Below are 72089 nucleotides of genomic sequence, written 5' to 3' on the forward strand. Positions count from 1 at the left end.
AAACCTGGGGTACATGCTTTGCCTATACTGTCAGACAAAGGAAGGCTTTTATATATTCTTTCTAAAGGATGGTATATATTTTTCTTGCAATCTTAATCTTCTAGGGACACATAAATAAATTCTTCTTTTTTTATACCCACATTTTGTTTGACCCATCCAAGTTATAAATAAACATTTTCTGAATGCATAAATGAAATTCAAAACTTGTTAAAGAGTTACTATGTTCTCATTTCATGGATTAAGGAGATTTTATAGTGGAAAGAACACTTGGATTTGGATCCAGGGGCACCTTGATCTTCTGTCTATGTGACTTTAGGTAAGTTACAATCAGTGTCTCCGTTTCCTTACTAGTAAATCCTATTTAGGTCATGGTTTGCTGGAAGGATGAATGAGATCTTGATTATTATAAAATACTTACATTAGGACTAGAGCTGGTGGGTGAACTGGAAGGTCACAGTGAAAGATACTGATAGAGATTGCATTTAGGACTTCTTGAACATGGTTCAGTTCATTATCCTGTAGGTTTTTTCCATACTTAATAATGCCACTCTTAACATTCTTTAGAGTTGGCCTGAAGACAGTGAGTATAGTTTTCTGCAACATGACACAAAGAGTACCAGAGCAAGATTATATCTGTCACAGATAAACATACTCTATTTATGTGTCATGGTAATCTATTCATTGGTTTATGGACCCAAAATTCTCCAGGGGGACTCACAAATCCCCATAATGTTTCTGTGTGCCAGATTTTTCATTTGGAGCTCTGATTTAGTTGACAGATGTTTAAAAATCACATGTAGCCAATGCCTCTGCCATCAGTACAGAACTACTAATTCTGAAGACTGGTTATTCCCACTGAGATGCTCTGGAACTTCTACAGGCCAAGCTCCTCAAATCCACACTAGACTTTAATGTTAATTTATGCTAATGTCAATGCTTTACTCCCCAATGCCCTATTTTTAAAATACTGTGCCCTTTTCTAATAAGACCACTAACTTACAGGAAGAGTTCTTCTTTGAGGAAGTCAAAATAGATGAATAGCCACATTCAATTCCTGAAGGGTTAGTAGCTAACTGCATTTGGGAGATTCACACAGAGATCAGATTAGAAGATTTCTTTAGAATAACAAATTATAAAATTTAAAACATAAGCATTCAGCCAAGGATGTAGCTCAGTGGTAGAGTGCATGCCTTGCACATGCAAGGCCCTGGGTTCAATCCCCAGCACTGAAAAAAAGAAAGAATTAGTCAACTATGTCACATTACTAATGAAGAAGCAGATTTATGTGTCTTCCCCAAGTCTTCCTGAGAGCAACTGGTAGAGTTAGAATTTAAACTTATAATATAGTTTCAGTGCTCTTCTGGCTACTACTATATTTAAAAATACGTACTAATGGATATGTGTATAGGTAACACTTCTAGTAAGCAAGAAACTATATTAATGCCAGTTATATTAAGAAGTAGACAAACTCTTCTGTTTTGTTTTAGATTTCATGATGATGAGAAGGGCCCCTTACTAGAATAGCTAGGTCATAGGAAAAAACAAAAAAACAAGACTATGTATTTTGCTGCCTGCTTTTTTTGCCCTTTGAGTAATTTCAGGGAATTTCCCTTCCTTTTTTTTTTTTTTTTTTTTTTTTTTTCTTTTCAACCATGGGGAGAAAAAGGCCCAAACACAATGCTAATATGAAAAATTTATTAGCTTGATTTTCTTAAAATGTTATTATTCTTAATATATGATAGTTTTTTTTTTGAATGATGACAAATAAAAATGGTTTTGAATTTGTAGTGGTAGTGCACATACTGGTATCAAAATGTTTCAGGTTGCATATCAGAGAGTTCTGGATTTAGAGTAGAACTGTGATGTTTATAAATGAATCTTTTAGTTGCTTTTTTTTTTTTTTTTCAGTATTGGGATTGAATGCAGGAATGCTCTACCACTGAGCCCTTTTTATTTTTTATTTTGGTAGGGTCTCAATAAGTTTCTCAGCTGTCTTTGAACTTGTGAACCTTCTACTTCAACCTTTTGAGTAACTGGGATTACAGGCATGTACCATCATGCCCAGCTTCCAGTTAACTCTTTAAATACATGAATTTATAAATAATATTTTGGGGGTTAAAAAAAAACCCATTACTTCCAAAGCCATGTTGATAATGTAAATGAGGCATGCATTCAGGAATAAGGCAATAGAGAAGAGAGGGGACCGTGGCAAACTGAAAGGCAGATGACCTGTCCACAGGGGGAGGTCCATAATCAACTTCTGGCTGTGATGTCACAAGGGAATCAAGTTCAGAATTATAAGTACCCCTATGTATTAGAGTTCTCTAGAGGAAAAGAATCAACAGGAAGTATGATTATAAAAAGAGGATTTATTAGATTGGCTTACAAAACCAGAAGTTGGATAGTCCACAATGGCCATCAGTAGGTTGGAGAGCTGGAAGAACCAGTAACTGCACAGTCCAAGAGGTAGAAACCCCAGAACAAGAAGGATCAACAATGATACCCTAGTCTAAGACCAAGGCTTCTGGAAACTACCTGGAGAATCACTGGCAGAGTCCACTTTGGAAGAGCGAAGAAGTGAGAGTCCAATATCCTCAGACGATGGAAGCAGCAATCAAGAACCCATGCAAGAAGAGTTGAACTTGCATCAGCATCTGCTTCCTTGTTCTTCCAACTTTTGTTCCATCAAGCCACCATGATATTGGGCAGTGCTGCCCATGCTTAGGGAGGGTGTCCACTTCAGTTCACTATCCCACATTCCAGTCATTCCTACACATGCCCTCATTGACACACCAGAGGCCTCTTCATCTTCTGAATCTCTTAAACCATTCAAGTTGACAATTCAAATTAACCATTACACCCTAGTTCTTTTTTTTTTTTTTTTTTTTTTTTTTCCTTCCCTTGAGGAGTTTGTAATATATTTTTTAAAGTGTTGGCAACAAATTTCAATTAAAAAAAATGTTTAGACAAAAGTAAATATGTCTATCATTGTATCCGGCCTGTAGGTCTTCAGTTTCTGACCTCTGATCTGAAGTGTGTAATTCTTTCTATAAATTCAGCTGTGGAAAGTGCAGGGCAACCAGACTGAATTGAGAACAGATGCTGGATGGTCAGCTACAATCATTTCTTAATATTATTCTGAATAACTACAGGATTCAAATTCAAGATTTAGGAAAATAACATAATCCTGCAAACTGCCTCAAGATCTCTAATGGAAACTGCATGATATCTTTGAAGCCAAATGTCTTGTGAATTTGGAAGCTGAGTTAACCCTCAATGATTTTGAGGGCTCAAATTAATTCACAGAATTTCAAGAGAAAAATCATTTGAAGCCACTACTTTTTGGAATGTTTTTTCACGTCACGGTAAACAACTGAAGCTACCTACTTGTTACTTGTCTTGGTACTTTCACACCTTCTGGAGAAATTCTGACTCCGTTTGGATGAACCTGGGAAATCTGCTAGTTTAAGTTCCAGGAGCAATTCAATGCCAGTGGTGTTGTCAGAATGACTGCCTAAGGCCATTACTTTGAAGCACACCAGGGAGTCAAGAAGTTCATTGTCAAGTATGAAGAACATTTTAGAACCAACATTTCCTTAATCCAAAAATTATAAATATCAATGTTTATAGCAGCTCAATTCATAATAGCTAGATTGTGGGACCAACCTAGATGCCCTTCAACAGATGAATGAATAAAGAAACTGTGGTGTATATACACAATGGAATATTATTCAACCATAAAGAAAAATAATATTATGGCATTTGCAGATAAATAGAATTGGAGAATATCACGCTAAGTGAAATAAGCCAGTTTCAAAAAACCAAAGGTCTAATGTTTTCCCTGATAAGTGGATGATGATATATAATGGGGATGGGAGGGAAGAGAAGAATGGAGGAACTTTAGATTATGTAGAGGGAAATGAGAGGCAGGGTATGAAAAATGGTGGAACGAGACAGACATCATTACCCTATGTACATGGATGATTACATGAATGGTATGAATCTACATCATGCACAACCATAGAAAAGAAATGATGTACCCCATTTGTGTACAATGAATCAAAATGCAGTCTGTAAAAATAAAAAATAATTTAAAAAATTAAACTTGACTAATATTAATATTCTGTATATAAGGTCCTCATGTGATTCATAGAACCTATTATTCTTCAAATAGAGGGGACCTCTAACACAGGAGGAGTTGACCTTTCTTCTGTTTTTTTTTGGGGGGGGGGGTGCCGGGAATTTGAACCCAGGGCCTTGGTGCTTGTAAGGCAAGCACTCTACCAACTGAACTATATCCCCAGACCCTGACCTTAAGATTTTCATTTCTTTCAGAACAACACAGCTCACATGAGACCATCCAGTGAATCTGTGGATTATTATAGTGTTCGTTAAGAAGATGAAAATCTCTTGCGCCTTACAATCTCTTTGTCCCTAAATACAGTGGGGTATTTAGGACAAAACATTTGGAGGCATTGTCAAGTTAAAAACAAATAGTGCATATTTCTTTTCTACAATACAAGGTTCCAAGTTTGCTGAGCTTTTCTAACTGATGTGAGTGGAATACTGCTTAGTAGAACACACTCACTCACTCTGTTCCCACAAAATAGCAGCAAGTTTCACAATAAGAGAAGGTCCCCCCTTTTTTTAAAGAAGCATTTTAAACCAAATGATAGAAAATATTTTCATTGTTATATGATTTTCCAGAAAACGATGTGTTACCCAGGAAATCACTTACTTTGGCATACACGTACAAAAAATCTGCCAATAGAATTTAAAAATCTGTTTTTAAATCTTCCAAATTGAGAGTTTCCATGTGTTTGAACACATTTGTGATTAGTTTTTAACAACTGGTAGATGTTAGAAAAAAATGGAAATCGATTGGCCGAATTTCACCAATTTCATCAGAGTTTTGAGAGAGATTTAAAAAATGAGCTTCATGGGCTAGGAATGGAGCTAAGTGTTTGCCTAGGGTATGTGAGACCTGGGTTTAATCCTCAGTCCTGCAAAAATAAAAATAAAAACAAACAAATAAACAAACTCCATAATTTAGTAAGTCAACAGATTTTTTTTTCCATTTGAGAATGACATATTTATAGAAATTTTTTAAGATATAAAAAAATCCCCTTAGAAGCAGACCTTCAAATCCTGTCACAAAGTGTTAAATCAAAATTTGTGAGACTATTGAAACATTATTATATTAATAATTTAATTAATACTATGCATACACATACTTTTTTTCCCTTTTGCTGCACTAAGGATTGAGCCCAGAGGCACTTCAGCACTAAGCTACATCCCCAGCCCTTTTAAAACATTTTTTATTTTGAGACAATTCTTGCTGAGTTGTCCAGGCTGGCTTTGAACTTGTGATGCTTCTGCCTCAGCCTCCTGAGTTGCTGGGATTTTAGGCATGTGTCACCACACCTGGTTTAATGCACTTTTAATAAAATACCATTGCCTAAAAACATTTAAGAGTATTTTCATTATCTTATTCTGTAAATTTCCCTATTTTTACATTTCAAAGATACTTAATATGATGGTACTTGCATGCATAGTGACTTTAAAGTGAATGCATTTATTACTATTTGTAGTTTATGCTTGAACATTTTTTATTGATGGAATATGCTATACAAAATGTCTGGAGATGAACGTTCTAGAATACCAAGGATCTATAATATCTTTCTTTGTGTGAGAAATAATATTATTTCTAACAGTCTGTTGATAAAAAAGACTGTAGAGCAGAAACATGACATGTGAGGCCTTTCACAGCTAAGAGTGGGTTCTGACTTGGATTGCTCTTCTGATAGATCCCTGCACTTGATACTATTAGAGTCCATTCTAAAATATTATACATGTGCTTATGTGGCCCTTGTGAGCATCCCACGTAGCGTGTACTGCAAAGGATTGTACATTGCTGACTGGGTCATCATCTCTGGTCTAGAATTGATGTTTAACTCTCTATCTTGAAAATATGTCACAAAATAATGAAAAACCGGAAAAATCTTCCCCTTTCTCTCCATTCTAACACTGTGGGAAGCATTACCAAGGAGAAGCTAAGCTGCATCTAGTGGAATTTCTTGGTCACTGTAGCCTTCAGGAAGGAAATCCACTTCAGTGTCTCATTCTTGTCCTTCAGGAAAGCAGAGGGAACATTTCAGCATAAGCACTCTTCACCCATACGGCGTGTGATACATCATTAACAGTGGTACACACTTGTAGGTAAAAGTACCTCAGGAAGTAGAATGAAATATCACTGAATTGGGCTCAAGCAATTTAGGCCTTTTATTCCACTTCACTATTGGAGAATTTCACTATGAGCAACTTTTATAATGAAGAATACAATAAAAAAAAAAAAAATACAGTGGAAAGCACTACAGATGGTTCTGAAGCCTCACCTTTCTTCCAGCAGGAATTTTCCTTTGATATTATAGATGTCATAAAATCAGAAACCACAAAAGCTAACCTAACTCAGGTGAAATATGTTATCTTGGTAATATATTAGAAGGTATAATGTAAATAAAAAGAAATACCCTTAGAAAATACTTCCCATTCACACTTTTAGTACTCTTGTGATAAATTTAAACAGGTGCTCTAGTTTACCCTATACCTCTTTAAAGATGCAGTTGCCCACAGTATTGCCATGTTACCGACTGGATGTGTTAAATCAGTATTATTTACAGCTTCCTGTCTTCTTTCCTGCCACCTCTGTCCTTCTTACCTTCTTTAAAGAGGCCAGATAATCCCAGGAACATTTTTATTACTCACTGGGTCTCACTGGAAGGTACACATTGGAGACATTCCTTCAAAGAAAACAGGGACAAAAGCACCAAAGAGATCAGAGTTTGAGGAGAAAAGAGAAGATTCTGGCAAAAGGAAGCAGGGTGGGGGGCAGGGAATATGAGGGATGGGTTGGAGGCAGGGAAAATGAGGGATTTCAAAGGAAAGAGATGGGGTAGGAGGGAAATGATTTCCAAGATATGTTGTGTCCCCTGTTATATAACTCCTCTCTTGGCTTTCTCACAAAAACTCTAGTAAAATTAAGTTGCTGGTCAATGATTTAAGATCCTGGATATAGGTGTGAGGTGGTTTAAGATATTAGAAATGAAAAGAGTGGAAACCTTTTAATGTTTTGGTTAAAATAAGCAATGATATGCTAACAGGAAGGAATACTAACACTTTATCATGGATATCATTCAGAATATTCTGTGCATAATGATAATAAAAAGCAGATCATACATACAAATATATATTTATGGGGGATGGGGTGGGGATTGAACCCAGGACCTCGCACATGCTAGGCATAGGCTCTCTCACTGAGCTATGTCTTCAACCCTTTATATTTTATTTTGACATAGGATGCTCCTAAATTGCTCAGGCTGACGTTGAACTTGTGATCCTTCTACCTCAGCCTCCCCAGTAGCTGGGAGGCTATATAGGTGTGCACCACTGAATATGGTAAATAGCTTTAATTTAAAATAAGGCAAATGTAACTACTTCACTTAGAAGCTTATTGCTGTTTTTACAGATTAGAAAACATTGCAGGTAATCCCAGCAACTTGGGAGGCTGAGGCAGGAGGATCGTGAGTTCAAAGCCAGCCTCAGCAAATTAGCAAGGCTCTAAGCAGCTTAATGAGACCCTGTCTCAAAATATAGAAAGGGCTGGGGATGAGGTTTAGTGGTTAAGGCCTCTTGGGTTCAATCTCTGTTACCAAAAAAAAAGAGGGAGAGAAAGAAGACATTACAGGTACTTTAGTGGTCAATGCATTTCGAAGCCTCTGGTGACTGATCTTAATCTTTAGTAGTTCTGTTTGTACTTATAGATCTAGTGATGATTCCTGAAATAGGGAATGGAGAAAATGAATTTCTACCATCCTTCTGGGAGCTGAAATTCCTCTGTACCTATTTCCAATCATGAGTAAAGAGATCACAATGGGACTTTCTGGCTTTCTGGTTTTTCTTCTCGTCTCCTTGTATTTTTCTTCCCCTCATTTTATATCTATCTGTCTTTTCATGCTGTCTTTGATTTTCATACCTAAAACGGAGGATTGTCTTAGAACAGAGTGGGCATAATGGGACATAGAGCACCCGGTAGCAAACATCCTTGTTCCTTTCTTCCTCATTGCTGGCCAAACTCAAGTTTAAGGTTTTAATCACGTTTTGTTTTCGTGGGGGTAATCAAAAGGAAGAGTCAGAAAAAAGAACACATGGAATCATGAGTAAGCAAGGACACTACCACGGAAATAATGAAACGGAGCCCATAAAAGTCGTATTAGTCATTCTCTCCAGGCTGCTGTCTTCTCCTTCACCATGTCTATGCTTGTGGAATATTTACAGTGAGATTAGAAATCTTAGTACCTTGCTTGTTTTGATGTAAGCTTAGATTTCCTCCCTGCAGTAGATAACTGTTGCCTTTCTAAAGCCAGAGTTCTGCCAATACTTGTGTTACTACAGTTGCAATATGGGAAGGAGGGGGAAGAGTGACTGATGACCCCACCCAAATGCCAAATGCCTTCTGTGGATTCTTGGGTCACTTGTACCTTGTTTCCTTCTCTACCCATTCTCGCTCACAGTTGGAGAGACCTTGGTCATTGGTAGTGCCCTCTTGTCCTCCCACAGGATTTCACTGAGCTTATGTATATGTGGACCTTCTCAGGTGGGTGTGGATGGTGGTTTGAAGCTTGTGCACAGGCTGCCAAGACATGGCACACCCACTTCCCTTGTTCATGCCAAACTGAGGCTGTGCCATTTTTGACCACATGTAAACAACTGTGAACCATAGCTAGAACAGAGATCGTCAAACTCCTTCTGTAAAGGGCCAGATAGTAAATATTTCAGGCTTTGCAGGCAGAATGCTTTCTGCCACAACTATTCAACTTGGCCACTGACACACAGAGCAGTGATAGATTCTATGCCAGAAAGTCCCATTGTGATCTCTTTACTCATGATTGGATTGGATTCTATGCAAACATATAAGTGCAGCTGTGTTCAAATGAAATTTATGTATGGACACGGACTTTCATTTCATATAACTTTCACTTGTCACAAAACGTTATATTTCTTTTAATTTTTTTTCCAATCATTTTCAAGGACAAAACAAATGTTCTTAGCTTGTAAGCTTTGCAAAAACAAGAGGGTGGGCTGGATTTGATTTGTGGGCTATACTTTGCTGATTATGAACTAGAATATTATTCTTTGCTATGGTGCACCACAAATGTAGTGGTTGAAAACAACCGTTCACTTACTTGGCTTGCTATTTGTGGGTGGGTAGTCTGAGTGGGCTCAATTGGTTGACAGCCGCCCCCCCCCCCCCCCCCCCCATGCATCTGCGATCAGTTGTTGGGCATTTAGTTTGCTGTACTTTCAGGGTTGGCTGGTTATTGGCTGGGGCAACAGAGGTGACTGGGTTAGGTATCTATTATCCTGTAGACTAGTCTGTGCTCATCCTCGTGTTTGTTCTAAGCAACCAAAGAGGCAAACCTCAATGTATGAACCTTTTCAAGGTTCTACTATTATTATTTTGCAGTTTGTTTCTTGAGTGGAAACAAGTCACATGGCCAAGTTCAGAGGATGGGAAATGACTAAGGACATTCATAGAGGTAGGTGTGAACAATTAGGGTATATTACTGCCACATCCTACCACAGACGACCTCTGGCCCTAATGATGTATATCCTAGTTTTATATCCTAGTTTTCTACACAAAATGCACTTCCTCCTTCCAAACCCCCTAAATCTCATTCAGCCATAGTATCATGCTCAAGGTCCAGGATCTCTTGTTCAATAATTATGTCTAGAAGTGACTTTTTGAATGCAGGGCCTCTTGATCCAGTTGTGCTAAGAAGATAAGTTGTAACACAAGGTAACTACAACAGTCACTGCCATTTAAATGGAGAAGAATGGGAGATACATTGTATTCACTGGTTTATAGAAATTCTGAAAACCAGTCAGGCAGAGGTTTCCAGAAGCTTGGACTTTGAGGTGAGGAAATTTTTCTTTATTTGGGTGAGATTCTGCTTCCTGGGAGTGTTTTTTCAGTCCATTGTTTTCTACTACACTCTGGATTTGGTACTCTAGCCTGGTGTCCTTAATTCTGCCCTCAGAGAAAAGGACCGTGTATGCAACTAAGTATCTTCTTCAGCCTCCATTCCTGTAAAAGCTTAGGGGCCCATAGGCCTCTTTGTGATGTGAACATTTCAGTCCAAGATGGCGATGCTTTTTTTTCATGCTATTGATTTCAACATTTTGAGAGCTTCCTATCTATGAAGCTGATTGAGGTTTCAGAAGTCACATCCACAATTTTTTTTTTTTTTTTTTTGGACTGGGGATTGAACCCAGGAACACTTTACCATTGAGGTACACCCCCAGCAGTTTTTCTTTTCTTTTCTTTCTTTCTTTTTTTTTTTTTTTTTTTTTATTTTGAAACAGAGTCTTGCTAAGTCTGACCTCAAACTTACCATCTTCCTGTCACATTCCCCTGAGTCCCTGGGATTATAGGCATGCACCACCGTTCCTGTCCACAGTCACAGTCCTTATTGATACAGACTTCTTTTTACTTTGGTGTGTCAGCCTCCTGGCCAAAACAATCTTACAAGTCTTAAAAGCCATTTTTGTCTGGGAGTGACTACTATATATTACCTTAAAATTTTAGAGTTCTTAAAGGAAGTTGTACTGACACTCTGATTTGCTTTTTACCCTGATGCCATTTTTTTTTTTTTTTTTTTTTTTTTTTTGCGGTGCTGGGGATCGAACCCAGGGCCTTGTGCTTGCAAGGCAAGCACTTTACCAACTGAGCCATCTCCCCAGCCCTCTGATGCCATTTCTTAATGTAGACAATTTTTTACTGACTAGGGAGTTTGGCCATAAGGAACAATGTATTTTTTTTTTTTTTTCCCAGTGTCTTTTGACCCCTATTGTTCCTTAACTTCCTAACTCAGTTTGCTTATGACTTTTGTGGCCTCTGCTAACAATTTGCTCACCATGTTTTATTTTTTTATTCATTTTTTTCCTTTTTTCAAACTTTATGGCTATTGTCTAGCTTCTGATTCCAAAGTCAAAATGACACATTTCTGGTTTTAACTACAGAATCACTCCACTCTGGACAGCAATTTCTCTTATCAGTTTTCTGTTGTTGAAGAATAAAGCATCCCCCAACTCAGCTTCAGACCATCATTTGTGTATGTATGTTGGAAAATCAGGGCTGGCTCTTCAGGGTGGAACCTCCACTGGCCTTGACTGGGCTGGTTCATGCATCTGTGACCTTTAGCACTTACTGTAAAGGCTAGGTGTCATGTTTTGGCTGACCGTTGAAAGGGGCATCAAGGAAACTGGGCCAGAATCTTCAACTGTCAAGCTGGCTAACCTGGGCTTGCTCTCATGGTGGTGATGGCTGGGGTCCCAATCAGTCAGAGAGGGTAAGCTCCAACATACAAATACTTTCAAAGTCTCTTTTTCTATAGTATTTTCTAGTGTTAAATTGGTGAAAGCAAATCATATGGCCAAATCCAGACAAGCATCTGTGTGGGAGGGGAATTATCCACTGAAGGAGGCCATGGGTTTGGAGAGGTGTGAACAAAGTTGGGGCCATTAATACAACAATCTACTGGGCTTACATTAAATAGAGCAGACTATAATCCAACACATAGAAAGCCTGCCAAGTTTCCATAGTTGGACCAACAAAAGGGCTGCCAGCTTGCTTAAAAAAAAGCACTAAGTTTGCTCAAATTGCAAATTTAGAGTGATTGGTTATGCAACTGGCTAATACGAACATGGGACATCCAAATTGTGACTTGAAATTTGGTAAATGGAATTTATTGGATTATCAGGATGACAGATTTCTGCATGTGCTTTTGAAGACTGAGCTATTAAATAGTCAAGGGAATGGAAAGAAAAATATTTCTGAGGTTAGGCAAACAGTGAGAAACAGCAAAAATGAATAATAGAATAATATCTAACACATATAGGGTATTGTTCATGTGATAGATACTAGTAACATCTCATGAACTGTGTAATTTATCTCATTTAAAAATTTTAAAAGTTGCTGGGCATGGTGATGCATTCCTGTAATCCCAGTAGCTCAGGATTGGAAGTTCAAAGCCAGCCTCAGCAATTTAGTGAGACCCTGTCTCTAAATAAAATATTTAAAAAGGGCCGGAGATGTGGCATTGTGGTTAAATGCCCCTGGGTTCAATCCCTGGCACAAAAAAAAAAAAAAAAAAAAAAAAAAAAAAAAAGAGAGAGAGAGAGAGAAAGGAAAAGTTAAAAAAATAATTAAAAATTGAAAGATTTAAGAACTTTTTTTTTCCCCTAGATTTAGGAAGCATAGGATCTGCCTAGTATAATGTGAAATTTTTTATATTGTAGTGTATCTAAGGGTTAGGGGGATCTTTTATCAAGCATTACTGGGTTAGAGGTTGAAGGCTAGTAAAGAGGTATAGGTTAATTTGGGATCTACTAGTCATTTGTCCAGTTTTTAACTATGCAGACATTTGCTGTTTGGGGAAGTTTCATCTTTATAATGAAACTGGTTCACACTGAAGTTCACCCCCTACCCTATTAAGTAAATCACCCTAGTACACTAATTAACTCTTGGAAAGTGAGAACATATTCTGATTCCCTTTGCATATTTCTCATCCATCCTTTGTTGACCCAAAATGCAAAAGAAGAAAATAAGTGAGATTTTTTTTCCTAGAAAAAAATATTTACTTCTCATAATTAAGGCAATTTATATGGAGTCAAATCCACTAAGTTACAGAATGCTTGCTTTTTTTAACTCTGATTTATCCTTTTCTTCAAGTATATTTGTTTCTGTGACATGGTTTCCAGAAATTATTTTTTTATTTTGAAAAATTTCAAATATAAGAAAGTAATAGAAAATGTTATAGAACAATGAGCACCTGTATTCATTTCAACGAGGTTTCCGTAGTTGTTAATCTTCTCTCACAGTTGCTTTATCTCTCTATGCAGTTGTATACATCATCTACTATCTACCTACCTCTCTATCCCATCTATCATGATTAATTATTTGAGAATAAACTGCAGCCATCATGACTCTTCACCTATGTATTAGTTAGGGTTCTCTAGAAGAATAGAATCAACAGAATGCATATATAATTATAAGAGGGGATTTATTAAATTGGCTTACACAATCCGAGGTTGGATGGTCCTACAATAGCCATTTGCAGACTGGAGAGTTGGGAAAACCACTGGCTGCTCAGTCCAAGAAGCTGGAAGCCTCAGAGCAAGAGGGACCAAAGAAATAGTCCCAGCCTGAGGCTGACGTCCTGGGAGCTCCCTAGAGGGTCACGGATGTGAGTCCCTATTCATAGTCTGAAGAATCTGGAGTCTGATGTTCAAAGGCAGTGACCACAGCAAAAGCATAACTGCTCAATAAGAATTAAGTTTGTGTGAGTGTGTGTGAGTGTGTGTGTGTGTGTGTGTGTGCACATGGTCACACTTGCCTATGTCCTCTTCTGCTTTTTGTTCCCTGCAGGATTCCAGTCTTTTAGATGGTGCTGCCCACGGTCAGTGTGTGTCTGCCCTCCTCAATTGGCCGACCCACATGCCAATCATCTCCGGAAACACTCTCACAGACACACCCAGAAGTGTGCTTTACCCATTTTCTAGGCATCTCTCAGTCTGGTCAAGTTAACAACCAAGGTTAACCATCACAACCTCTAAATATCTATAGCATATATGCTCTAACAGTTTCATGTATTACAACAGCTTAATTATGAAATTTGGAATTTTAATTAATGTAATGCAAGTTACCTAATGTATAGTTCATATGAAAAAATTTCCAGGTAGTCCAATATTGTCTTTTAAAGAAAAACAAAACAAGAAACCTTTTTTCCTACCCAGGCATCAATCCAGAATTACATATTGTTCTTAATGTTGTGTCTTTAAGGTCTTTAATCAGGGCAAGTTCTTCAATCCTTCTGATTTCCATGATATTTTGAAAAGAACAGGCCAGTCGTTCCATATAGCAGTCCTTAAATTTGTGTTTGATTATTTCCTCATGATTAGATTCAGGTTGTTCATTTTTGTCAGGAGTGCTATCTTCATGGTGAGGTGAGTCCTTTTTAGGGTATTACATCAATGGCACACAATGCCAGTGGAGCCTATTTTTGATCATACTAACTTTACTACTTTCTTGAGGAGGTGTCTGCAATCGTCTTTACTTAGATGATAGCATTCTTTCCCTTTGTTAATTCTATGTAATACATTAGATCTTGTTTGTAACTGATTTTAGCCAAGCATTTATTGCACTTATTGATGAGTATGGCCTAAATTGTTTACAACTGTTAGCTGCCAAATGTTGAATTTTAAAAATTTTGGTCAGGCAGAAATTCTAACCAGTAAATTACTTTAAAAAGTGTGAAACAGTTTATCATGGAGATTTGATACATCTATAGATAACCAGAAAGGCAAAATATTACTACACATGATTAATCTGGAGAGATCAGAGAAAGAATACACTCACTGAAGAACAAAGCTATTGCAACAAATAGTCTGACTTTTTCATCAAGCAGCAGAATGGTAATAAGTTAAGTCTATGAAGTGAAATGCATGCATCAACCATTCCTCCTGCATAATCTTAAACTGCTTTGCATTTATACACAATCATGCACTGTAATAACCAGGAAAATGTTTGGACCATACAAGAAGAGCTTGGTATCAAGTACAATAGAAGAAAAAAATAAAAATAAGGGATCCACATAAGGAATTTAAGGTTAAATTTAAGGTTAAAAAATGTTTTTGTAAAATTTCTAAAGCAAATGATAAATTATAGTTTTTATGTTACTAGTTTTTCTTTCTCCATTTCTGGCTAATTTTATTAATATACTATAGCTTCAGATTATTCTCAGTTGCATCTAGTGAATTTAAAAAAGAACAACCCTGCAATAAAGAATCTATCATGTCTTGCTGAATAAAATGTGTATTTTGTGCAATCTGAGATTGAAGGCTTTCTAAGCCTCTCAGAGTTTTAAATCAGACAACCCCCCACTTCTTGCAGACACTTGCTTATTTGTCACTTTGAGTTTGATTTATCTCATGCAGGAGCTAAAACGGTATTAGAATCTTCTGTTAAGCATGTAAAACTCCATATATAGAGAGTCAGTAAGTTAAACATCTCTAATGAAAGACAGCTGTGTTCTCATTGGAAACAAAAATAGGATAGAAAGAGATTTGTTTCCCTGAAGGATGATATGAAAAGTCTGAGAACCAGGTGTCTTCTTTTTACTCTGCAATATGGTGGGGATGTAGAAGGCAATGAAAATATTTTTAATAATTTTTAAAGGGCACATAAAGCAACCAGTGAATCTGTGTGTTGTTACTGATCAATTTAGTGATGGGTTGAAAAGTCAGTGAATTAACTAGTGCCCTCCGCTTTATTCATTACTTCATTAAGTTACATTTTTTCCTTTATGTTTGCCTGTACCTGAGAACAACTCAGAATATAAAGTTATCCAACATGGAAGATTTATAATAATTGTTTCTGTATAATTTTTGAGATTTTTTTGTGGTCTCCTGATGTTTTTGGTTTGCTTCTCTATGAGGGAATTTCTCACTTTGAAAATTTTGTTGAGGATTTGAAGGTATTATGATTAGGGATTTTTAAAATTTGTTCTTAGATATACATGACAGAGTGTATTTTAACATATTATACACACAAGGAGTATGACTTCCCATTCTTGTGGTTGTACATGATGTGGAGTTGCACTGGTTGTGTATTCATATGTGAACATAGGAAAGTCATGACCAATTCATTCTATTGTTCTTCCTATTCCCATTCTCTCTCCCTTCCCTTCATTCTCTTTATCTAATCCGATGGACTTCTATTCTTCCCCTCTCCACCCTCCCTTGTGGGTTAACATCCACATATGATTAGTGATTTTTAGCTTTGAAAATATATAACCAAAGGGAATTGCCCATTTATACTAAAGCAATGTAAAATACTTAATTATATATTTTGAAAAGTTTTGTTCATATTTGTATGGCAATGTATGTGAAAGGAAACAGAGTAACTGATGACATTATGTTAAGAAACACAAGCTTAAATTAAGGTTGCATTATTTGATTACAGCTTGGTCTTTAGAATTCTGTTGGATTTATCTGATTATGGTGATGTCCTGAAATTCTAGGATTCAATCACTTGTTCATTCATCCAGAACACTTATGAGAGACCTACAAGTAGGAAGTGTTCAAGAAATGTTCATTATATTTTATTTATACACACATATCCACATGTGCATGTTGTTAAAGTGGAATCCTCATAGACTAAGAAATTTAAACTGCTCCCATGAGCAGCATAGTTTCATGCATTTCATAAACACTTGAGGATCTTCTGAGCCTTGTACTGTGCCAGACTCCAGCAATACATCTGTGAATAAGACAGGTGGATTCTCGGTCTCCAAGAAGTTTCCTTATTTATTTATTTTTTGCAGCAGAGACAGAAAATAAATAAGTGAACAGGCCAACAAAATTATTACATATTCTGATGAGTACTATGGAGGAAAAGTGCCCAGAGTGATTGGTCTTGGAGTGTGTGTGCCTGTGTTGTGTGTCTGTGCATCTGTTTTCTGTGGGGGGCTGAGAGGGATGTGTATTTGTGTGTGTTATGTTGTAAGCTAGGTGGACAGGAAGTTGGTGATCTGTCTCTAGGAGAGCACAATCCTGACCTGTAGAAGGAGAAGAAGTCAATCACATAAAAAGGCATGGAACATGGGTCCAGAAACAATCCTCAGGATTTAATATGACTCATTATTTTAGATTAAAACAAAAACAAAAACAAAAACAAAACAAAACAAAAATACTCATCTAGTCCTCCTGAAGTCCTCAAAGCTTAAATTATTTGGCAAAGTTACACTAGCCTAGACCAGAATCAGGGATGGCTGTTACTCCTTATACAGGGAATTCAATATGTAGAATTGTAAAAGCAGAAAAGAATTGTGCAGACATTCAGGGAAAGGAATTGGAGGCTTAGAAAAACAGATGTCTTGCATCTTCCCATTTTCCATTTCATCTAAACTCAGTGAAGAGTTTAAAATTGAATATAGGTAAGTTGACTAAAGAACTGTAATTCTGAGTCATCAACAGCATATTTGAAAGGAACAACACAGCCAATGCTGGCAGCTCCTATTTTCCAGATTAGAAATTAACTGTTATGTTGTCAGTATGAAATGCTATGTTTTATTATTGAAAAGGCAGCTCTATTAGCTTCTTTGGGCCCAAGGGTCCATTTATTTAATTACTTCTTCCCGGACACTAAGTGGATCCCAAGCGACTAGGCCAAATTACTACACCTTAGAAGGTGAGTAAGGCATTCAATCTGATGGATAGTAGGTTTTCTTTATTTTTCCTTCATTATCTATTTATTTTTAAACTAAAAGTCTTGTATAAAGAATTAGGGAAATCCACTTTCTTTTTACCTCTGCTATTTTAAAACTTTTTCTCTTAATAAAATAATAGGTGTAGAAGAAACAAAAGACTTGTTTTATATTTTTGTTTTAGAGCTCAAAACGTAATTTTTTTTTTTTTTTTTTCAGTGCAGGGGATCAAATTCTGGGTCTTGCTCATGCTTGGCAGGCACTCTACCACTGAACTATATCCCCAGTCATTAATAGACATTTTAAATGAGAAAATTTAAAACTAGACAAGGATAAATAAGTAAAATAATTTTTATTATGTTTAAAACAATGCATGAAAGAATAGAACAGATTGATTCTGATAATTAAATATGTAAGAATATAAGTATTATTTTGTAAAAATATTTTCCCTTATGTTGACAAAGTTAAGATAATGTTAACATCTCAATGGAGTTAATAGCAAGAAAGGTAAAAATAAAAATTAAGGGATCTAATTGTTAAATATAGGTCATGGGTAAATATCAAATTAGGAACAATTTGGACTGGGATGTAGCTCAGTGGTAGAGCACTTGTCTAGCATGTGTGAGGACTGGGTTCCACCCCTAGTACTGCAAAAAAAAAAAAAAAAAAAAAAAAAAAAATCAAATTAGGAAAAGTATCTTGCAGATACTTCATTGTACTAGTAAATAGCCTTTCAATCATTTGTTTTTTTAAGATTCTTATGAGTGTGCTTACTATTTAAGCTTTGCTAACCCACCATTGAGCAGTTCTTACTGATGGATTATGAATTTTATCCTCTAATTTTCAGTTCTTAATTTAGCATTCTATAAAGTTGTAACAATCCTAATCCTTTAAAAGAAGCTTTTGTTGCTACTCGTTTTAGTTACTTGAGATAAAAATATGTAGTGTTTTATAGCATCTTTTCTTCAGAGAAATTAAAATCTTTTCTGACAGTACTAATTTTCAGACCTTTCCTGAAAAAGCTGTAGGGAGGTATTCACCACTTTTTCTTTTGGGTGAAAGTATAAGCAAGCCTAAGTTGAAAGCCAAGTTCTTCAATGTTAATTTGTAGACTAATAGGGATAAGTGAGAACAAAAATTCTAAGTTTTGGCTCTTGGGATCCACTATTTTGCCTTCTAGAATTTGCCTCATTGATTTTAGTTATACGGCAAATTGGTATTATTTGTACTTCTTAAATATGACAGTTTAGGTAGCCATCTAAATTCTGTTTGATTTTCTTTTCTCTAGTGCTCCTTTCCAATGGTGGAATGAAAATGTTGGGTGACATTGCTTATGATTGAGCTCTGGTGTTCAAAATAGATCTGATGGAAGGTTTGACCCTAACACTTCTTAAGAGTATGATCTTGGTACTTACTCTGCCTACCCTACAAACAAAAAAACAATATATATCCATTATCATATAATGCCTCCATCACAAACATTTTTATGAAAGTAAAACCAAACATTAGCTGTTCCTTTCCTATGGTTTGCCTCACACATTGGAAATGCTCAGTAAAGAACAATTCTTATTGTACTCAGAAGGTGAACAGTTTGTTGTTACTCTTTTATGGACCATGATTTCATCCAGCAATAAGATTTAAACTTCAGCTTAAGTTGTTTAAATATGTGCTTTGCTATTATTTTTGGACTTAAATTTAAAAAAAAAAAAAATCTTGGCTAGCTCACCCCCTCCTTTTTTAAAACAATAGGGCAACATTTTTTTATTGCTTAAGTTCAATAAAAATTGAATACATACTCAATTTTTATTCTTCTCTCACTTTTTAATTAGTGCAGATTCGTGAGGTTTCATCTTTGTGGGAAAAGAAGTTTTGTGCTTCTATTAGTATATTCAAGAAATCTAAGCTTTTGTAGTTGAATAGTTTTGTAGTTTGTTTTCTCACTCTCTTGGCACAATGAATATTTTAATGATTCTGTACTGGTATAACATCCAGATTGTAGAACACAGTGTATTATAATTTGTTGCTTGGTAGACCTCAAGTGAGAAAACAAAATTATGATTCAAGTGAAGTGGTCTTTAACATTTATTATTTTAAATATTGGAGTCAAGCAGAGAGGCTTAAGCTAAGAGACTTAAAATTGATGTGTCATCTTGAACACTCATATTGGAGAATTTTTAAAATATTAGGAGCCAAGTATGTTCCCATACCTGACAAGATATTACTGTTTTACTTCTAGTAATATTTAATCAAAAAACTGGACTAATTCACATTCTGCTATCATTGACAGCAAACTACCTATTTGTTGAGTTGGTCTAATATCATTCTTTGTAAATGAATTCCCTTATTTTATGGATACTAGTCTTTAGTATCATGTTCAAATCATTATCTGGGCTCCAGAAAGACCTTCACCAGTTTGTTTCTTTCAAATACATCTTGTTTTGTAACATAGCTTAAATTTGGTGATTCACGTATGGGGTGGGGGCAGCAACTGTCAGGCCTGTCCTCTTTGGAGACATGATTTTGAAGTGAGAGCTGAAAATTGGGGATTTAATTAACTCAAGAAGGAGGAAAAGAGCAATTCAGGTAGAGAGAATAGCATGTGCAATGACCCCAAGGCAGGAAAACTTGGCGTATTCAAGGATATGGATGGAGACGGGGAGCATTAGAGTTGTTCACTAGGCCAACTATGCATCAGACTATTTCCTGGGCTCTCAAAAGCACAATTTGGCTCCTGTGTGGTCCTGGTTGGCTCCCACATGCACAACTCTTTCTTTTCCAGTTTGCATAGGCCCTTATTTCACAATACGGATCACAGGAATTTCTGCTCTTAAGGAATTTCTTCTTAGAATCTGAATGGCACATGTGCCACAGCAGAATGATTTTGCCTGCCTAAAAAAAGCTTCCATGGCTGCTACATCTTCTATTTAGAAGAACAGGGATTTGAGGCAGAGAATGAAAAGTAAGTGACAGCACTGTTAAAAGGTCATCGATGCAGTTCGAGGCCTCCTTCCTTTTCCATAAAGATGAGAGGTCATCTCTCTTTGGAATAGTAATTGACAAACTCAGTTTCTTATTTCAGTCTTCTAAAATATTTCCAACTAACCAGTCACAGTGTTGAACAGGGGCAGAAATGGTCTAGGCTCTGAGCACATAGGTGGAATCAAGTGGAAGTTTCCACGTCCCAAATGGGAAGTTAAAATTCTATCTTGGGACATTCATCTCTTTCATGATAAAAAAATCCAATGCCAATCTAATCCAAGAAATTCACAGAAGTTAGTCATAGATCCTAGAATATGAGTCCCAGAAAAATCTCAAAGATAACAGAATAAAACCTCATTTTATAGATAGGCAGTCCCAAGGAGATTAACTGACTTTTTTTTTTTTTTAAATACTGGGAATTGAATCCAGAAGGGTGCTTCCATTTGAGCTACATCCCTTGTCAATTTTATTTTTTATTTTGAGACAGAGTCTTGCTGAGGTTGGCCTGAAACTTGCAATTCTCCTGCCTCAGACTCTCCGGTTACTAGGAATACAGGATTGCCCCACTGCACCCAGCACCTTAACTGACTTTTCATTTATGGAAAGAGATTAAATGACTTTCCCAGGACCACACAAGTGGTCAGAGATAAACTGAGTCCAGAATCAAGTGTTCTAACTTCCAGTTCAGTGCCTTTTCCTCTCCAACTCCAAATAATCAAATTCTTGAACCAACATTAAAAAAGGAAAAAGTTATCAAGCATAAACAAAATGGTTGATGAGGTTATACATAATCTGGGGTACCTTATTGAAAACTTCTTGATGTAAACACCAAAACACAGCGTAGAGACACTAATGCCTTTTTCCAATTTGTGAAAATTCTAGCCACAACACACTGACTAATATGAATATTTTCTGATAAAATAGAGGATTATGTATGTTTTGAGATCAGATCTGTATCTTTCTTACTTCCCTTCCCCACCCCACCCCCCACCCCCATCCTGTTCACATTAAGTGCCTTTTGGGTCATTAATATTCTCTTTCCTTTCAAAGAGAATCAGATTCTGCCATTGTTTACCCTATGTTGAATCCTGACCTCTTATTTTTTATTCCACCCACTGTGACACTGGATCTAGGCAGTCAGGCTCTTTATCTCATGAATTCAAGGAATGAAATCCAAGGACACAAGGATGAGAGCAAGTAACAGGATTTATTAGAGTAACAGAAAGAAAGCAGAGTTCCAAAGGGGAGGGCCCCTGAGAGAGGGGTGCCAATGATATCTGTTGTCTAGGGGTTTTAAAGGCATAGCTGATGGTCCAGCACAGGTGATCCGTAGAGTGAGGAATGCTTGTGTGGACCAATCAAACTCTCCAAGCTCGGAGTTAAATAAGCCAGTCAGAAGTGTATAATTTCCAGCCCTTATTTACATGGTTAAGAGGACAGGTTTCACTTGGTGGTTTTTGACACATGCTTTTTTAGGAAGCATTTCAGGTGGGGGTCTGCTTGTGGTTGGCCATTGCTAGGGCTAAGGACAAGAGTAACTAAGGAAGGGCTGCTGTGGTAACAGCTGTGAGAAACAGAGACAAATATTCTACCTCAAGATGGCATTGAGGTCAACGCTGGCAGGGAGCTTCAAGTCACAGGATGTCATTCAGATCCACTGTCTCCTTTTAGGTTGGCATGTTATCCCCTACCCTCCTGTCCTCCAAAGGCCCTTGTCCTCTCTACCTATGGGAGATCTACCTTCCTGCCTCACCACTACAGAAGTCAGGGATGTTAAGAACTCTCAAAATAAAAGCCTACACCTGAAAATTCCATATAGTCTACTAGAAGGAGAATTGACTGTGTAGTAGCATCTTAGCTTTATGGACCATCATGTTTATATGAAGACAATGATGTAATTATATTCTTCATCTAGGGTTATCTTTAAAATTTAGGAAATTGACTAATCATCCTTTAAGTTTAACAGATAAGTTTGAGGTAAAGGAAGGAAATTGAAATGGGATGTCTTTGTTTTATTTAGCTGTCTGTGGTCAGTCAGATGTATTCCCATTATGTGGTCATTGCGTGTGCAGTCTTAATGAAGGGAAGGCATTGGTCACTTCCCAAATGGTCACCGTGGGAAGGTCTGCCTGTTTGTTCTCTAGTACATGGAGGATGTGTCTTGGGTACAGAATGGTTGAGGGGATTTGCTTCCATGTGAGCTTCAATCCTAAATTTCTTCCATCTCTTGTTTCTGTTCAGGGTAGAAAGATTATTTGAAAAAGTAAAACAAACACACCAATAAAAATGCTCGTGGGTATGATATCAATTAATATTTTATAATATCACATGGCAAATTTACACTTTGGCTAAATGCAAATCTTTACACATCTCAGTGTCTTCAGCATATTTTATGCAAATACTTGTTAAGAATAAAAATTCTAATTTCAAATGAAGAAAATTCATGACATGCATCTTGGGTTGTGGTTTAATCACTGTATACCCAGGAAGGTATCGACAGTTGTCCCGTGGAAGCTATTAAAGTTGCTGTCCAAGGTTAAATGAAATTGCAGTTTATCAGAGCAGCATTGAGAAAATAAGGGAATCTGTTCATGGCTCTTGATTAATGCCAAGCGTGATCAACACAAGGGGGTTCATTAAGCTATACATCATGTGGGTAATTTAACATGTCATTGTGCCTGCTGTCTGCTTTGACTGTGTACAGCCCTGAGTTTCAAAGTTGTGTATCTGATGCCCCTGACTTCTATACAGAAGATCCCTCTTACTTCTTTTGCTGTGAATTTTCCATTATGAATGTTTAACACCCCCCCCCCCCCCCTTTTTTTTTTGGAAACAATAAGCATTTCATATAAATTAATGTTTTGGATGAAAAAAACATATGTTGACTTTAGTGAATTCTCCCTACCCTATATAGAGAGTAAAATTTGTTTGGACACTCTTCCTCTTGCTTAATCATATATATGTCTTAAAGTCTGAAGTGACGCAGAAAAAAACTATTGAAATAAATAAGTCGGTCCATGTTGATCTTTCATATTATTATCAGTTTACATGTATTATGGTTAAAATACAACTTTCATAATATATATTTTCAAGAAATGCCTTATCATCATCCTCTCTTCAATGTTTTCATTAATCTACTTGAATAAGATCCATTTTTTTAAGGTTAATCAAGTTTGCACAAGTATTAACTGCAAAACTGTGAATTGAGCTAGATTATAGTAATTTTATTATGTATTGGAATGCATTTAAAAATAATTGTTATTGAAAGCATTTCCATGCCATTTAGGGGACTATGCCAGACATGAAAAAATGACGTCATGCTTTGTGTTTACGTGTTTTAGACACTTAGTTTTCACTGGTCTTATTTTTCCTAGACGTGATCAAGTCTTTATTTAGAACTATAAGAGTTATAAGTTAAGCTTCCAGTTTTAGTGTTCTTTCATTAGTTTACTTTACAAAATTAAGTTTGCTAATATTATGATAATTGAATGGAGTTTGACAACTTATTAAGGAAATAAAATATTTCCATGTGAAAGACTAAAGAGCTGTGATTTATCATTCCACCTTATTTATTTATTTGTTATCTAATACATGGAATTCAATACAATCATGCTTTATCACTATCACTTAAAGTAGGCTCTCCCAGTCACAGAAGATTTATGAGATACAATGAACTAGAGGTCAAGATCTTAGCCATAACATCAGTGTCGTTGCAAGGGAGGACATGAAGAGGGAAGTATGACCATGTTGCATGCAATCTTAAAGTAAAATTTTGGCTTCAGGAATCTAATGAGTAGTTCCACATGGTGCTTCTTTTAGAATCCTGAGTGCACATGTCAATCAGGAATCTGGACAGAGTCCTAAAACCTCCTAAAGTGTCACAACATGACAATTGTATACAGATGACCACAGCTCAAAAATTTCTAACGTTTGGATTTATATGTCTAAATTCTTATTAAGAAGAAAACTTTGCTGGACATGATAGTACATGCCTGTAGTACCAGTGATCTGGAAGGCTGAGATAGAGGATGGCAAGTTTGGGGCCAGCATTAGCAACTTAGGGAGACCCTCGGCAACTTAGCTAGACCCTGTCTTAAAAAAATAAAAAGACTGGGGAATGTAGCTCACTGGTAAAGCACTCCTGGGTTTAATCTTCAATACAAATTAAAAAAAATAAAAAACTTTAAGAATTTGTTTAAAAATGAATGCTCATATGACACTGAAATGCTTTTAAGTCCTCCCCCCAAATTGAAAATATTTCATAGGCTTTAAATGTACATATAAGAGAAATTGCTATCACTGATATACAAAATATTGAGCTGTTTCCTAGGGAATGATAAACTTGTCGCCATGTACCATTCTCTGTAGGAGTTTGAAATGCCATTTAAGAGCCAGTAAGACCAGGTGCTAACTTTTAAAGCACACCTGAAGAATTGAATGCTATTTTAATTTCAGTCTTTTTTTTTTTTTAAGGGTTGTGATTGTACTATCTACAATACCCTCAAAGTAAACTGTTTGATTATTTAAATTGGATGTTTGAAAATGTATTTTAATTAGGGCCAAGACCACATTAGAATGGAATCTAGTGAATACCAAGTATTTTCAAAAGCAACACCATAAAAATTGTTTTCTTTCCTGGTACGTAAAGTAGGGAAGATGTGTTTCATGTGTCAGTTTTCAGTCACAACTCCCAGCCATTTATTCAAACTATATGATGGTCTCCCCTGAAAAATACCATACCACAAAGGTCATTTATATAGTCAAGGTCCTCTCCTTGAATGCTTTTTTTTTTTTTTTTTTTAAAGGTACTATATTGTGTTCCGCAGCCATTAATTGCCAAGGGGTTATTTACAAGACAATAATTAATTATACCTCTGGGGAACTTAAGAGTCAACATGAATCAAAGCAGGCTTGGTGAGGCTCATAGAAGTCTCACATAATTAAGCAGGGCACTGGAGACCAATTGTTTATAGAATGATTTTGCTGGAGCTAATTGACACTAATTATTTAATCTGATTTTCTTCTTCCTAGTTATTCTTCTATAGAGTTGCTGCTTACTGCTAATGATGCCCAAGGAACTGTCAAGGTGCCATGTGCCTCCTGTCAGTGTGTCCGGCCTTCCCCACAAGAAATTGGCTTTAATATTGATAATTGATTTTCCCTAACATGCTACAGAATGTTACAGAAAACAAACCACAGAAATGACCAATGGTAAAATTATATATTAGGCAATCACTTGTATTAGTGCTTACTACCTCCCATTTTCATTCAAAATTGAGTTTAATTCATTAAAAATGAGTACACAATGAACTTAAAATTTCCACTTTATTTTTAAGCATGAGATGAAGACTAGAATATAATTGAAAAGAAAAAAGGCAATTGATGAAGCTGCCTAAATAAAATGAAATACCCCAATGGAGTGTATGGTAAAACTTAGGGAACAAATCACATGGTAAATGTGCCACTCCAGGCCTAGGATCTGCGGTGACAGTTAGATGAAAACCTGGGAAATAGGCTAGTTAGTTGAAAGCATGCACCATGAATTATATGACAGTAGCAAGTGTCTCATGGTCTCTGCTTGTGAACTGCTCCCTCCTCTCAATACATTGCTGTGACAGTATTCATCCTTGTGATAATCAAAGTTGTGTATTAACTTACTGATATATTTTTTGATTAATGAGCTAAGTAAACTTCAAGTTCTAAGTAAATTTCTGGCTAAGAAATTAGGAAAAATGGACTCTGCCCACTTTGTTGTATAATAGGCTTTCTTTCTTTCTCTCTCTCTCTCTCTTTTTTTTTTTTTTTTTTTTAAATTTTCTTCCTTCCTTCTTTCTTAGTTCTGTCATGTACCATGCCATCTTTGTGAAAAACTCACACTCCTTCCCTTTGGAGACATCTTAAGCTAGTTTTTACTAGTCTCTTTTCTAAATCATCCTCTCCTCCCACTTTATTTTCTTTCTCTGCCATTAAAAGTTAAATGTTCTAGAATTTATTCCCCAAACTCTCATTCTCACAAGGACAGGTAGTTAAGGTTGATTTTAAAGTATTCCTTTCCCCACAGCACTGTCACTTCTGGATTTTATCAACATTTTGGTCACTGTAGAGATTCCCAAAGAAGTTAATGTAGTAGAGGACTTAGACATTGCCATTATCAACTTTCCATCACTGTAAGAAAATATCTGAGATAATCTGCTTATATAAAGAAAAGGCTTATTTTTGTTCACAGTTTTGAAGGTTTCAATGATTGGTTAGCCCCAATGCATTTGGACCTGTGGGGAAGCAGCACATCATGATGGAAACGTGTGTTAGAGTAAAACCACTCAGCTCTTGGCCAGGAAGCAAAAGAAGGAAGGACAGGAAGGGACCAGGTCTCAAAATACCCTTTGAGGACATGCCCCCAGTGGCCTAAAGACCTACCAGTAGGCCCCACTTAAAGTTTCTCCCACCTTCCAATAGTGAAAGATAGGGACCAACCCTCTAACACTGGGGCCTTTGGGGGACACTGAAGGTCTACACCAGAGTAGACGTGGAAAGAAATATTTTAGGATATTGTGAGAAGTGTATCTGGCAGACTGGAGAGTTCATAGTGGAAGGACAATTACCCAACATGTGAGGTGAAGAAAATTAAAGCATCCTAGGAAGCTGGGGAGTCATCACCCCTGCTTGCATCAGAGAATTTAATAAGCATCATTTATGTAGCTAAATCAGTCAGAAATTAGGTGGTTTGCTTTTAGAAGTCACTGCGAGATATAGTAATTGCCCTGATTTTATGCCAGGCATTATTCTGAATTTTTACATTCTTAAATAAATTAATCTTCCCAAAAATTACATAAAGATAAAATTTTATGTACTTATGTATTTATTTATCCCCATTTTACAGATGAGGAGGCTGAGGCTTTGAGGATAATTAACTTGACCAAGATCATATAAGTACAAATACCGAAATTGAGACTCAACCTCAGTGGCCTGGCCCCAAAGCTGAGTTCTTAATGTGATATCTTGAAGGGGACTCTCTGAGATTTTATCCCCATGACTTTGGTCAGTATTATTCTTAATTCTGGCTTCTCATTTGAATCACTTGGGAAAATTTTTAAAAGGTGACCATGAAAGTTGACCTCTGGGGAGTGGCACCTAGGCACAAGATTCTTTTCAAAGGCTCCCCGGCAGATTCTAGTGCGCAACCAAGGTGGAAAAGCCCTGCTCCAACCCCCCAAATGGGAGTTACTCTTCACCTGCCTCTTCCTGGTGCCTACTGTGGATGGTTTCTAAAAATTCTAAAGGCATGTCAACAATCCTGCAGGATGTTGGTCCTCTGCCGACTCCAGGTCTCTATTTGTGAATTGATCAAAATTGTTATAAAGATTGTCTCAGTGCAGAACCAATAGAAAGCTTCCCTTATATTTAGCCCCATTTTCCACTGGTGTCATTTTACCAACCTGCTGACCCTGGGAACTGGGTTGTATGACTTCTATACGCAACTCTTCTCCAGCATATTCCACATATATTTTGCTAGTTCATGGAGATACTTTAGGATGAGATTGTTCTAGACAGATAAATTTAAACCCTCGTAACTTTATTTATTTATTGTAGATGACTTTTAAGAAAACAAAACCCCACCCAGGCACACTGGCACACCTCTGTAATCCCAGCTACTTAGGAGGCTAAAGCAAGAGGATTGGTTATAAATTTGAGGTTAGTCTGAGCAATTTAGCAAGACCCTGACTCAAAATTAAAAATAAAAAGGGTTGGGGATGTAACCAGATGAAAAAGCATGTGCCTAGCATGTGTAAACCCCCGCATCACAAAATAACAACAAAAATCTCACAAACCATGGGCATGGTGGTGCACACCTGTAATCCCAGAGGCTTGGGAGGCTGAGGCAGGAGGATTATCAGTTCAAAGCCAGCCTCAGAAACTTAGGAAAACCCTGAGCAAATTCAGTGAGACCCTGTTTCTAAATAAAGTACAAAAAAGGGCTGGGGATGTGACTCAGTGGTTAAGTATCCCTGGGTTTAATCCCTGGTATCAAAACAACAACCACCACCACCAAAAACCCCAAAACTATTATCACATTCAATATAATTTCAAAAATTCTTTTCTAACATTAATTGTCAAATTGTGTCAAAATGTCTTTTTAGAATGGTTTTGTTAGTTTTCTGGTTCCTTTATCAGGATCCAGATAAAATCTATGCATTGCATTTGGCTGATGTGACTTTAATGTATCTTTTCAGGTGTAATAACTTTCTCCTCTTTTTTATGTTATTTGTAGAAGAAACTAGAGACCGTTTCTCCTAAAGAATAACCTGAATTTTAGATTTAGCTGATTATACTCTTCTGTCATCTAGCATGCTCTCGATTCTCTATTTCACAGTATTACATGAAACAAGGGCTTGATTGCATATGGATTTTGATATTTTGAAAGCATACTTTGTAAGTATGTATATTTCCTAAGGCAGCATAGCAGGAAGCACATAATGCCAGTTGTCCTGCTTTTAGTGTGTTAAGATTGATTGGCCAGTTCCAGTGTTGCCAGTCTGAATCCTCCATTATCAATTCCTGTCAACCTGTTACCTAAAGATGTTAGCAGCCATTGGATAGTTGGTAAGGTCATTATTTCACTGGGGATTGCAAAATGGTGATATTCTACTTTAATCTTGCCTTCTACATTAATTAGCCAGATTTATTTCCATAAATGAAAACTTTTACTCAACAACTACTTATTTCGAATCAGTTTTTACTGAAATTCCACTAAAAAGTCTGACTTTTTGCCAACTAATTTTGAAGAAATAATTTTGATGTCCTAGTAACTTCTAAATTTTTATTTACTTATTTATTCGCTGTACTGGGGATTAAACCAAGAGCTCACTCACACATACTAGGAAAGCACTCTACCATGAAGCTACATCCCCAGGTCTTTTATTTTTTATTTTCAGATAGGGCCTTGCTAAGTTGCTAGAGCTGGCCTTGAGTTTCCTATCCTCCTGCCTCAGCCTCCATAGAAACCAGCTCCTAAAAGACATTCTTAAGAGTAATTTAAATTTACTTTTTCAAAAGAAGGTGTATGTGTGGTGGATATATAGACATTTTAAGTTGAAAATCCATTTGCCTTATTTCCCTGTAAGAGAATTTAAAAAAAAAAAAAAAACAACAATGTAAGAATAATTGCTCACTTTTTCTCCCTCTTAAGATTTTTATTCTTCATTTAAATGTAATAAATGCCCATATCATAAAACGTAGATTAGACATGAAGTAAAAAAAAAAGAATAAAATATTTCTCTCTCTACACAACTGTGATAAACAATATTAATATTTTGATGCATTTCTTCCTGGGATTTTCCCTAAGTATAAAATAGGAACTTATATAATTCAAAATATGGTTAAAAAGTACAGTATATTGTTATTATATCTGGCTTTTCTTCACTTGTCATTATGCTTAAGCATTTTTAAACCACATCATTAAAAATTCTTTATAATGTTAATACTTTCATAGTGTTTCATCATACAGAAACTGCAAAATTTGTGTAATCATTCTTCTGTTGTCTGACAATTATGCTTTTTACAGTGTTTAAAAGTATAAATCATGTTCACTTTGGGGATAATTTCCTCAGGCTTTCTTCTCAGCAGAGAAATTAGGAACGACTAACTGACTATGTGTGTTTTGTCTGTTACCCTCACTTTCGTAAGGATGGTCTAGTCCATCAGTCTTAACTTGCTGTAATTTCCGTCGTGACACAGAGGCTGCCTGTCAAGAACAATTGACAGCCATTAATAAGAGTATCCCTCAACATGAGCAGATTTGAGTCCTGGCAGGTTCCAGAGGGCTCGGCATGGAGTAGTGTAAGGACAACGGGCAGAAGACAGAGCTCTTGTTTCAGCTTGTTGTCATCTACCTGTGTGACTCCACAATGGTAACATCCCTGTGCCTTGGTCAAGTCTACAGTTTCCTAGTCTATAAATGAGGGAATTGTATTATATTTGCTGAGATTTCTTTTAGTCTTCAAATCCTCAGATTTTTGTATCAGGAAGTTTAAGGTGGCTCCCACAGATCCAGAAGACATTGCCTAAGGATGTAACTGATTGAATGCCCATTGTCAGCATGCCACGAAAGCCATGCTTTATTTGTAAATGAGGAGAGCACAGTTTTACTTGTTCTTTGACTCAATCTTTGCTGTTTTAATTCACACAGTTTGTACTTTAAAAAGTGCCAAGTTACCTGGAAACCTTGATCTATGGCCACCTCCTACCTGTAGGCAGTTCTTTCAGCTCCATATATTGCACTCTTCAAGAAAAGTTCTAGAGACAATTATCTGAAAGCTTCAGCTCACTAATAACCTCCCATCTGCTCTACAGTCATGCGATGTCAGCTCTCCACTAATGCCCACTCATCAAACATTTGTCATTCATTCTCTGATAAATGATGTGCAATAGACAAAGAGAGATCTACATCAAGAAGTTCACAATGTCCTTTGGAGCACAAGGTAGAAGAATGTACTATTAATTTGTCATTGATCTTTGACCTCAAGTAAAGGTCTACCGAGTGGCAATTGTAGACAACCTATCATGTGGCTATGACACTGGGGAGCTGCCAACAAAATCGCATCGAAGACAAGAGCAGTACTTACAGGGCAATCTATACTCATTCTCAAGTGGAAAGAGATGGCTGCTGAAAGATCTCAGAGCAAAGTTTGTTATGCTGCAGTATTTCCAAGTTTAAGCATGCATCAGAACTATCTGTTGAGACAGGTTGCTGGACCCTATCCCCAGAGTTTCCAATTCAATAGGTCCATGATTGACATTTCTTTCAAGTTCTCCAATGATGATGCTGGTCCAGAAATCACACATTGAGAATCACCAATTTCTTGGATTTGAGCAATGTTTACTGTAATCATACTTGACCTCTATTTGAACAGAAAGGTGTTCTGGTAAATAGAACATTTGTCAAGAGAGCCAAAGGTTGGTGCCTTCAGGGAGAGTTGACCACAGATACTCTAGGGAGACTAATGCAGGAAGAATTCAAGTGGAGGTATAGAAAGTTGGGAAGCTAGAGAGCTGTAACTAAAGAGGGTCCTGGGAATTTGGCTGTTAGAGATGCAGTAGCTAAGCCAAAGGGACAAGCCACCAGGACAAGAGGCTAAACTGACAGTAGCAACAGGCTTTTTACAGAATACCAATCCAAAGGTCAGTAATACACCAACTTAGTCCAATGTCAGATCCTATCAATTTGTACTTTTCTCAGCTAATAATCACCATCTCTAGTTTTCTCTTAAAATATGAATAATAGTGATAGATTACTAATGGAGTAGGCTATTGTTGCATATTGGCTTTCAGTAAAATGTCCCCTTTTCTTTGCATTTTTTTTCCAGGTAAAATTTTCTTTCACATTTAAATGATCTTTATCTTAAAATACCTGCCACCTACAGAGGGAGTTCAATATACCACAGCACCCAGAAATATGGGTGGGAGGGATTCTGCTTTATAGCTATTGTCTCTCAGAGACACTCCCTCTTGTCCAAGTTTCAGCCAGAGAATCAATGAAGAGCAAACCAGGATCAATTTTAATTGATTGCTCAGGGTTTTTAATAATTTGCATTCTTCCCTAATGCTTGACAGAATAACTACTGGAGTCTGATGCCCTGTAATTTTAACTCTCATTCTTAATGCATTTTACTGAATTGCTGTACTGTTTCACCTACAAACAGCACATTGCCCCTATGGTATGGCAAAGGAGGTTGGGGAACAGAAAAAGGGAAAATGTGACAAAATTGTGCTTATATTTGTACACACATGTGCACACACACACACACACACACACACACACACACACACACACACAAGCTCTGGTCACCATAATTTTGGCCATGATGTCTATTGCAGGTATAAAATGTTGAATAGGGAATAAAATTTTGGAACTATTAAATTAATAAACTTTTCCTCTTTAATTCATCTTCACAGACTTCTATGACTAAATTTATGTTATGGGATTAATTGCCCCAAAGCAAAAGAGAGCAGCATAAGAAATAGTCTTGTAGATCAGGTTTGGGTACTAGAGAACATTGGAAATCTTTGCAAATGGGCAGACAGTGGTGGTTGCTTGCCCAAAGATGATTTCTGCTTGTAGCCTTACTCACAGAATCCAGAGTTGGGGGCATCCATTGTGCCCTGCCTTGTGAGTATCTAAGTCATGCTAGTCCAAAATGACTAAAAAATTGCCCAAAGTGATTATATAAATAAGTGGTTCTGCAATCTTGATGATATATTACATTTATCTGAAGAGCTTAAAAATACACTGAAAACTAACTTTTATCCCTATAAATTCTGATCTAATTGATGTAGAGTGACACAGAGCATTGGTATGTGTAAACCTCAACAGCAGGTATAGATGAGAATCACTGGTTTAAATCTGTGAAGCCACCATAGTTCAAAACAAATTGGACTATACTGAATCCCCCACAAATTTCTGCCCTAAGAATACTTATAGACAATAGAGGAATAATATGACTATGACATTGGGGAACTTCCAACAACATCTCATCTTAGATTGAGAGCAATACTTCCAGGGCTATTCACACTGCACTAAGGAAAGTACTTTTCCCTTGTACCTCTGAGTCTAGGTATGAGCAAACATGTGGACCTTCCTAAATAATATATATATATATAATATATATAAATATATGTGTGTGTGTATATATATATATATATATATTTTTTTTTTTTAACCAGGGATCCAATCTGTTGGTGTTCATATACTGAGCCACATCCCTAGCCCTATTCTTATTTTTTATTTTGAGACAGGATCTCACTATCTTGCTGAGTCTGGCCTCAAGCTTGTGGTCCTCCTGCCTCAGCCTCCCTAGTCACTGGGATTACAGGCAGATGTGATGGGCTCACAGATCTGGCTCCATGAGAATATTATTAGCCAGACTCTAAGGGAAATGACTAAACAGAATCCATTTTGCTCTGAGACTCCATGCTATATAGGAAATAAGCTTCTCCCATGGGAACACCTTGCCTCTGTGCCCATCATCAGTTACTTAGTGTGACATGTTTAAAATATACAGTGGCAACTCCTATGTAGTGAAGAATTGCTCTCTTTTGATTCCTATTGCTCCTAAACAATGTACCATGTAAACAGTAATTGTGTGGTAATTGTGTTAGCAACCACTATTTAGTTTGTACCTAGGTAAGGGTCAGTATGACCCACTTCCCCCTCTGTGGATGATCTCATGATGTTAATGTGTAATTTCGAATCATAGCAACAGACACTTATGATTAATGTGATTTTTGGTATAAGAACCCCTACAACCCTGTGGTTGGGGCTGTTCTCCCAATAGCCATTTTTTGGGGCATTGTGTGAGACAGTCAGCCTGCCGGCTTAATAAAGACTCTCAAATTCGGACTTCTCAGTGGTGATCGATCTGTTCTTAAGTTGTGCCCCATAACAGAGGCACCACTGCACCCAGCAATGATATTCCTTTTTTCAAAAAAATTTTTTCAGTTGTAGATGAACATAATACTTTATTTTTATTTATTTATTTTTATGTGGTGCTGAGGATTGAACCCAGTGCCTCACACATGCTAGGCAAGCACTCTACTGCTGAGCTACAGCCCCAGCACTGATATCCATTTTTGAGACATAAATAAGATGTTTTCCATGTAGTTTCATTAAATTCTTGTAATACTACAGAAAAGTTGAATTAGTAATTCTACTTTATAGATGAGAAAATTGAAGCTTGGCAGTTGATATGGTTTAAATTTGTCCCCTAAATTTTAATGTGTTGGAAACTTAATCCTCAAATTCCTATGTTGATGATATTTGGAGGTGGGAACTTTAAAATATAATTAGGGTTAGATGAGATCATGTGGGTGGAGGTCCCATGATGGGATTAGTAGTCTGATGAGAAGAAGACAGACCTGAGTTCAAAAGCTCTCAAACTCTTACCATGTGATACCTTCCACCCTGTTACAATCTAGCAATAAGGCCCTCACCAGATGCCTTCCTTGACTTCAGGCTTCGCCACCTCCAGAACTGTAAGAAACAGATTTCTGTTCTTTGTAAATCACCCAGACTCTGGTATTCTACCACAGCAACACAAAACAGACTAAGACATCAGGGACGCAGATTTCCCAGATTTCTTGGGCTTCATAGTTCATCATTTTTCTACTCCATTGCACAGCTTTTCAAAAGCTCTCTCTTTTCATCCACTTACCAAGAGCAGATATCCTGTTTAAATAGGGCAAACCCAAGTTATCATTGGGCACTTCTGACTCCTTTTCTAATGCTCCAACTCCTAAATTTAAAACTCATTCTAGTCATGAACCAGCCTGACTGTTGTACTTTTTGGAACCAGGACTGTGTCTACTAGTCCAAGTTCTCAAACCTAAACCTTTCAGCTCCCAGGAGCACTCCGGTGCCTCCTATCCTAGAAGAATGACAGTGATTGCCATCAGCTTCTCCATGTCCATTTTGGAAGTTGTTTTCTCTTCTGGAAATGTTTGTGTGGCTCATCAGGAATTAAATTCTTCAGTACCCTGTTTCCAACCACTTTGGGATGCAAATGATCAGGATTGGTTGTCTCTATCTAGCAGGTTAACTGGATAAAAATAGATTTCAGTTTTAATTAAACTTTGCTTAGAAAGAATTGCAACTGTTAAAGCATCTAGCAAGAAGGTCCATGATGTTCCAGGGCAAATTGGGTTCAATGTTTGAATTCCTCTTTTACCACTAGTATCCCAAAGACCCTAAGTCTTTTGTTATTATTAGTATTTTGCTTAGCTGTCAACCAAATCTTCTTTACCTCTAATTGTGGTATATTTCTTGAGGGAAAAAAAAATTCTAAAGTCAATATTAACTGACTTGATTTATTTTGTTTCTGATAATTCTCTTACTTTACTCATTTTTCAGTTCATTGCATCTAAGCTGTTGAATTCTATTAAGAAGGCCCATTTTCAAAATGACCAAAGTACTTATGAAAAATATGACCGTTAACTTTCTGAATAATATAGTACCTCGATTCATGTTGGTTTGCACTCACTGAACACGCCACATTTTTATTGTGTAAATATGACAGAGGGATATTGATCTCTTCCCTTAAGTGCTTAATCAAACTCTATTAATACTGCTGGCCATAAACTACCTCAGAAAGGTATGACTGAAATGTTTACATCTACGAATCAAACTTAAATGCAATAATTTATCATGAGACTTATTTTTTTTTTAATAATCTGAGCCTACTGGGAATTCATCCTAGATTTTTTCGTGGTTTGTTATAAACTTTCCTGTTGACTTTGTCTAATTCTATGTAAAGTATGCTGATTTATTAGCATGCTCTGTCTACGGTAAACTGATAATTGGATACTCTTGAAAGAATGAGTTTCATTGATCTAGTCAATGACCACAGATATTACTGAAGTAAACCTCTTAGCAGTGCTGGGGCGTATTTTGGCCACGATCAATGTTTTTGAATCTGCTCTAGTATTTTTTTGTTTTGTTTTGCACGATCTGCATTGATTTAAATTTGAGGCAAATGTAATGTGTTGAATTCATCTTAAGATAAAGTTTCATTGCTTTTCATGTAATGAAAACTTAAAAAATATTTATTATAGGTTAAAAATCTTCCTTGACAGTCTTTGAAAATAATCTTTTTGTCTGTTTGTACTTATATCAATATGTGTCAGCAGTTGACAATAAGTTAAGTGAAAAATTAAAGACATTGTCCTTAAAATAATTGAGTTAAGTTTCTTCCTTTTTTACTTTTTTTTTTTTTTTTTAAAGGCCATTGTAAGTATCTACTTTGGTTACCTATGAAGGAATTCTGAATTTTCTAAGAACAGAAGGCCAAGTTCAACCTGTTCCACAATTTTCTGTATGTCTGTGGGTAGAAAGTGACAAATGATATGCTTAGGGATGGATAATGAGCCAGATCTTAACTCAGAGCCCTAGAGAACTAGCTTCACACACAGAGTGGCTAGCTTTCATGCAACTTTACTTCCTAGTAAGCCCAAAGGGAAAAATTGGGAACTGGGTCTAAACCAAATGTAGTTTGCTTATCAATATTCTATTTATACATCATGGGAAAGTGTAAAATTTACAGGTTAATGATATTTGTTAAAATTATAAGACAAAGACAAACAGCATATAAACAATAAATAATCATAGCATGTATATAGATGGTTAGAGTAGAAGTTACTTAAGAAAGTTTGATTTTACTGTAACCCATTTTAATGTCTACAATAAAGTTAAATTTTCTCTGGGTGTAAAGAAAACAAGCACTATCACATTTACTTGGGTTTTTTTTTTTTTTTTTTTTTTTTTTTTTTAAAAAAAACTAGTTTAAGTAGACTGTGCATGGCCATGCATGTGCATGATAAAAAATCCGAAAGGTAGCAAAGGGTTTGATGTAAAAACTAAACCTCCTTTCTCCTTTAAATGTGAAGTATTAGGCCACTAAGACCCTCCTTGGAGGCAAACAGTTACCTGTTTCTTGTATAGTCTTCTAAAGGCACATTCAATGCATTTGCAAATACAAATATAAGACCTAACGTATGTATACATTTGTATATACACAGGTCTGCACTCACACATATATGTGTATACAAGTGGTAGCATGTTGCACAGTATTCTCCAAGTGTTTTATTTTTGCATTTAATAATGCTTTTTTGAAGAGTCTTCCATATCATTATGGTCAGGGTTGTCTCACTTTTTAAAACTTTCTACAATAGTCCATTCTGTGATGTACTATAATGTATGTAATCAGTCCTCCATTGATGGATATTTAGGTCATTTTCATTTCCTTTGCTATATTGAATAATGTTCTAATGAATACCCTTTTACATAAATTATTTCTTAAAATGTAAGTATACCAGTAGGATATACCCATGAGTGGAATTTTCAGGTTTAAGAGCATATTTAATTAAAATTTTGATAAACATTGCCCATATGATATTTGAATACTTAACAATTGGTATAACACAGGTTCTTATCAATAAGAAGAATGGAAGACAGCTGCAGAAAATAGGTAAAGGCTAAATATCTGTTAGAAATATCAGATTTCCCCTCCAAATATACAAATGTTGTTTTACTTCAACTACTTTTTATGAGGATGGGTACCATGCTTTTCCATTATGATTCCTGTTTACGGAATTTGCTAAATCTTAATGGTTTTTGAATTATCCTTATAACCAGTAACATGCTACCTGGAGACCACTGGTGGATTGCAATGATAAAGACACTATGTTTATATTTATATATATATATATACACACACACACACACATATATATACATATATGTTTATATATATGTAATTGTATTATATGGTACATGATGAAGATAAATATTGCCTATCGACCTAAGTACCCTGTAGGGATCTCTGGGACGTGACTGAAAAAGAGTGGCCAGAGCAGAGGATTTATCTGCCTCTCCCAATGGAAGGTGAGTTTTATAGGGACAGAAATATTTTTCTACAACAATATCTTCAATACCTAGAAAAATGTCTGGTGATAGTGGCAGCATGTTTTTCTACCAATTAAACAAGTGAATCCTGAGTAAAAAACAGGAAGATTCAAAAATCTTCCCTACCAGGACAGGGAAAAGTTGAGAATGTTTGCATAGTAACAATTTTTATGTTATATCTATTTTCTCTTTCCTAATATTTGGTGGTTGGTCACTTATTAAAGACATATCTTAAAGTCATTATTATTGAAAGAAAACCTTGATTTCATCAGTAGTTCTTTAAATTCAGTTTTTTGAGGCAGATTATCTATGTTCAAATATTCGTAGACCATGATTATTGCTAAAATTTGCACATTTTGTAATGCGGTAATTGTATTTAGCTAGCTGTCTTTTGTTTTGGAGGGCTGGGGTGTAGATACTTGCGAATGTAGAATTTAACACCTGAAGTAGTAATTATGTGTACTTAGAAATTACAGGGTAGGAATTGGAAATTGGAATGGAAAAGGCAGGTTATAGAAAATAATATGCAATATATAGATTTATGTGTTGAGAACTGTGGGGACACATAGCAAAAATTGCTTGTGATACCTTCAAATAAAGTTGCTAACTTTCTTAATTCTCTCCCGCCTCCCTTCCACCTCCAATTCATGAGAAACAATGAGGCAAAGACGTGGAACAAGATGATGGTTCCAAAACACCACAATATTAACTCTGAATTCAGTGCTGCTTGTACATTTAGATTGTCTGGGAAAAGCAAGATCTAGAAATATGGTTACATATGTAACACAACATATTCACATCAAACAGAGCTATTTGGACTTCTTCAATCTTTTTTCCCACATCAATGTAATCTTATAAAAAAACAGGATGTGAGGTGACTGAAAAAAACAGCCCAGAATTCCAGATGAACAAGAGCTAGCTAGATGTAGGAGGTGAGTCTATATATAAACTTTAAGGGTGTGAATGCTACACAATGCTTTAGAAGGGCTTATTGTAAGCTCCATGGGGTTTATTTGGTTCACCATCATATCCCAGGATGTAGCACCTGGCACACTGTAGGCACTAAACGAACCGTGAGTGGAAGGCTTTCATGAATGAAAAAGAAAATATTGCTTTGTTTATAAGGCTGAGGTGGGGGGAATCTCAGGAAAGGCAACAAGTGGTCAGCATTTGCCCAAATGTTGAACTTCATAAGGGAAAGTGATTAAGTATGAGTTATTAAATACTGCCCATGATATCCTGCCTGGATTCCATTAAGCCCCAGGCTAAAGGGTGAGCAGTTAATTTCATAGCTGTACTAAATAGTTATATCGCATATCAGTCAAGGTGATATATGCCTCTAAATCCCTTGGAAAGCACCCAAGGGCAGAGGCCAGAAATCATTATAAGCCTGACTAGGAAATTGTTAATAAAGTGGGTCATGGAACTTTTTTTTCAATGCCAAGAAAATAATGTAATAATGGGATTGTGTCTTTCCCTGTTTCCTTTGAAAACACTGTTAGTGTTAGGATCTATTCAATCAAAGGATTTAGGAATATTCTAATGATGAAAGTTTCTGTGTTTTACATTCAGTACTTATTAAAGTGGACACACACTGAGCTGTATTATCAGATTAAAATTTCTATGAGTCTAAAGGGAGCAAGAGAGAGAGAGAGAGAGAGAGAGAGAGAGAGAGAGAGAAGTTTATTTGCTTTGTAAAGATCTTTACAGAAGGAAAACTGACAATTACCAAAGTCTTATTCAAGGGTAGTAAATGGGAAGATTTTCTGTTTGAAAATTGAATGTAGACAAATCATAATGGAAAAATGCTTAATAGATATGGCTTTAGCATTTTACAAAGAGCACCCACTTATAATATGCAATTAAGCATATTGGAAAAGCTATGAAAATAAAACATAGTTCCACATTGTTAAAGAAATAAGGCCTGCAAGCCATATTCACAATTAACATCAGGTTAGTTCATCATCTCCTGATTTATGGTGATTTAACAATGTAGCATGGCACACATTTTTCAAAATCCAATTGCTAATCTATTTCAGGTCAAAATGAATTGGAACACTATTAGAACTTCAAATGGGTGTTCTGACCTAAACTGATCACGTGCGTTCCAGTGCTGTCAAGTCTGTCTTCCTTCTGGGTGCTACACCATGCTTCTAGAACGGTTTTCATCTGAGTCGGTACCTCACTGCCTTGCACCCTTTTGTTCCAGGAAAAGTAGAATTCCCTTTGAAGTAAATGGAAGTTCTGCACGTAAGATAAATATGGAGTGTTTCCCTGTGGAGGTGATGGAATAAAGAGGGAGCAGCATGATTCTATCCTTAGTCTTTCCTGTGTTCCTTTTCTTCTATCCCAAGACTTCCTAATGAATTAGTTTTCTAGAACTTCCTTTGTTCCCCCACAAAGAATGATGCAGTAAACCAGATTTTCAACTCCTTAGCAGGAAAGACACCAGTCAAGGGGTAATGTGGCGGTTTCCAAGAATCTTTGATATTTATTTTATTTTATTTTTGCAGAAAGTGTTGGAAAGTATTGGCTTCCTCATGTGCAGAGTTTTGTAAAGATGCGGCTTTGTTGACTGGTGGATGAAGCTGACGAGTAGGACACTGCATACGAATCTGGCTTAATTCCTTCAACCTAAGGCTACTGGTTTGTGCAGTGCTCCCATATCCAAGTAATACAAGGTGAATGGCTTAAAACAACAAAAATGAATTTTTTTCACAGTTCTGGAGGCTAAAAGACCAAAAAACTAAGGTGTCTGTAGTTCCCTCCAAATCCTCCAGAAGATCCATCCTTGCCTCTTCCAATTTCTGGTTGCCCCAGGCATCCCTCGGCTTGTGATAATGAAACCCTAGTCTTTACCTCCATCTTCTGATGGCCTTCTTCCCTCAAGTGTTTGCTCTTATAAAAACACCAGTCTCAGATTAGAGCCCACCTTAATTTAGTATGATTTCATCTTAATTAAAAATGACAACTCAAAATGGATTAAGGACCTTGGAATCAGACCAGAGACTCTGCAGATTATAGAAGAAAAAGTAGGTCCCGATCTTCAACATGTCGGCCTAGGACCAGACTTCCTCAACAGGACTCCCATAGCACAAGAAATAAAAGCAAGAATCAATAACTGGGATAGATTCAAACTAAAAAGCTTTCTCTCAGCAAAGGAAACTATCAGTAATGTGAAGAAAGAGCCTACAGAGTGGGAGAATATCTTTGCCAATCATACTTCAGATAGAGCACTAATCTCCAGAATCTATAAAGAACTCAAAAAACTCTACACCAACAATACAAATAATCCAATCGACAAATGGGCTAAGGAAATGAACAGACACTTCACAGAAGAAGATGTACAAGCAATCAATAAACATATGAAAAAATGTTCAACATCTCTAGTAATAAGAGAAATGCAAATCAAAACCACCCTAAGATTCCATCTCACCCCAATTAGAATGGCGATTATCAAAAATACAAGCAACAGGTGTTGGCGAGGATGTGGGGAGAAAGGTACACTCATACATTGCTGGTGGGGCTGCAAATTAGTGCAGCCACTCTGGAAAGCAGTGCGGAGATTCCTTAGAAAACTTGGAATGGACCCTCCATTTGACCCAGCTATCCCACTCCTTGGCCTATACCCAAAGGATCTAAAATCAGCATACTACAGAGATACAGCCACATCAATGTTCATAGCTGCTCAATTCACAATAGCCAGACTATGGAACCAACCTAGATGCCCTTCAATTGACGAGTGGATAAAGAAACTGTGGTATATATACACAATGGAATATTACTCAGCCATAAAGAATGACAAAATTATGGCATTTGCAGGCAAATGGATGAAATTGGAGAATATCATGCTAAGTGAGATAAGCCAATCTCAAAAAGACAAGGGACGAATGATATCGCTAATAAGTGGAGGATGACACATAATGGGGGGGAGGGAAGGGACAGTGTTAGGGTTAGAGTTAGGGTTAGGGAGGGGGGCAAGTATGGAGGAAGAAAGTACTGTATAGAGGGTAAAGAGGGGTGGGAGGGGTGGGGGGAAGGGGAAAAAATAACAGAATGAATCAAACAACATTACTGTACGTGGATTTATGATTACACAAATGGTATGCCTTTGCGCCATGTACAAACAGAGAGGCAACATGTATCCCATTTGTTTACAATAAAAAAAAAAAAAAAGGTCAAAAAAAAAATGAAATGATCCTATTTTTTCTAATCAGGTCACATTTATTAGCATAGGGGTTAAGAATTTATTTAATAAAGCCCCTCCATTTATTCTTTTGTTCCATCATTTATTCAATGACCATTTGATGTGAGACACTGAGTATACAATGGTGAGGAGAAAATCAGAAAGAAATATCTCTGGCTTTCAGGGAGCACACACACAGGTCTCAAGATAAAAAACAGATGTGTCAACGTAAAATTGAAAGTTAGATTGTAATTCCCACACCTCAGTAACTATTTTTATTTACACTTTGAACACACACTGAATTTCATAGGTATGTTATATATTTGTTTATCTGTTATTTTATTTTGTGGTTGTTACTAGTACTTATTTTAGATTATTGAATCTTTAAAAATAGGGATTTTTTGTTTTAATCATTCCTACCGGCATTATCAAAATAAATGCATTTTAAGATTGCTAATGATTTTATCATTAAAACTCAAGCATTTTTAACCTTGGAAGTGGTAAACCGTCTAACTGAATGCTCCAACTACCCAGGTGAGACAATGGAAGCTTTGAGGGATAAAATGCTAGAAAGAGCTGTGATAATATTTTTGCCAGGTTCACTAGCCAGTTTGGTTGAAACTGAACTCGAATCTAGTTTTTCCTGGATTATTTAATAATAAAATATTTTATTCAGTAATTATTCACTGACCAATTGGCAGAGTTTAAGGAGTTTTGCCATCAGGTAAATGTTTTCTTGAATTTAATGCTATTTCACAGTTTTTGCCAATTTCTTCATACTTCTGAACTTTGGTTATGTCACAGGTGAACTGGGGATTTAAAACAATACATTCCTCTGGGGTTTTTATGAGGATTAAATAAGATAAGAAGTGTGAAGTACTTGGCACATATAAATTCAAAATCAACAGCTTCCAGTTGTGTGGATAGCCTATTTCCAACATGGCCACCACACACCAGAGACAAGAGCCATGAGGTGAAAGGCAGGACCTGAGGTGGACTCAGTGTATTCTTCAGATTTCTCTGAGAAACAAATGGAGACTGTACTTCCATCTTCAAACTAAAAAAGCTCAGCTGATTCTTGCATACATCACAGGGAGGAGGCAGAGTCTTGCCTGTATGCCACAAAAACTCAGGTGACTAATTGGAGCATTAAAAAAAATACATGACTTTTTCTTTTTTTTTTATTTTTCAAGAGGGTGATTGGGTCCTACTTTTACAGAATGATTGCTCCTTCATCCTGCAGCAGTGGTTTATTCCATCACTTTCCACCACATGGAGAGAGCACATACCTGCCCTCCTGCAAGTGAAATGTAAGTGGAAGAAGAGTTACTTAAAATTGACATAACATTATCATTCTTTCTTTTCACTGAAAACTTTCATTATCCTATACCTTTAATCTTGGCAACTGTTTACTATTTACTAAATAAACAGCATCTGGAAAACAGAAGTGTAGATGCATTTATGTTTAACAGCACCTGATTAGTGAGGCTTAATTTGGTAATAGGGGTTTGACTGGGAAGAATCAGAGAGGATATAGTTGTTAAGTGAAATAATAATTTTTATTCCATTATCTTTTTCTATACTGATCACCGAACCATATCAGTGGCTATTTCTCAGAGGGACAATATTTTCATTAAATGCATATGAAATCAAGTGTGCCTAAATAAATAGGTTATATTCATGCAATGGAATGCAGAACAATCTGACACCTACCTACATTGGAGTACTAAAGTATTAACGTGCTTCAATTTCTAAACTACAGAGTTGAATGAAAATTTTTAATGAGATTATTTTTAAAGCAAAATTTAAAAGTGCTACTTCTTGTTAATGAATGCATTCTAATTTAGTAAAAATATGCTGTGTTTAAAAAAACTTGAGTGGTAGAGATGCTCATCAACCTCAGGATAGTAACTCCCATCCGGGATGAAGGGAATTGAATTAAAGAGAGGGAAAAGGAGGCTTCAATATACTTTTTCATATTAAAAAAAAAACCACGAATAAAAAGCATCTTAAAATGTAATTAGTAGTAATAGCTTTAGAACAGGAAAAAAAAAAGTGCTTAGAGTGTTAAAGCCGTTTTCTGTGTGAATTACATGAGTGCTGCTCGGCAGACCTTCCTATGATGGAAATGTGTCCCTGGAATGCCCACTGAGGCAGCCAGTAGCCAGAAGTGGCTAATGAGCATTTGAAACATGGCTAGTGTAACAGAAAAACAGAAACTTACAGTTCATTTTAATTAATTTCAATTGTAATGTGGCCAGTGGCTACCATATTTAACAGTCTAGCTTTAGACGCTGAAGACCATTCTAAATCTTTCTTATGATGCCAGTTTGGGAATATCCCGAGTCATTGTTCTTCCATTATGAATGTGAATGTGAAGATTTGAAGAAAATGAAATAATCTCTTGGTAATATCCCTTAGAATGGCAAAGGGCAACTGAAAGTGATTGGGACATTGGGGGAGGGTGAGAAAAGAAACCTCCTGTGTTTACACTTGTGAACTGGAATGAGCAGAAAGGTCATCATACAGTTCCATTGGGTGTCTATAGAAAAAGAAGAATCAAAAGCTCTCCAAGTACTCATGGGGGGTACTTCGGATTTGGTAACAGATTTGATAACTGAAGACTTAATTTCCCCAGTGACTCAACTGATACAGAAGGTTTTATCTTTTTTTTCAGAAAATTAAGAGTAAATTGGCTGGCTCAATACACTTACTGACTCCAGTTAGATAAGTATTTGCTGTGTTTATTAAGTTGTTTATGTAGTATAATAATACAAGTGATTTAATAAAGATAAGACTTCAGATAAATGTCAACACACTTCCCACTCTGCAGCTGGTCTATTTCAAGCAGTTAAAGTAAATTAAAAGATAAAACACCACTCACAAAAAAATTGATCATTGTCCAAGGGAAACATTTAAAATGGAAAGAAATCTTCCACTTTCAATACACAAAGACATATGCATATGTGTAGGAGATGAACCTCTCTGATAATGTAGAGATTCTTTACCTAGAAGGAGGGAGACAGGAAGCTATGTTTTCTAGTGTTTGCCATAATGAGATATAATTAAAAAGTACTTACAGTTTGTAGACAAGTATTAATGACCCGTGCATTTATGGTGCAAATAATGGGGATTTTTGAATGAGACCAAAAAAAAAAATGCTATTAATGCTGTTATTCATCTATTTTTACATACATCAAGGCATAACTCATGAAGGCTTACTAAGCTACAAAATGTAGATGCTGTCATTAGAATTTAAATAACATAAAATGGATCCTTGCCCAACCTTCTGTGTTTACGTTACTTTAGAAAAAAAAATGTTATTCATTTACTGGTAGTTTTTCCAGGACACAATCTGACATTTGAAATATTATAGTATGATGATAACAGAGGAAGAAGATGTCTCTATGGTGCCGAAATCATTGTTATGGTTATGTTTTCTTCCAGATAAGGAGAAACAAGGCTCCCATCCATTTTCCTGTCAAAGTACCTGAGCATATCTCTACCATTTCACTAAGCTCTTATATATATTTTTTCTCATCTAAGGCCTGTATCACAGTACTTGGTATATAGTATATGCTCAAAAGAACATTAAAATCACTGTTCCATTTAGAAATGCTGGCCCAGTAGGCCCAAGGTGAGCTATTGGTAAATTCTGAGCCATAGAACTTTCTTATAAAACACCAAGGTTGGGCTGGGGAGATAGCTCAGCCAGTAGAGTGGTTGCCTCGCCAGCACAAGGCCCTGAGTTTGATCCCCAGTACCACAAAAAAAAAAAAAAAAAAAAAAAAAAAAAACCAAGATTGCTGTCCCACAACAGAAAATGTTAGGTTGAAGCACAAAACATTATGCTAATGATGTTAAGTTCTTGGTTTCATCAGTAAAAAAATTATTTTCCATAGTTTTGGATTAGTTGTGTGTCTTCTTGGAAAATTGTCTGAAATATTTATATATTGCTCTAAGGATTTTTCATGCTTCAAACTAACACTGGACATTTGCCATTTTATATGCATGGGATGAGAGGTCTACCTGTCCTCAAACTGACAAATTGACCTTGGTAATCAGGTGTGGTAGGTTGCTTAATGACCACAATTTCCTCCAATCCCTATATTAAGGCCCCTTTTCATCATGAGTTGCTGTTTCTTCCATACATGAGTGTAATCTTTTCCTGAAGATCTTGAAGCTGAACTATCTTGGGACTTGTTTGACCAATAAAATGTGACAGACATGACATTGAATACATTCGAGGGGAAAAGACTTAAAAAACTGCAGGTGCGTCTTCACATTTCTGGAATGCTACCCCTAGACCTCCACATGAAGAAGCTTGCTTCTGGAGGATGAGAAGCCATTAGGTAAACTGAGGCTTCCCAGTACACAGCACGAAGTATCCGGCATGGAAGTGATGCTACCTTGGACTTTTCAACCCATATGGATGTTCAAATAAGTGCCACCACATGAGTGAATCCAGGCAAAACCAGCAAGGAAATTGTTTCAATCCATCATGTTTTGTTCATGCAAAGGATGACTGAGATATGGAGGACAGAGATTTTGTTTTGATTCTCAAGTAAGATAGTTGAGAGAGCACATAGAAAATAAAGAACAAAGTTCCATTGTTAGTTAGTTAGGTCCTTTTAGGTTTTGGAAGGATCTTAATTCCCTTCTTTTGAGAATAACACAAGTAACATAGTGGTAAGTACAGATTTTTTAATTGGTTCAAGGTTTAAATGTAAAAGGCAAATTACATGATTAATATCTATATTTTGTTACTAACTCATCCATTCTGTTCATACGAAAGTCTTTTATGCAGCATATTTTAGTGGTAGAAATTAAACTTATTTTCTTTGAGAATTATGAGAATGAAGTCACTGAATGAATGATTAGAATTTCCAGAGATTTTATACACAGTTATGGCCCATCTTAATCTCCCAACTTTGACATAATCACAAGAAGGTAACTGTCTGTGAAATGCTTGAAATAAATACCTGCCTCTATCACACTTCTCATCATTGTTATATGGTTGTTTTGGATGCGATAGGTATTGTTCAAACAAAATTAAAAAATTTTCCCCAAGCAAAAAAATTTAGATAAGAAAAAAATATATATGGAGGAAAGATGAGGAAGTAGTACAAAAAAAACCACTCTTCAGTGCACCTTGCTGTGGACTGCAACATAAAGAAAGGTTAAAAGTTGACTGTGAACCTTAAGCAGTTTTAAAGTATGTTCATGTGAATCAATATTTCTCCCAATATTGTAACACTGCAAAATTTCAACAAGAGTAAGTATCTTTTCACCAAGTTGTAGGTAACTGAAAATGTTTCTCAATAAGATATTTTCCAATCTCTGCTCAGAGAAATAATAATCTTATAAAAATATAGTGTTTAGAAGGTTGGAAGAAAGAGCAGAAGATAGCAAACCTGGGTTCAAGAAGTCTACCAGCTGTTAGAAAGTTCAGAAAGTCAATAAATGAAGCTAAATATTAGTCTTCTAAAATCATTTTTCTGGTAAGATATATAGGGTCTTTTTACCTTAACTTCTCATTTGACAGTATCCCAGCACATGTCTTGGCTATTAATACACTTGGGTAGCCTCAGGGAGACTTTCAAAAAGTGGTTCTTAAGACACTGATATTCTTGTCTCTAGACTCATGAGTCATTTGGACACAAGCATTGAATTTAAGAGGTAGTCACTTCCTCACCGTTGAGAAGCTGGTAGAAAAACACAATTACTGTATTGAAGATTCAATAAACAGTCTTTCATTTTCAAAACAGGTTCTCACAACACCACTCTAAAATCTTTCATGACTGGGCCTTCAGGGACAGTGAAATAACATGATTTAAATTTGTCCTTAAGATGTGTGACTCTAGTCATCATTGCATATCTTTTCCCAAATAAAGGGACAATGGGGTAAAACATGGAACTGCTCCAGGTACATTATGAAAAGAGAAGCTATTTTACTCACTGGGGAATTGACCCTATTCACTTTTTTCTATATCAAGATTTCTGTGGCATTGAAGCTATTTTATTGGGAATCTGTTAGCAGGCTGATTCCAGCATCACTTTTTAAAAAACGGACATATAATTTTTGCACAGTTCTGGAAATTTCTGACTTGTTTTTAAATTTTGGTTTAGTTACAGACATTTAGCTGAGACAGAGGTGGGGGATTATATTTTTTAAATATACGGACCTAATCCTGTTTTTCTTCAAAAGGGTGTGTGTGAGTGTGCACACACATACAGTTGGGCATGTGCATACAGTGTACATGGTAAGGATTAGAGCTTTGGTTCTTTTGTATTAAGCACTAAATAATTTGTTAAAATTAAATGTATTACATATCCACTACGTGTGAGATTATGCAGGAAGTGTTCAAGGAAGCACCGTCTTGCTTCCTGCTGTGGGCTGGATGTTTGTCCCCCAGAGCTTGGTCCCCAGTGTTAAGGTGCTGGAGAGTGGCAGAACTTTTAGGGGGTGGGGTCTAGTGGAAGATGGTTAAGTCAAGTGGAAGCACTATTCTTAGAAGGAATTAAGGTAGCTCTCTTAGGACCCTGGTTAGTTCCCAAGGGAGAGTTTTTAAAAGAAAGAGTGACTCTGACACTGAATTTCTGGCTTCCTGTCTTGCCAGGTGAGGTTTTCTGTAAGCACTCCCTTCCTTATGATGCCAGCTCCTATGAGGCCTTTACCAGAGGATGAACCGATGAGACTGATACTGGCCTTTGAGCCCCCAAAACTTTATAAAGTACTCAGCCTCAGGTATTTTCTTATAGAAACAGAAAAGAGACTTTTACAACCCCCAAGGATCTTACAATGAAATGGATTTATATCACATGTTCTTGTCTTTTACCTTAAGATATCTTATCCTAATAGTGCCCCTAATTTGAATATATATTTTGAATAGTCACTACATATAAAAGTAACTTGGTTATGTGGAACTGTCTTAATTGCGGCTGGTTCTTAGGCTGTTGGTGCTTAGCTTCTTTTGGTAGAAAAAAGGAAGTTATTGTAGAAAACAGTATTAATGAATGAACAATGAGAATACAATATTCTATTAAATAGTGTATAATTTCTGCATGTTACTTATAAATGGTTTTGCATTTACATCAAGTAAGGCAAGAGGAAAATTATTTTAAAAGTTTTTTGAAACAAATAAGAGAAAATTACATTAAGCCTCTAATATTGCCATTAGGAAAAAAAAAAAAAACATTTTGGCACAGAACTGTTGAATTTTAATTAGCTTTTTATTTCCTATTGTAATGACCCCTGTTTTGTGTCCATGGATTTTGTGCTAGGTGGTTAAGTGACTTGAAAAATAATTTTGTGGTAATATAATAGTTTTGTTTAAACTATATTATACAAAAATGTTCTAGGCAATGTCCAATTTAATGAAATATACTTTATGGGTGAAAGACTCCATGTAATATCCTAAGGTGCCTTAGTCAAATTTATGATAGTCAATTCATAGGCAGGCACAATATTACCTAATTAGCAACCTTGGCTTTATGAATCAATTGCATTATGGTATTTTTAGATTTCAACATCTCTTGTGGTCAATCATCTTTAAACACTGAGTGCTCAAATGCAATTTCAAAATGAGGGAGCCAGAATCATTGAATGGCATAGATGCTTGGCCAGTTGTTTTATGATGCTGGTTATTAAGAAAGTTAATAGGTCTCTGTTGATGGCAATCATGTATTTCTAACAATACTATCATCAAATTAAATATAATGGAAGTTACCTGATATGCTTAAAATATTATTTGGGAGTAATTTTCAGATAAATAAAAGTAAAATTAAAGAAAGTTAAAATATTTCAATTCTTTTTCTTTCTTTTATTTAACTAGTCATCTTGTGGTTTTTCTCAAAATACATATTGAATGTAGTAAAGAAAATAACACATTTTGTTCAATAGAAAGGTGGGTCAGACCAGTGTCATTCTGTCCAGAATAAATGTACAAATTTATTTTAAAAAATAAATTAAGATAAAAGTCAAGATAGAAGGAAGGTGCAATGATGACATTTTGGTGGAGGGGAGTTGATCCCAGGTGTGCTCTACCACTGAGCTGTATTCCCAACTCTTTTTATTTTTTATTTAGACACAGGATCTCACCATGTTGCTGAGGCTGGCTTGGACTTTCAATCTTCCTGCCTCATTCTCTGAGATTACAGGTGTGTGCCTCTATGGCTCGCTCAACAGACTTTTATATAAAATAGTTCACTATCAATTTAACAGTCATGTCACCTAAAATCTGCATACTGACTTTTCAATTTATCTGTTGAACAGTTTGTTTGGAACTGAATCCTTTGTTGAATTGCTTTGTAATTGTTTGAGTGTGCTCTCTCCTGTCTGTCTTTGTCTTTGTCTTTGTCTTTCTCTCTCTGTCCCCTTCTCTCATTTTCTCTTCCTCTCTTCTCCATCTTGATAGCATTCTTAAAATGTATAAATGACAGGGGCTCAAAAACAAAATAAAATTTGTCTAGGTAATTCTGATTAGCATCATGACCTCTATAATTTATAGAACTGTTTTAAACACTTGGGGAATCTTATTTTATATCCCTACCTAGGTATCTATATCAATATATAGTCATGCATATTTAATAACAGAATATGTTCTGAGAAATACGCCACTGGGTGATTGCTTTGTTCTGCAAACATCATAGGGTATAGTTACACAAATGAAGTCAGCTCTGATGTCACTAAGTGATATAATCTTATGGAATCACTGTTGTACATGAGGCCTGTTATTGAATAAAACATTGTTATGCAGTACATGACTACGTAGAGTTATACACACATTTTATATACAAGTATAGAGTTCTATATATGAATCTCTATACATAATGCTCTGTAGGTATAAATAGATCCATCTATAGAGAGGTCTATACCTATGTAGATCTATTTACACTTACAAATCATATATATATTATATATATATGTGTGTGTGTGTGTGTGTGTGTGTTTGTGTGTGTGTGTGTATACATATATATACACATACATACTATGCTTTTAATATTTTAAGCATTTTTTTAATGTCTAAAGACACTTCACAAAATTTAATTTTAAGTGGTTCTATTTAAGTAGGCTAAATAGATACAGGAATTTTCCTAGTATATAATTTTATAGATTTTTAAAGAATTCTGGATAAATTTTTTAATAAATAATTAAAATGAATGACTAAATTCAAGGCAAGTTGTTGTAGGCCAGAAACAAGGAGAAGTTGAGAATGATGAGTTGAGCAAACATTGAAACCAGTCTGCTCTGAGATATCTGTTGATTCCTGGCAACCAAGAGCTTAGGTTACATCTGTAGAGGGACAGGAGGCAAAGTCTGAGGCCAGAGCAGTATTGAGGGTATGTAAGTTAACTTTTAGTTACTGCAACATACCTCCTGAGATAATCAACTTAAAAGAGGCAAGGTTTGACTCACAATTTTGGAGGTTTCAGTTCATGGTTACGTGGCCCTGTACGTGTGGGCCTGTGGTGTCACAGTATATCATGGTGGAAGACTGGCAGATGAGACCTGTTCACCTCAGGGTGGTTGGGAAGCAAAGAGAGAGAGACAAGAGTGACTGTGATCCCAACATCCCCTTCAAGGGAACACCCCTAATGACTTAACTTCCTTCCACTAGGGCCCACTTCTAGAAGCTCGGCCACCTACCAATAATGCCACACAAGGGGACAAACCTTTAATACATAAGCCTTTGGGGACATTTAAGATCCACATTACAGTGTAGGATTTGATTAGACATTGGTGAAAAAGGAACAGCATAAGGGTACTCAGAGAGTGAGCTGGAGCCATTTTCCCCAAGGGAGAGAACACTGAGACCTGCCCTGCTCTGCCCCGCTCTACTGGACAACTTTGCATTCTGGTTGACTTGGCTACTGGGAAGCAGTGTCATGAGATCAAAAGCAGAAGAGAGTTTAAGGTATTTCTTCTTGAGGTCTCACAAGTGTGGATTTCACCCATGGCTGTCTTTCCACACCTACCCTCTTGCTAATGGCCCTTTCCATCAAGGATCCAGCTTCATGGGTTTCCAGAGGCAATCTTTCTTCCCTTTAACCCTTCAGGCTGAGAGGTAGCAGCACCTTCCCGTACCTTCTTGACAGGATTTGTCAACAGCTCTTGTGGTACCCTAACCCTATCAGTGCCTCTCTGTTCTACCAGAATCCTGCCTGACACCCCCAAGTCATGGCGATAGATTATGATGAGCCATTCCTAAGCACATACCGTAGTCAAATTCTTGCACATAAGTTCTAGGTATTTTGCAGAAACATGTCCATGGCTGGACTATCTATAATAGCAAAACACCAACAAGCATAAAAGGGTGGGAAACAATCTCACTGTACATTGAAAATAGGATGGGACAAGTATTGTGGTAAAAGAACACAGTGGAACACTGAAAAGGGGTAAAAAATGGATGAGCAGCAGCTACACAGAATGGTATGGTTGTATTTTATATAGTGTTGAGTGAAAAGAAGCAAGTCACATTAGACTGCATATATAGCAGGATTTCAGAACTGAGCACCATCTTGTTTGGCATGATAAACATAAAAAAGGGAAAGTCATTATTCGAACAGCACTCAAGATAGTGGTTGCCTGGTTTGAGAGGAGTAAGACTGAAATTCAAGGAGTGCCCAGAAGAGTCTTCAAGGAACCCAGTAAGCTGTGTTTGCCAGGTGGTGGGAATGGGGCTGCTTTCTTATTGTTTAACTAAAATTTTAAATTAGGTATATTCATTTTATGTGCATGGCTTTTCAAAATTCAAATTCAAATAGCTTTAGAATACTCAAAGGGGCATGGAATTTGAGCTAAAATGGCATGCAGCATGCTAAAAGTTGGCTCATCAAAGATGTTCATGCCCTAATTTCCCTGAAACTCCTGAATATGTTGCCTTACATGACAAAAGGGACTTGCTGATGTGATTAAAGATTTTGCAATAGGAAGATCATTGTGGATTATCTGGATGGAGTCAATGTATTCACAAAGCATTTTCTAAGAGGGAGGCAGGAAGATTGAAGGCAGAAGAAGGGATGGGACAACAGATGCAAAGGCTGAAATGATAAGCTCTGAAGATGGAAGAAGGGTCCATAAGCCAAGGAATGCAGGCAACCTTTAATTGGAAAAGACAAGGAAGAAAGTTCTTCTCCTGTGGAGTTTACAGAAAGCTCACAGTGTGACTCAGGGGTAATATGCTTGCCTAGCAGGTGTGAGACTGTGGGTTTGATCCCTCAGCCCTGAATTTTTTTTTTTTTTTAAGTAGTACTACTGACAACTTGAGTTTCACCCATAAGACTCATTTTAGGCTTCTGAATTCCAGACTGTAAGATCGTAAATTTGTATTGCTTGAAACCACTGAGTTTTTAGAAACTTGTTACAATAATACGTGGGAATTAGATAAATTGACTTTAAGAGAAATGGTTTTAAGTGGGGTTCTCATATTTACAGAACCTCTAGAAGACAGGGAAAGAAATTTGTATTTAGATTGGAAAATTGAAATATCTGTTTACAATGTTATATTCATAAGGTACCACTGATTCCTGTCATTCATTCCGAGGACAAATTCTCTTTTGTGCATGCAGAATACAAAGCTTGAACTTTAGTACTATGACAACATGACTTTTAGCTTGAGTTAATCTAAAATGTGAGGCCTAACCACAACGTGTGATTTTTCTTTCTGAAAATAATAATGTACTAAATTGTTGACCAGGACTTCAAGTTTTGATACTTTGGAGTTTTAAAGAGTTTCCCAAAGCAGGTACGGTAAGGTTTAATTGAAAAAATCAAACCAAAAGTTATGGGTTTGCACCCAATTTTTTTTTTTTTTTTTTTTTTTATTTTTTTTTTTTTTTTTTTTTTTTTTTTTTTTTTTTTTTTTTTTTGTGTGGTGCTGAGGATTGAACCCAGGGCCTTGTGCATGCGAGGCAAGCACTGTACCAACTGAGCTATATTCCCAGCCTTGCACCCAATTTTTTAAAGCATATATCAATGAGACCGAATGAGACAAAAATGCAAAAATAAATGAAAGAAAAAGAATTGAAACTACAAGGACTCACACTTCAGTCTCTGACCCAGATTACTGTAGCTCAATTATTTTTAGCAAATATCTTCCTAATCAGCTTCTTCCCATAACACATAAGACCATGGACAATACCAAGACCTCTGTCTAGCAGTTTTAATACATTGATGCAAAAGCATGTTAAGCTACTTTTACAATCAGTTTTCAGGTCAAAGTCATGATACAGAAGTCTGACTGCTGTATACACACACCCCTAAATTAAGATTCTCACCTGGGGGTGCAGCTCAGTGGCAGAGCGTGTGCTTAGCATTCACCAGGATTCCACCATCAGAAACCCTCCCTCCCCCAAAACACAAAAAAGATTCTTAGTGGTGAAAGTTGGTGAGAAAACACTAATATCTTTCCCGATCAAAACATTCCACAATTTAGTCTTATGAGAAAACTATTTCCACCTCTAGAAGATTATATAGTATCCTTCACTCAAAGTATTTTCTAAACATTTATTATACATGTAAGACTAAAGAAACACTGAGTGTATTAAAACCTGAGTGTCAAGAGAATGGAAGTGATCTTAAGACACAAACTCTCTGTACTTTCAATTGTAGGTTATTATATTTATGGAATTTTTTTTTTTTTTTTTTTTTGCGGTGCTGGGGATCGAACCCAGGACTTTGTGCTTGCAAGACAAGCACTCTACCAACTGAACTATCTCCCCAGCCCTAATTATGAAAATTTTGGATGAAAATAAAAAGTTGATTTTGAAATCAGCATTTCAAATCAAATTCCAGAATCAGAACTTTCCATGTAGACTGTTTCTGATTTAGCTATGTCCCGGCAAGTTTACCCTGTGTGAACCTTCATAGCAATTCACTATATGCTGTATATACACAGACAATATGCCAACACTGACTTGTTTTATTCCTCTTTTTTTTTTTAATTTACTTGTTTTAATTCTGAGTCTTCTTTAATATTCATGAACAACTGACTTAATGGTAGTTACCAGGATGTTTCCTTAGGAAACCCCAGGAGGAATATAAATGGGAGAAGAGCAGGACATTTCTTATTCCTCTGCCTTTGCATACACAATTGTTTTATATCATGCTGCTTAGACCATCTCATTAGCAGGCATGAGATCACTGCAAGGAAAGGGCTTTAGGTTAAAATAACAGATATGTGCTAAAGTGTAAATTCTACTTACACTTGAGAAATATAGATAATCATTTCATCTGAGACAGGTATAATTCTCAAATATGAAAGAGTGAGCTTATTAGTTAAAACTTCTTGGGTTTCCAGCAAGTAGTTCTGTGTATAATTAGCATTTTGATCTTCTATACCAAGGTGATGTTATCTCCCAACCTAAAAATAAAATCCAGGCCACAGAGTCTACCTTTCCTTAATATTCAGATGAGCATAATAATATTAATGTGGAGAAGTAAAGTAAGGCAATTTCAGAAAAGAGCAAAGTGTGAAACTGAAGGTAAAGTTATCTTTTTAAAAATAACTAATTATCTTTTTAATATTAAAAAATCTTTATGAGGAACTTCTAAAGAGGAAAGCTGTGGGCATTTCATAACAGGCCATATCCTTTGTTATCCTATTTAGTATGCTCTTACTATCTATGCAATTGTCAAATTGAGCCATAAAAATAAGCAGTCAGGAAGTCAAATTTTTACATATGATTTTCTATTACACAATAACAAAGATGTCCATGCCACATATCGACCCTGCCCACATGTGATCTCCTTGACCATCAGCAAGTTTGCAAGATGATTGAGAATGTAGTTAGAATCTTTCCAATGCATACACAATTATTGTATGACTGTGTGCTGGGGTCAGGAGTGGACGTGGGGTTTGCATACATGCAGGTGTTCATGGGGAAGGCCAACAGGCTGCTTTTATATGAATGTTGTGCACTAAGAAATACCCATATAATGTATTTCAACTCTTCCTTGCCTGCCCTTGATACACTAGACTCTGGGCATTTTATGATAAAATGTTCATTTAGTATGTAGATGTGTGAACTTAGAGACTATGAACCATTTTGATATAGTTGGTAAGACCACAGGGGTCATCTAACCTTCATGTGAATGACAAACTCATAAAGAGATCCTTTAAAAATATTAAATTAAAAAAACTTCAGATACCCCTTGTGAACATTTTCTAAAGGGGGGCAACAACCTGCTTGTTTTTTTGCCCTGATGGAATGGTAAGAGTTTCCTCATGTCTAGGAGAAATTTCTAGACGGTTTATTTTAGACTGACAATTTTTGTCTTACTTAACTTCTATCATCAGAGTCACCAGCCAGAATTATCTTCAAAAACTCTAGATACTTAAAAATGGCCTTCAAGTCACGTGGAGCCACTTTTTAAAAGCATGTTAACCTAACCTTACTGTATTTCTTCTCCATCCCCTTGGCTAGTGTACTTTGTCTTCTGGGAGTGTGGCAGGTTCCACACAGCTTTATGGGTGTGCTATCCAAACCAGGATACTTTCTTCCCTCTGGCTAGTGGGGAGGAGAGAAGAATTATGTTTCAGCCTTGCCTCTCCACTCCTATTGATTTGCGCTGGTATCATATTGACTTTTATCACAATAGCACTGAATTGCTGATTCATATTCTGCTTGTGGCCATCCACTAGCTCTCTTTCTATTTTATTTGTTCATGTTTGCTTTTCTCCATTATGTATTTGTGGATTCTGATCATTTTTCCAGATTATATTACTCTATAGTTGCCCTATTAAGTATTTTTTAGCCATTCCTGATGATCAAGTGTTAATGTCTTCTTAAGCAAAATGTGGGCCTATTTTATAAAGCACTCACTTATTTCTTTGGATCTTTAGCATACTGATCGAAGAACAGAGCTTATTTTGCAAAGCTTTTTTTTAAAAACCACATAACGTCTGATTACACGTGTATGTAAACTATCACCATTCATAGAATGCTATGTACATGTAGTGATTGCATAGTAGATGCTGAATAAATATTTATTGATAGTTAATGACCACAGACTGTTATACACAGAAGCCGTTCCAAGAGCTTGCAGGAAACAGTGTTTTTTTTAAAAAGCATGCTTTGCCCTGTCTTTCTTTGCTGTTTACATTTAAACAATAAGGATAAAAAACTACAAGCCAGAGGGCTTCTGTTGTTCTCAGTGAATAACTGAGATGGTGTTTTGGTAGCACCCTCACAAGGTTTGTGGAAATTAACTTCACACCAGGAACTCCGTATTGAAATAGATTGTTTGAGAATAATTCTTCTCTTTGAGAAGGGTGAGGGATTAATCTGCAGAAATGTTCATGCTAGAGCTGTGCATGTGTTGAAATTTGTCAGGGAGAAGATAAATGGGCCCTCCTTGAAAAGTAAATCGCACCATGGCTAATCCCTTGGGAAAGCTGGAGAATTGTTATGGTAGCAAAAGCAACCCTGAGAAAGGAGGCTCCACTGCTGTTTGCTTCGGAAAAAAGATGGGGAAAAGACAGGAACACAAAATGAGATCCAAGTGTAATCGACTCTGAAAATACGTTTGTTCAAATACAGACGCAGGATGTAATTATGTCTGTATTTAGATTCTTATCTTTGGAGAATCATTCATGCACTTTAAATTGAGAAATATAATTAGGACTGATATGAAAAATATCTAACAGCAGTGTGTCCAGGCAGCAACCAATCAGAACAGATGTCAGGGCAGGTACCTGAGCCAGGTCTTGAAGTTGCCCCACCTAAGTGCCAGGTGTTAACCCTCCAGTTGCAGATTCAAAAGAAGGTGGGGAGAGCTCACAGTGACACTCAGGAGGCTCAGAACAGTGCCACTTTCTAATGTGTTTGCAAGATATCAATAATTCGAAAAAATATGACTATTTTGGGGTGTCCCATCTACACATCAGCCTTCATTCTCGTAGGAAATTATCTAGTATTATTGAAAGAAACAATTATTGAAATAACATAAATTTTCTCAAAGAGATGATATAAGTTAGAGGAAAAGTTATGAAATGTCCATGAAACTAAATATACTCAAGGTTTCCAGATTTAGCAAAGTAAATAAAAGAAAGATTGAAAATGACCCAAAAAATTCAGGTGAATTTGGCTATCAGGTAAACAAGTAATATTTTTTGAAATCATAAGTATAATGAATGAAATAGTTGAGACATACTAAAATATAATTCCTTGTTTATCTGATATCCAGATTTAACCTGGAGTTGTGCCTTTGATTTGGCAGCCCTATATAAAATGCATTAAATAGGAAATGTATCTGAATTCTCCTAAAAGAATTAAATGAAAGAAAGGAGAAGGTATGTTCAGGAAGCCCAGCACATGGAGATTACCTGAGCATATTGTTGGTAGCTGCTCTGGAATTCCAATGATATGGCAAGAGGCGTTGACCATAGAATTATAAAACCACGGGATACAAAGGTTGCACATATCAAAAGGAAATTTGCTCCAGTATAAAATGGCAGTCACACTTAAAAGAGTTACATTTCCTGATGAGGAAAAGTTAATTCAGTCGTCATCACACAGCATCAATCAAGCGCCAGTCTACATGGGACATGGTGCAAGGTATCTTAGAAGTGAAAGAACATAGCTGGTGGATAGCCTTTGTCAGCCTGTAATCAAGACATCCACACCTGAAATGGAATCATGAGGAGACAACTGAAAAAAAAAATGTTGATGACGATCTATAGTGCGTCTCATTTACGTTACATGGGAATAAGAAAATTAAGTCTGATTTATAGGAGAAGGTTTTGTAAATCTTTTATTTTCCATCTTTGTGGTGTCAGGCATCAGATCCAGGGTCTTGTGCATGCTAGGCAAACTCTCAACACTGAGTACCTCCCTAGCCCTGCAAATAACTTTAAAATGTAGTTTTATTACATTCAAATGTTGGCATACATACCTGCTCAGTGGCTTAGAAATGTATACGATAGAACAGAGTTTCCCAACCCCAGAGATATTGGCATTTTGTACTGGATAATTCTTGTTGCCAGGGGCTGTCCTGTGCATTGTTGGATGTTTAGCAGCATCCCAGGCTGCTCATCAAATGACAGTTTCATGATCTCTCTTGGTCATGCCAATCTGATGTCCCCTAAGGAAGGGGACAAAAATACCCTGAGAACTATCAGTCTTCATAAATGCAGGAGAGAGATCCCCAGCAATGGGTGTGTGAGTGAGATCTTTTTAGACTAACAAATGTGTCCATGAAAGTTAGTTTCAAACATCTGCTATGTCCAGAAAGTCTCATATTCAATCACCACCACGAGTATCAAACCTAGTGATACTCAGAGACGTTGGTTTAATTGGCCTGGAGTAAGGCCTGGGCAACTTGAGATTTTAAAATGCTCTGAGTGATTCTTTAGAATTATGGTCTTCACATCTTAGGGAGCATTGGAATCACCTGGAAGGTTTGTAAATACAGACTGTAGAATGCCAATATTCCTACTCCAGTAGGCCTCAGGTCCACAAATTCACATTACTCACAAATGCCCAGGCACAGGTGATGTTGTTGGTTCCTGGACCACACTTTGGGAACCACTGTTTAGAGACACGATCCTGACCTCTCTCATCCCCTTCAATTTCATCTCCCCGAGGAAGGAAATACGGCCAAATGGGACACCATGGATTAGTAAGCAGTGGGAACAGGCTCCTGTTTTTCCATCACTTCTAAACCCATCTTCATTTCTCTCCTGCAGGCTTAGTTCTTCCATCTGTTCTCTACAGTAGCACCTGGTCATGATTCTGCCTAAATTCTCAACAGCAATACAGGGATTCAGTTGCGCTTACACACTTGAGCATTATTTTTTAGAGCGGGATCAGTAACAAAGCTGCCAATTTGATAAAGGAATTTCCATCTGTCAGACTCCCTTCTCTCTCTCTCTCTTAGTTGGTTATGACTGTGGATAAGAAAGGGCAATACTTGATTAGATGGTTCCCCCTACTACGCAAGTCCTAATTTAGTTAGTTGGTTTTCTGTCTTTTCCAGCATTCGAGAAGGAAATGTAGAACCAGGGGACACACAAAGAACCTTCTCTGATGTCCCCACAAAAATTAAAGTGCTTCAAATATTGGAAAGCGAAGTCTTGGACTTTTGCCTTGTGGCAATGTAAAGTTTGTAAAAGTTAATATAGAAAATGGAAACAAAAATATCCTTTGAAATTTTCTAGAATGACCCATCAGTATCAAGGCTGAGTTTGTTGTGCTTCCCTGAGCTTCCCCAGCTATGTTTGCAGACCTCACTCAGTTATGACAGCTGGGATTCTGGCTAGTACTTGTGTCCCTAACTCACTGTCTTGGTAATATTCCTAAGATTTTTTTCGCCACTATAGCTTGCCTGGCAATAAGTCCAATTAATCAGGTTAAACCCTGGCTTAAGAGAGGGTCATGGAATCCCACTGATATTTGTTCACAGAAGGCAGCGATAGTCTTTAAGGGAATTGTCTGCTAAAGTGCTATATGTATTACAGCGACACATAAATATTCATATATTCATTGATGATGGATTGCATGAATAGAATAATGGACAAAGGTGGTTAGGGGAGCTAGTCTATTAGAAAAATTTAAAATACAACCCTTCTGTCCTACAAGTAGAACTTGAAAATTGCTGTGCCAAGGATATTTCTCATTCCCTACTTTGTCATTCTATGCAAATTCTGAAGGACCCAGGGGATGCTAACCCTGTCTTACCACAAGGACCGCTATTCAGTTGAGTTCTCTTTTTCTGTGAAAGAGCCCTAAAGGTGAATCGCAACACACACAGTAGAGTTTGAAAAATGGTAGAGTATATGGTGAGCCATTTTGATTAGGACTCACCTCCAAGGAAATGAACTCTATGCTTCCTCTACAGTTTAAGTAATGTATACATTTATTATAAATATGGAATAATTGTGACTGGTAATAATGAATTGCCTAAGTTCAGAATTTCTAGTTATATGAGTATTTCCTTCTTTTGCTTATATTAAATCCCACTGATGTGTTTCTGGAAGTTCTTCTGGATTTCTAAATGGCTCAAAATCTACCTCTAGGCATATCCCTGTCTCCTGTTTTCAAGAAAAATGACTGTTTAGCCTGTTCTTCAAGCTCTGCCAAAACTAGATCCTGCACCCCACTACTCTTGTATCTGGATACAGTCCTTGTTACCACACTTGTGTCAGGTTTCCTCTTTCTATGATGTTTAAATCCATTACCTTTGCTTCAAGGTGCTCAGCTGCTTGACAATTAGTCAACTGTGTTAGTCTGGGTTCTCTAGAGAAATAGAACCAGAACTGAGAAAGAAAGAAAGAAATAGAGAGAGAGATTTTTACTATCAAGAATTGGCTCATGGGAGAAGACTCTTGGAAGTTTGTGCCTGGATTTCTCCAGATTTTGCCCCATTGTCTTTTCCCTTTGCTGTTCTGTTGTACCCTTTTGTGTCATAAATCTGTTAAGCTGAAGAAAGAAAAAAAAAAAAAAAAAAAAAAAGAATTGGCTCAAAAAAAGAGAATTAACTCAGCTGGGTGCAGTGGTGCACACCTATAATCCCAGCAACTCTGAGGGTTGAGAATGGAGGATTGCAAATTTGAGGCTAGCCTCAGCAACTTAGTGAGATTCTGTCTTAAAATAAAAAAATAAAATAAGCTAGGGATATGCCTCAGTGGTAAAGTGCTCCTAGGTTCAATCCCCAGTACCAAAAGAAAAAAAAAAAAAAATTGCTTACATGGGGAGGCTGAGAAACCAACCATCTGTAACCAGCAAGTTAGAAAACAGGAGAGCTGATGATGTGTTTCTAGTTCAAGTCCAATGGCCAAAGGAGCAGGAGAGACAGTGGTGTAAGTTCTCATTTCCATTTGAATTTGAAAGAAGAAGAACAATGTCTCAATTATAAGACAGGTGAGAGAGAGAGAGAGAGAGAGAGAATTCTTTTATACTCAGCCTTTGATTCTGTTCAGGCCTTTAACTAATTGGATGAGGCCCACCACAATGGGGGAGGGCAATCTGTTTTTGTTAAATCTAACAATTCAAATGTTAACTCATCCTTAAACACTCTCATGGACATACCCTGAAATAATGTTTGGTTAAATATCTGGGCACCTCATAGCTCAGTCAAGTTGACACACTAAAACTAAGCTTTGAACTAGTGTGCTTTTCTCTGAACCTCTCAAATATCTCCATAATCCATTTAACATGTGGGGACAAACACTGGTCATAGCAAGTAATGACAGCTGGATCTAGTTCAGAGGCAGGAAGCATTGCTTCCCAACCTTGAAGAGGCAGACCCTTGTTAATACAACCTGTCACCAGGGTGTGATGCAGTTGTGAGCATGGCAAGAGAAACAGTTCTTGCTTGTCACCCTGCCTAACATAGAAGTTGCCCATTAGTATTCTTTCAAACCTCTGCAAACCTGAGTATTTCCCTCTTTTATTCTAGATGGCCTTAAGAGATCTGTAGTTTTCAAATGTGAAATTAGGATCTGTTTCAGATGCTGTTGATAGTAACACTAATGATGCTGCAGCTACCCTTTATTATTGAATATCTTGGGGCCAGGTGTTTTACAAAACTATCTCAGTGCCTCTGTCATCCTGTGGTTGATATTTATAAATCCATTGTAATAGATGAGAAAAGTTACTTAAGTAACTTCCCTTGATGGTTAAGGTAAGTTAGCTAAATGATGGTTCTAGAGGTATACCCTGTCCTGACTTCAAGGTCTGTTCTACTTTACTGCCTTCACAGTCCAGACTTGACTGAGTAAGGGCAAATTCATCAAGTGGCCTAGGTTTGGCCAGTTCTATCAAAAACCCCAGATTATATGGACTATGATGATGAGTCATATTAGATAATGAGGAACTGCTCCAGACTCTAGCCCAGGATCATAAACAGAGAGTCAATCTCCAGGGTTAAAAATGTCTGATTGATCTTGACATCTACAATATCTGACAAAGTGTCTTATGTACCATAGGCAATCAAAAGATATTACTCAATTGATTGATTGAGGGATCAGTGCCGATCTGATGTGATACTATCTTTTCTGATTCTATTAGTAGATCAAATTAAACAAGATATCCTGCATTTTATCTTTTCTGGGAACTAGCATGATATTCAGGGTACTTACATTCTAGTCCTGACATTGCCAACCTTAGGTAATATTATGGTTTAGATGTGGTGTACCCCAAAAGCTCATGTGTGAGACAATGCAATAAGGTTCAGAGAGGAATGACTGGGTTGTAAGAGTCTTAACCCAATCAGTGAATTAATTCCCTGACAGGAATGAACTGAGTGGTAACTGAAGTGGTAGGGTGTGGCTGGAGGAGGGGGCAATTGGGGCGTGGCTTTGGGTATATATTTGTATCTGGCAAGTGGAGTCTCTCTCTACTTCCTGATCAACCTGATGTGAACTGCTTCCCTCCACCATCTCTCCTGCTGTGATTTTCAGCCTCCCCTGGAGCCCCATGGAATGGAGCGAGCCTTCTATGGGCTAAGACCTTTGAAACTGTGAGCTTTATATGAACTCCTCTTCTACAGTTGTGCTGGTCAGGTCATTTAGTTACAACAGTGAAAAAACTGACTAAAACAGGTAGGATCCTTAATCCTCTCAACTTTGGTTTCCTTCTTTTAAAAGGAAAAGATGAACTGGATATGTCTTGTTTTCCACAGACTCTCCCCAGGTAGATGACATAGTGAATTACTCGCAGTTGATATGTGCGTTTCTAAGTTCCTCAGAGACCTGAAGGAAGGAGACAGAGCTGGTTTCTCCACCCTTCCATTCTTGGTAGGTGCTTATGTCATTTATAAAGTTGGGTTTAGATCGAAGATGGTGGCTGCTGAAAAGAGAAAGTTGTAGGCCTGAGCTGAAGGCAATGGTGACAGCAGATCAAATCAGGCTGGTAAGAAGGGCATTATTCCTGTTACACAGTAAAGTTGGTGTAGCTCCAGATTCCTGTCCTGGTGATTCTACAAAGCCTCAGTTGCTATAGCTACAGCAGCTGCTTCTAGAAGAACCTTGATAGAGCCCTGAAAGTCCATCCTGAGTTTTTTCATGAAGGCAGCACGGCCATTGAACGGAATCACACATCCATAGGCCTGTTTGCATTCTGACTCTCTTGCTTACTAACAATGAGATTCAGGCCTTAGTTTCTCCATCAAAGGAATGATAATAATAGTAGCTTCTCCCACCTAGACTTATGAAGGTAAATGAGATAATAAGTAGTAGGTACCTAGCACAATGCTTGGCTCACACTAAGCATGCCATAAAGGAGAGCTGCTACTATTAAGCCTCCTAGTATAGTCAAGGCTGGTACCTCCACCAAAAACAGAGATTGCACTCCAAGAGAACCCAAGACATTGAATCTTCCCTACTTCTTCGGGTCTTCTGTGGAGAGCCATCCATGCCTCGCAGAATCAGACTTGACTGAGCCATGGGGTAGAGGTCTGAATTCCAGGAACTGTCAATGATGGGAGACTGTTTCAGATAGCCTAGGAGTAAAAGGTCCTATATGGAAGTGTCTTCCTGTCTGGGGATATGTTGTTCCCTAAGCAAATGGCTTCCCTAAGTCCACCCCATCCTGTTCCTCACAGAAGCCGCTCCTGGTCAGGGCCCCTTTATCTGTGTGACTATAAATAAAGGTGAAGGTGGGGTCCTCCATCTTGTGGGAGGCCAGATCTGGTATGACCGGATCTGCCACATCCACTTCCAAATTGAAAAGAATATAGGCTCTTGTATGTTTATTGATTAGATAAGTTTATTGGTAATTAATTGATTTATTGTTGGCACAGCCATCCTCCAGCAGTTAACCCTTCCCTCATCCACACTGGATGTAACTTGAAACCCCCACAGTCTTCAGTGCTGAGTCTATTGGAAAACTATTGCTGAATTCAGAAAGGGGAAAGCATCCTCTGAAGTTTAAGCTCTCACCACTGGAATGATTTCTTTCCTCCTTTACTCATTCTTGATGCAATCAGCAAACTTTTACAACACACCAACTTTGTGCTACCTATTATATTGGGTATGGGATTTCGAAGAAGATGATACTGCCATCAAAAGTATCTTTAATTCTTCCATTATCTGACACAGTGAGTTATTTAGGTAGTGAACTACTTTTTAAATGGAGCACTTGATTCTAGGTGTTATGGGTTGAATTGTACCTCCCTCAAAATATGTTGAAGTCGTGACTCCTTCTATCTCAGAATATGACTTTATTTGGAAAGAAGTCTTGGAAAAAATATAACTGGATTATGATGGGGTATTAAGGTGGGCCCTAATCAGACAAGACTGGTGAGAAGGGAAAATGTGACAATGGCATACACACAGGGAGAACATGGTGGGAAGACTGAGGCTTGGAGGGATGCAGCCAAGAAGCCAAGACATAGCAAAGATTGCCAGCAAACCACCAGAGGCCAAGAAGGGGCAAGAGAGATCACCTACAGGGTTCAGGTGAAGCATGGCCCTGTCAACCACCTTGATTTCAGATTTTTAGCTCTGCAGACAGAGAGACAGTGACTTTCTGTGGTTTTAAGCCACCCAATTGATATTATTTTGTTACAATATGAAAATGCAACAATCTGTGTGCATTGGTAAGGATATTAGTACAGATAGCTACAAATGGATAGAGAAGGGCTTATAAGGGGTACATTGGTGGGATCTGGTAAATAAAGAGAGAAAAGCACTTATCTGTAAGGTGTCATAAAAGCCTGGCCTTCTAGTGTGTTGATGAATATTGATTTATTATTTCACCTCTGATTTAGGGTCTCCAAAATACCCTGGCCAAGAATAGTGTGACAACATGCACAATGAAAATCAGAAGTGACACCTGAACCACTTAAAAACATTTAAAGCATAAATGCATTTCCAATGATATTTACACACATTTAAGATTTTCCAAATTGTCTGACATTCTCAGTTTATCAAACCCTGAAATTGGTCTGTTTGGGTGGCATATTTGCGTATTCATTCCTCCTGAAATTTACGTGCCAGGTTACAAAAGAGGACTCACATGGAAGCCCTGGACTCAAGTGCCCACACAAAGATCAATCTGAGGAGGCCAGGAATTTCTTATCCTCAGTAGGCTTCAGTGTCCTTAATTTCTGAGTTTTATAGACAAAATGAGACCACATTCCACTTTTAAACAAATTTATTATAGGCCTAAAGTTTTCACATCTTACTTTTCTGTGAGATCAAGTATCCACATCCGTACCAACACAGCTGGCTAATACCTAAGCAGGGACTCCAGGACAGAGGATTCTGGGAAGATGAATTTCCTAACCTAGACCATTATAAGTACAGCAAGTTGCATATTGTAATGAGTGCCTTCTTCCTTTGAGATTAACTGAAAAAGCAATTTGATTAACTATAATGTTACAACAAAGTATTTATATGGTAAAATTAAAAAGCTGCTTCTAATATATGACACAGTGAGATAATGGATTCTGAAATGCATGAAAAGATGGGTGACAGGATATGTCTTGATGGAGATAGTAGACTTTCTTTTTGAAACACAATCTACCATTTGAAATATTACTCTTCAAGTTACTTTTATTACCCCTATGTTACAGGGGAGCTAGATGAATAGAATTTAAAGTCAAGGATTGCTGGGTATTTGCAGACTATTGGGCACCTCAAACAGATAAGTAGATTTTTTTTTTTTCAAATAAATATGTCGAAGTCATCTTACTTTGATCCAGCATTTGACAATTATATGAAAATTTAAACTTCTCTTCAGAATTGCCAGCTTTTTTGAAAGTGGGTTTCTACTCAGGGTTTTCATGGCTAATCTCTTCTGACATCTGTCATTTCAAGCATTTCAACATCCAAATTAACATTAAGACATTTCTTTAGCAGGCATTTTCTTTTTTTGTTTTTTCCAAGCACATTCAACAGATTTTAAATTTCTTAAGGTCAGGAAGTCTGTGTTATTTCTTTTCCAGGACTTTGTCCAGGAGGTGTGTTTAACTCATGTCGTCATGGTGGAAATAAAGCCTACGACTTCACCTTCTGGCTGTCTTTGTCCTGCACTATTAAAATCCTAGATCTCCATTCTTATGAAATCTACAATGTAAATATCAAGTTTTTATTTTATCTTCTTTTCTCTCTTAGGAAGTATTTTTGTTTGTTTTTTTTGTTTGTTTTGTTTTGTTGGTTTTTTTTTACCATTTTTTTTCTCTTCACCTTATTGTAGAAGTAGAAAAGTGTGAAGACATACCCATCCTACCATGCAATCATCTTACCTCATTAGCATGTGAGAAGAAAGGTAAGGAGAAGAGAAAAGAATATGGGGACTAGAAGAAAATGATGTATGAACATTCTGTATAATATCCTGAACATTCATATAATATTTTGCAAAAAATTAGACTGCAAAACAGAATATAATCCTATCCTGGATATGCCATTTTCTCACTGGTGACCCTTAATTGCTTAATATCTTAGAAGTTTGGTTTGCTAATCTGTAAAATCACAATAATAATATACCCTGCTCACACTGTTGGGTACATTAATACAAAAGCAAGCTAAAATTATTTTTAGACCAGAATAGCCATTGTGTGCTAAACTTTAAAGGTGGTGAGGGTATATTTGTATGTTTTCTCCTTTTCTCCCTTGTTCCCTTCTTCAAACTTCTCACAGGGTCAGCATCACTGTCCCCTCATTGAAGCTTCCTTTGTGAACCAAGAAAGGGCCTATTCCTCCTAGCAAAGGAAGGACTGTAGGATTAAATTGAAGAATACTGTCACAGTGGAACACATGTTCATTAAGTTTACAGTGCTTGAAATGATTTGGTAGAACATATTGAAATTACTCAAAATATTGTAATATGCAGTTTTACCAAATTCAGAAACTATTTCCTGGTGGGATATCTTTATGGCATTTTTCTAAGTTCTATATTGAGCTTCCTCTGAGAAAAGAGCAAATTGGCAGCAACTGTTAGGTTGAACCATATGAAATTGACTATGCACCATTTTTGACCCCAAAATGACAATTTATAGAGTTTAAACTAATACCTTTTTTTATGTTTTGTATTATAGAGTCACAAAATGGTTTCAGGGTTCTGAAGTCACAATGAGAATAAAATTCTGCTGAAAACTTCTCCTAGCGACTAGCAAAACAAAAATTTTCCCTCTAATTTTGCAAATCTGCCATATGTCTTTCTTTAATTTAAAAACAAAGAACATGAAGTGTAGCTGCCATGTGTCTGGCAGAAATCTGTTTATGCATGAAATTAGTAAATATCAAGATGCCTCTTTACACTGACTGGCAAAAACTGCAAAAGTAAAATATGTAAACAAAAAAGAACTCCATGGTTAGGCGGGTGCATACTCCAAAGAGTATTAATTTGCATAATAAATAGTTCAATATTCAGGAGATTATAAAATAGCAATTACTGCTGAGTTGCTATATTCAGGTTTCTAACAACAACAAAAAAGACATTTAGAATGCAATAGTTTACCTTTACAAAGAATTTCTCTTAAAATCTTATTTTGAAACAAGATTTTTTTTTTTTTCAAAGAGGTTTTAAATACTTGGCACATTTCTTTAGAAGAGAAGAAGAAATATCTTTGCCAAAAAAAAAAAAAATTCGGTAAATAATCTGTGGTTAAAAAAAGATAATGGGCCATTAATATTTTTTTATCTGCTAAAAAAAAAAAAAAAAAATACCCGCTGAGGAGAGTGTTTTTCCCCATCTGAGAAGGGTAGGGAGACCAGTGGGGAGATGGGAATCAGAGGAGGTAGTAGTAGGCGTGCACTCAGGCAGGGAGTAGAAACAGAAGTCATTATGTGTGAAAAAACTGCAGACTACTTATGCTAATGGGAAGGTAGACTCTGTCTAAAATACCATCTGTGGTTTTTAAAACAACTCAAGTGTTCCAGATATTGTATATCCAAGTGCAGTTTCTACTTGCATGAACTGTAAGCATTAAGCATTGAAAAAGAAATATGGTTCTTTAAGTTATTGTATTTTTGCAATAAATGGCATAGTTTAAATTCTGTTACAAGGGATCTCTTGACTTTTCAGTAACATTGGACTTACAGATGTGTATGTGTGTGTGTGTTCATTAAACCATTTAATTACATGTACATCTGCATCTATAAATCTATTTTTTAAAAAATGTTTCCTACTGTGAAGAAAATGTGGTGACATCAAGGAATGGTTGCTATATCTGTTTATCTACAAGATCCTTGAAAAAAATGAAGCTCTTAGAATTGGAGTGACTTCATTTGTTGGGCTGTGATCTTCCCAGCTGGGTGAGAACTGAAAGGATGAGGAGGCAGACCAAGAAAACTAACAGACACTGAGTACCTTTTGGGTACTGGGAACTGTACTGAAAGTGGGTACTTAGTTACCCAGTGTTGGCACTTAGATACACTTATACCAAAATGCTGCAGACATCACAGCAGCCTCGGGGTTTAATACTCCTAGGGTGCCCCACAAACAGATACTAGCTCTATTGGTGAGTGGAAGAGGACTGCTCTAATTAAGACCTTAAACTTATGAACCCTCTTTAATTATGAGATGGATTTCCAATAACAATTTACTTTTATATTTAATAATCTTTATTTAATATTTTTGAAATATTGATATTGTTTTATTAAATTGTATCCTCTTAATACTTTGAATGAAACCTATTCAGAAAAATACTTAACATATAGGATCTCACAATGACAAGAAATAATTTGGAGTCAAACTTTTTAATTTAAACATCTGTGTGCTGCAAGAAAGTATGTTAATATAGATCCATGAAAGACTTCAAAATATTAATCACTTATTCCATTAAGATGAAATCTTACAGGAAGTAAGGTATGGAAACAATTTCAATGGGGAAAGAGAATCTAAAATTTGCAACTCTTTAAGGAGAATTGTTTGAGTCCATTTGTCAATGGATGTTGGTGGGTGTGAAATCACTGTGGCATTTATGTCCCATTGAATTCACTGAAAAGAATGATATATAGTTTTATTCTTAAATGTCAATATTACATTCTTTACAACTATTTTCACTTATGATTAATTTAAGATGTCACCTTGAAATATGTGAGGTGGTATATAGTTTTTCAAATTTATGAGCATTTTGTCCCCCCTTCTTTTATGGGGTCTCTTCAAAGAACACACCTCTGGAAGACTGGAGACTTAAAAGAAGTTTGAAGTTCAGTTTATCTTTTCTTGACTTAAAAAAAAAAAAAAAAAAGAAAAAGAAAAAGAAAGAAAGAAAGAAAAGCCTGCAGTTTGGGGTAGAGTGCAAGGCAGAATGAACTGAACGTGATTTCTCTGCTCAGTCCCACCACTGACCCTTGTCTTTATCCTGCACAAGGACTTGGGCAAACCCAAGTGCAGCTCAGTGATGGCATTTCCTGAATATTTGATAACTACTTTTGAAATTTTGGCTTAAATATTTATTTCTTTATTACCTGAAAAAAATGTTTTTTGTCTATGATAATGGCTTGGAAACTCAGTTCCTGTCATTGAATATTTCTTTTAGATGTTAATGAAGGATATTCTAATCTCAAGCATTGTGCAAATTGAATGTCATGTCCCACCACTATGCCTGTTGGCTTCCTCCTGGTGACTAGGTGTCTCTTTTTCTTTATGAGGTTGAGTTTTTCTTCCATTGTCATATATGGGGGAAAAAATCAGAGAAGTCACTGATATTGTGACTGTTTCTTCAACCTTTCAGTTGCATCTTAAGATCCGTCAAGAATCAACATTGTGATATTACTCCATAGAAAAGATAACTAACATTTGGGCTTTGTATCCCTTCTGAGTTTTGATACTTTAAAACCTTCATGCTCTATCTTATTTGCCAACTTTTCCCATTTTGTCCTTTAAAATTATTATAACTACTGATTTGATAGAATTTAAATAACATGGAAAGAAGTCAATACCATAAACGTTGGTCCTAGTCCTGATCTAATCTCAGAATTACAATCCTGGTTTTTTTGCTTGTCTGTTTTTTGTTTATGGTATTGAAGACTAAACCCTGGGGTGCTTTACCACTGAACCACATCTCCAGCCCTTTTTATTTTCAGACAGGTTCTCATTAAGTTGCTTAGAGCCTGGCTAAGTTGCTGAGGTTGGCCTCCAACTTGTGATTCTCCAATCTCAGCCTCCCGAGTTGTTGGGATTACAGGCATGTGCCACCACACCAGGCTACAATCCTGTATTATTGCCAAAAAAGACGTCTAGGAAGTCATCATAAATATCTTTTGAGCTCCTTGAACCTTCAAATAATCAAGCATCAGATTATCATCCCATGAAATAAACTTCGTTAAGCACATTAGTGAATTTAGCACATCTCCTTCCTTATTCAGGAACTCTTGAGTTATATATGAGGATGATTTGGTGGCACAATGCCAAAGGACATGAAATATGAGAAGGCGGTCAGATATCAAAGACAAGTTTTCAATCAGCTCTACTAACAAGCTATTCTTCCTTTCCTTTACACCACAAAGTGACGTATTAGCTTCCATAATGCTAGAAGCAGAGTTAACACTTGCGCTGATGTTTGACTAGGATGCACAGGGAAATTGTGTTAGGTGTTAAAATATGGAAATAATTTTGCACAAGTTGGCAAATAACCACTGGGACCAAGTGCTCCCAGCTCCACCTCTTTACCTGAATTGCCTTGGTTTCTTCCTGGACCCCTGAATGCCCCCAGGATTTGCCAGCAGGACACAAGACCACATGGATCCTGCTCCAATGCTTTGACCAGCATCTGTTCTGTTTGGTCAGTACCTAGACCATGTAGCTATTAGATATTTTAAATACTATCTCTAGTTAAGAGTATCATTTTAGACTCTTGAACTTAATATTTGGCCCTTTGCTTTTTTCCTTTCTTTGCAGAACTGTTGGGTCCAATTTTTCTCAGTTTGAGAATAGGAATAAGCCCAGGGTTGATAGCATATATTTGATTTATGCACATTTTAGTGCATTTGCTGCTTGTTCCTTGGTTCTGTTTTATGACGGTGGTGTCACTGTTTTCCTACACCATAATTTCCTGGCGCACTTCACTGCTCCTTCATCGCACAAGAAACTGTAAGGGTCAGCGATCTTCGGCGCCACCACTTCCATTTCCTCATTACAAAAATTGACCTTCTTTCTGTTGTTTGAAAGGGCTCAGGCCACTGTCATTCAGATTTCAGGACCGTTGAGCAGTAATAACAGTATAGGAGGAACAAGCGCCACCACGGCAGCTGGG

The sequence above is a fragment of the Sciurus vulgaris genome (assembly GCF_902686455.1).
Source record: "Sciurus vulgaris genome assembly, chromosome: 8".
In the NCBI taxonomy this organism is placed as follows: Eukaryota; Metazoa; Chordata; class Mammalia; order Rodentia; family Sciuridae; genus Sciurus; species Sciurus vulgaris.